Source organism: Dromiciops gliroides, chromosome 1, assembly GCF_019393635.1.
Source record: "Dromiciops gliroides isolate mDroGli1 chromosome 1, mDroGli1.pri, whole genome shotgun sequence".
In the NCBI taxonomy this organism is placed as follows: Eukaryota; Metazoa; Chordata; class Mammalia; order Microbiotheria; family Microbiotheriidae; genus Dromiciops; species Dromiciops gliroides.
Window position 1 is genome coordinate 149,822,926 of NC_057861.1, and position 72,089 is coordinate 149,895,014.

Sequence of the window (72,089 nt, forward strand, 5' to 3'; positions counted from 1 at the left end):
TCTGGTTTTGAGGCACAGTACTGCAGGTTCCCTTTGCTCTGTTTAGCGGCATGCAGGATTCAGACTGGGCTAGAACTTGGTTTGTTCTTGGAGTCAGTCACACTGCTACTGTTTGTTTATGAACTTGTTCCTCTCTGCCCAGGGCTTATAATATATATTCCTTTTCTTGGAATGTCATCCTGGGAAGAATCCCCTTCCACAGTTTGTCCTGGATCTATGGCCTAGAACCAGTTAGTGAGTTACAAAGTTGCCAGTTGAGACCTATTCCTATATAGGCAGTGCCCTGGTATGAGTTTGGGATCTCCTCTTGTTATGGTGCACATACTCTTCCTGGATATCAGAGTGTTTTGTGTAATACGCTCCTGGCCAGACCCCATCCCCTATGTTTATTGAATTCATTCTTTCCTTTTCCCATGTCAACATGGGCTAGAAAATCAAAATTCTGTGACTTTTTCTTGGATTTCTCCATCAGAATTCTATCTGGTGCATTTTCTTTTCTTTTTTAAAAATTTGTTTACCTCTTTTCCCCCCAATCTTAATAGTATTTTTTCTAGTTACGTGTAAAGATAGCTTTCAACATTTGTTTTTTTAAAATTTTGAGTTCCAAATTTTTCTCTCTCCCTCCCTTTCTTCCTCCTCTCCAAGACAGAAAGAAATCTGATATAGGTTATATATGTACAATCACCTTAAACACATTTCTGCATTTGTAATGTGAAAGAAGAATCAGAACAAAAAAAACCTCAAAAAAGAACAAACAAAAAGAAACAAACAAAAAACAAACAAAAAGTAGAAATAGTGTGGTTCAATCTTCATTCAGATTCCACAGTTCTTTTTTCTGGATTTGGAGAGCATTTTCCATCATGAGTCCTTTGGAATTGTTTTGGATCATTGTATTGCTGAGAAGAGCTAAGTCTATCACAGTTGATCATCACATAATGTTGTTGATACTGTGTACAATGTTCTCTTGGTTCTGCTCATTTCACTCAGCATCAATTCATTTAAGTCTTTCCAGGTTTTTCTGAAATCGACCTGCTCATCATTTCTTATAGCACAATAGTATTCCATTACATTTTGTGCATTTTCTAGGTCTATTTGGAGGAAGTAGTTTTTTCCCAGTGAAAGATAAGGGAAGTAACCTCATTGATTCTTGCAGCTATACCATCTTGGCCCCCTCCTTCCTCTTATTAATTACAATCTTGTTTGTGTATAAATTGTTGCCTTGTTTAAATCATAGATTCATCAAATTAGAAGATCCTGGAAAGGACTTTAGTTGTATCCAACTGTCCCCTCACTGAGTCCCAACCTAATCATCTGCAAAGTGATAATAACAAAACTCTTGTAGTCTCTAACACAGAGGGCTATCAGAGGGCAAAAAAGGAGACTATATTTGTCTGAAGAAGGTGTCTGGGGCTATTCTGAGTTCCAAAGAGGAATACCAGTGTCTCCTTGTACCTCCATTTCCTCAAATGTAAAATTAAAGAATTAGACTAGATGGCCACAGAGATCCATTTGAGTTCTAGGACTCTGGCTGATGTTCAGTAGGCATGCCTGTGTATATAGCTACCTTTTTCAGACCTGTGTCATTTTTCATCTAAACTAGTTTAATAGCCTTCTCATTGAACTTCTTTTCCCACCCTCTTGACTGATTTCTCCAAAGTTCTGAATTTAACCCTGAGGAATGTTGTCTTAGTAGGAAGGGAGTTGACACAAAGTCAACATACTAGACACAACTATTTTTTCAGGAGAGTACTATTAACCCCCGGGTCCTTAAAATACAATTTTAAAACTAGTGGTATTGAGCAAAGATATATATATATACAGGGGCAAGAGCTCCTGGCCTACAGTGTAATACCAAATAGATCTGATTTAATTTTTTAAACAAAAAAAACAGGGTTGCTCTCAGCAACCAAAGAATCTATAACCTAAAAGGCAAGATTCTTTAAGAGTACCCAAACTCCTGGATTCTGTTCCCTAATGTGATTCTGGGATGACAGCATTAGGACCAATGATTCTCTTTTCTTAGTTTTATTTTTCTGCATTCTCTCATTTGGAGGTTACTCTATGTAAGTCCTTCCTTCTCCTCTGATCCTTTTTCTTCTACTCTTCTCAAACTCACTTCCAATATTCACCAAAGAAACAAATAGCATGGTACTCTGACTTTTAACCTGGTCTACTAGTGTGTTCAGGAGCTCTCCTAGAGGACCCTTAACAACATGGCAATCATCTGGTTCCAGAAGGAAATGGAAGGTTCTGCTTCTTTATTGTTAAACTCTGAGCTGAATCTTGTGAAATGCCAATGACAGCACTATACATATTAAAATGGTGCATAATAAATACTTTTTGATGATAGTGAGAAAGTCAGTCCAATGGAAATGAAAAGCTTCACAATTATAATGATGTTGACAGCTGCAAAAAGGTGCTAGCAGGAAGTGCCTGTGGCATGTCCTATCAGTTTTGTTTTGCCAGCATCATCTAGTAGAGTGCCTAAGGCATAGTAGTTGTTGTAGTTCAGTCATTTTTAATCATTTTCAGTTGTGTCTGCCTTTTCATGACCCCATTTGGGGTTTTCTAGGCAAAGATAATGAAGTGGTTTGCCATTTCCTTCTTCAGTTCTTTTAACAGATGAGGAGACTGAGGCAAAGACAGTTAAGTAACTTGTTAAGTCATACAGTAAGTATCTGAGGCTAGATTTGAACTCAGGAAGAAGAGTCTTTCTGACCCCATGCCTAGTACTCTATCCACTATACCACCTGGCTATCCAATGACCTCTACCATAGGGAAACTACCATGGAGGAGGGGAGGGGAGGGGAAGGGAACAAACATTTATAAAGCACCAACAGCATTCTTGGCATTATGCTGTGTCCTTATTAAATTTGTTTTGTTGTTGTTGTTGTTGTTGTTGTTTTGTTTTGTTTTTTGCGGGGCAATTGGGGTTAAGTGACTTGCCCAGGGTCACACAGATAGTAAGTGTTAAGTGTCTGAGGCCAGATTTGAACTCAGGTCCTCCTGACTCCAGGGCCAGTGCTCTATCCACTGTGCCACCTAGCTGCCCCCCTTAAATTTGTTTTTGTTGTTCAGTCCTGTCCAATTAAACAACAACAACAACAACAATAACAACAACCAACAAAGAATATGAGCTCCTGGAAAGAAGGAACTGTTTGGTGCCTTTATTTGTATCCCCAGGGCTTAGAATAGTTCCTAGTATAAAGAAAATGTTAAAATACAAGAGAGAAAGAAATTTAGAATGGAACACAGGGTATTTTTGTTACTACTGTGTCAAAACTGATAAACATTTTAAAACTATAAGCAATAGAAATTCATAGTTTCCTATACAATCCACTTTTTGTTGTTGTTGTTCTTTGTATATTTAAATCTTCATGTTTGACTATTTTACTGAAGTTCATAATAAAAAAGTAGGAAAAAAAAACACTCAAGTTGGAATAAAAGGTCTGTATGTACTTTTCTTACTGAGGTGTAGTCCCTTTACCTTGTCCATGTCATGAACCATATATGTGAGCACCATTTTCTAAATTACCCAATCAGTACAATGTTAGTGACTCTGCTACAAGCGGGCTCCACATTCTTGCTGCAGTACATACAAAACATATTCAATATATGTCTTTAGGGAAGGGGGAAGCATTAGTCATTAAAAAATCAATAAGATAATAAATTGTGGTTTGTTTCTCTATCTGTGCTTAATGTCCAGTTTTCAGATAAATGTCTGCTTGCTCATTATTTTCTCAGGTTTTCTGGGCTCCTACTCCCTCAGCAAACATATAACCTTGCCATGAATGCTTATGCTTGCTTTCTCAGTTAGGCATTGCACAGCATAAGCTATGAGAGCAGAGAATGAGGGAGAGGAAAAGGACAGATGATTCAGAGGGTTAAGTGCAGTATGGCAAGCATGCAGCAAAACTTAAGTGACAAGTGGCAGTTTAAGAGTCACAGCCTATGCCAATCCTAGACAGCATTAAAGTACCATTTATAACACCCTCACATCACATTATTTCACCCAACTTGCAAAAGCTTAAGTATCATTCCTTAGGAGAAATCACCACTCTATCACATTATCAACTGGAAATGAAAAGTTTTGACCCACTTATTATTTAAAGACATTATATAGCTACTGTTTTAGATTGTTGAAGGGTTTTCTATTTTGGGTACTTTAGCTCAGTTGATACCAAAAATTAATGACAAGAACCCAAGGCTTGATCCAAACTAATATACAAAAGCAAATTATTTTAAAGCAAGTCAAGGTTGGTGAATCTATGTTTTTCCCTCCTCTTTTCTTTGATTTCCCTTATTTTGATCATGCTAGTTAGTCAACTTCCTACTTTCTTAAAAGGAAAAAACAGACAGGGAATATGAAAGAGACCTCACATATATACTGTCCTTCATCTAGCTCCCTACTGGCCCTTTTTGAAACAATGAAATCAATTGCTTTATTAACCCTATCTCACCATTGGTGTTTTATAGCAATAGACTAGCTTATTTTTCTTATTTTATGATTTTAAATGTTTTATTACACATATACACATATGTGTATATATAGATGGATGCATATCTATCATCTATCTATTATCTATCTATCTACATATGTATAAAGGGTATCTTAAGAGTCTCAGTACATTTAAAAAATAACTATTAAATATAATCATTATCTTTAATAGCTATTAAAGACTGAAATTGCACTAAGTCTTTTGGTACTTTATGTTTTAATACCTGAAGTGGAATATTTTTTTTGAAAAGCACTCTCTAGATATGACTGAAAAAGACAATATGTTTTCATACTGGTGGAAGACAATCTGACATTGAGTCCATACAATGTAGAAATATACCTACATAGTGAGCAGGGAGCAGAAGTAATGGGAAAGGTCAGCTAGCTAGATAAAAATGCGGCCCTGTCCTTGTTCAAATGAGGATGAGAGAGTGAGAGATGACCTACCCCTGCCCCTTCTCAATGTACTGCAACAGAAAGATGCCTGGCTCCTGAGTCAGAGAACTTACACCCAAATCCTACCTTTCATAGTAGCTACTTATGTGACCCTGAGTGATTCAGTTGGGCTTCAGTTTCCTCGTTTGGAAGATAAGGGTGGGGATGCTGGACTAGATCGTCTTTAAGTTCATTTTCAGCTCCAGATCTATGGGTCAGAAAGTAATACATTAGCTAGGCTGAAGTGGGAGATGTGCTTATGATGGTGGGAGGTAGTAAGAGATGAGGTAGAATGGGATGGGATGGAGTGGAAATGAAGGACAGGAAGAGTTAATTTGGTCTCCTGGATCTGTTAGGTATGTCGAAGCAAAGTTATGCTGGAAATATGCAGCCACTGCACTGAGTGGCTTTTATACACCCTCCTAGTGCTCAGATAAATATGTCTGGCTTAGCTTTTGTTAATTGCTATTTAGAGTAATGGTGATTAAAGCAAATACAGGAGCACGACTAAGAATGCTTTAAAATAATGGCCTAATCATTACTAATTCATTTGATATTTATTGTAGTATTAATTCTAATGAATCCACTTGATATTAATGTGGATGTTATAAGTACTCATATTGAATTTTCACTGTGCTTCAGTATTAATTAAATGAATGGTTATTATTACCTGTGTAATGGGGCCTGGATGGGATATTATTTTAGGTGTTTATAAAAATCGATAGTAATACTATAATAGTAAAAAGCATGTGGTTATTCTTCCATGTTGATTATTAATGTTGTCTAATTAATGTGATAGTTTATAAAGGTGAGATTGCAGTGCAAAATTTGTTTGAGTAGAGGCACACACTTCGTTAGAAGATACTGAAGTGCTTTCTGATTCCTCATAGAAAGATGAAATTATACATATTAAGCATATTTTAATGTTAAGTGTATTAATGGCATTTTAATTCTTTGAAGTAAGTAATCCATTTGTGATAAATAGAGCAAGTTTCAACTAACTGGAATATTTATTTAATTGGAACTGGTTTCCTGACTTTGCTGGATAACAGTCTTCTGAGTACATGTAAAAACACACAAAGTATTATTTTGTGCAAAGCTATGTACTACAGATTATTACTTCTATAGATCTTCAGAAAACACCACGATATTTCTCACCTGGATACACTCCTTTGAATTTCTTTATCATGCACCCAGGAACCTCATCAACAGAGGCCTCATAATCCAGCAAGCTTGCATCAGCCTTGGCACCTGATGTGCCATTAGTACCTTCCAGTCTGGGACCACTCTGATTGGGGGATGGAATGAAGAGCTCCTGTCAAATCTTCCATTTAAAGAGGGCATTCAGGCCAGCTCTCTCTTCATTTCCTACCAAGCTACATTCCTTTTGACTTCTGGGTTCTTTCTCCCCCTCATTTCTCCTGACTTTGCAGTTCCCGTGTGTGTGTGTAGTTTTTCCCCATTAGATTCTAAGCTCTTTGATGGCAGGGACTATTTTTCTTTTCTTTTCTTTTCTTTTTGCAGGGCAATGAGGGCTAAGTGACTTGCCCAGGGTCACACAGCTAGTAAGTTTCAAGTGTCTGAGGCCAGATTTGAACTCAGGTCCTCCTGAATCCAGGGCCAGTGCTTTATCCACTGTGCCATCTAGCTGCCCCCAGGGACTATTTTTCTTTATCATATTTATATCCATAGCACTTGATGCAATGGCAGGCACATGGTACTTCATAAATGTTTATTGACTGACAAATAGAATATTCAGGACAGGCTACATGAAGAAGAAGGAATTTGAGCATGAACCCAAGGAAAATAACAGGAGATTAAGAGAAATTGGGACATTAAAAATCAGATAGTCTAACCAATCATTTTTATAAATGAAGAAACTGAGACCCAGATAGGTTATATATTATTTGTCCAAGGTCATTTAGGTAGCAAGTGGCTAAGCTGGGATGGAAGCTCTGTTTTTCTGACTCCAAGTCCAGGACTTTTTTCAATATACTTCATTCATTCTCTCTGGATTTGTGTTAAGGTATGAGAAGGGCAAGGGTATTGCAGACCTGAGGACCAGCATATGCAAAAGCCATAGAAATAAATATAAGCATGGCTTGTACTTGAACTAGGAGCAAGGTTACTGCTTAATTGTGCAATAGTGGGCCCAGGTTGAGGAGAAATCAGAAATAGCATTGGGTAAATAAGGCAGGCCCAAATTGTGAGATGATTGGAATATCATGATTGTGAGTATGGGACTAGATCCAATAGGAAGTCCTTGCATATAGATTTAAAGTGCCATGATAAAAGTGGCATTTTAGAAGATAAATCTGGCCTTAATAAAAAGGAGAATGGAATTAGAGATGGTGACAACTAAAGGAAAGGACATAAGTTAGGAAGCAATGGCAGTTGTGTTAACATGAGGTGATAAGACCTGGATGGCAGCACTGGGAGTGGGGATTCTCTGTCATTTCTTTGGCATGTGATAAACAGTGTGGTGTGGGATTTCTTGGAGTTTTTCCTAGGAATACAAATAGAAGAATTCATAAGTGGCTCAGAGTGGCACTAACATTGTGACTCCCCATAATGAAAGGGCCTGTTATTCAGTACAATGAAGAGTCAATAATTTAATTTAAGGCATTTGACAGACATTTATTAAGGGCCTTCTGTATTTCAGGTCAAGTTATATAAACATAAAGAATAAAGTGAGGCAACCTCTGTGCTAAGAGATTGGCTACATCCAATACTTGGTCTTACCCTCAGTGGGCAAAGAAGAAATAGTTGTTTACATTTTCAGTGACTATTTTCATGACAGCTACCTGAGAAGTCTATATATTCAGGAAAAATAATCACCTTTTTTAGAAGCATGGCTAAATTTTTTCATGGCACCACATCTATACTTATAAATAAATATGTTTAAAATATATGTATGTATATGAATACCTGCAATGATATATGCATACATGATAGTATGATAGTACAGATATAATAGCATATGATAATATAATAGTATATCTACTTATATTTTATATAGCAAATAGTATATATTATGTTACTCTATTTCTTATGTTATATATTAAATATAAAAATATATCATCATATGCTTAAATATAGTATATTTTATACTATTTAATATATACTATATAAAATATAAGTAGATATAATATATACTAGTATGATAGTGCATATATGTATAGATATAAATATCAACACACAATGATATATATGTGCATATGAACATACATATACATATATACATACATATATATATTCTTTTACTTTGTGATTACATCACTTGGCTTTTGTAGTTCCTATGTTCAATATATTTTCTTATGGATTTCAATAAGCAAGTTTGCTCTAATCTATAATACAATGCACACAGTAGGCATTTTACAAATGATTATCTAATTTATATTGTTTCTCATAATATATGGAAACAAAAGGTTAACAAGGAAGAGATAATTTAGGGAATTAGATCTTCTTAATTTCTTTATAATGGAAAGCACATCATGGATTAATAAAATTTTCCAAAGGGCCAAATTCACTTATGTTTGTTTTCAGAGATGGAAGTGAGTTTTAGAGGACTTAGGGAAAGAAGCTGAAGATCTTAGAATTAGCTGCCATCTTGATTTAGGTGAAATCACACAAAACACTGAGGGTGAAAAATGTTCATTCTTTTAATTGAATTTCTCAAATTGAACTTTTCATTTAATGTTAATAGGACAGTAGTTCAAAGTTATAATGAATAGTCAATTCCTTTAGAATTATAATGTATTTGGCTGGTATTCATTTGGATGTAATAGATATGCTTATAGAAATTCCAATGTAATTTAGTAGTAATTAATTTTAACTTAACATTAAGTATTCTCCTAGTAGATTCTGTTATAAATACCAATTGATTATTTAAGATATATGATATATGCTAAGGATCTAACTTCTAGTAATGGACACATACTAACTCCTTGCCAAACACCAGTAAGTAGATTTTAATGACTATTGAAACAGCATCAATAATGATTGAGTCTAATTTAAATTTAATATGATTATTTTATATTATAGCATGAATTGGTAGCTTTAGTGTATTTTTAAAAATTATACTACATGTATCAAAGTATAATATTGTTAAATCTTAATAATTGTATCAGATAACCACTTGTTATGTTTTATTCACAACAACAAGAATGCATCTTAATTCAGGATCTAAGTAGAAATATTTTCTTAAAATTTATGAACTTAGAACTTATCTAGAACAAAATCTAGACTTAACACAGTGTTAATATTTCTATAAAATCCCTTACTTAAAGCCTATTAGTGACATTGGCTTATAGGGCACATCTATGCCCACAGTCACCATCTTGGATAACTTTTACCAATCTCGAAAGTTTTTCCTATTGCTTAAAAGAAAACCTCTGCCTAATATCCAAGGACCAGCCAAAATAGGTAAAGATAAGCTAAGAAAAATCAACAGGCTGACTTCTAAATGAAGAATCATTTCACCATTGTCATCCAAAAAGTTGATAAAAATATATCATTTCCCTTAGTCCTACATAACCTCCACCACTTCTACAATAACAATAAATAGGATCAAGAAAATGTGGCAGTGTATCCTAAAAAATCACAAATGTTTTATATTATCTAAAAAATTTAATTGGTCACTACTTAAGATGTGAAATCCATCCAACAAGCCATTGGTTGCTGACACACTCCCAGAGGAATTAAACCACAACCATATTGACTTTCTCATTGTAGATGAAAATGAGAGACATAAACTGCAACTAATAGGAAGAATGGCTCACTGGTTCTCCTTGGAAGGCTAAGGTGACTGGTGTTTCAGCTTGCCTTATGGACCTAAGGAAAAGAAAATATATATATATATATATATATATATATATATATATATATATATATATATATATATATATATATATATGATTCATGGATTTCTTGTTCATCTTACCTATCATTTCTTAGAGAAGAGGATCATCATGAAAATAGATGCCAATTATATCCTAACATCTGTTGCTGATTGAAATAGTAGAGAAATTCTAAAGAGAATTTGATAAGGTCCTATGGACTGTTAAAATATAGTTTAATGATTGGCATCTTTAACATAGAGGTGAGCAAAAATACGTTGGGAAATGTAGCTCAGGATTAAGTAATGAAAGATACTAAAATTGTGTTGATTATACAAAAGCCCTATAAAAATATTTTCTTCTAAAAGAAAGTAAGAAGGTATTAGGAAAACGCTAAACAAAATAACAAGAAAAGATACCTTTATAAAAATAAGCCTTTTTTTCTAGGAGATAACTTGTTACTGATATGAAAGTCTTTTCCTGACTAGCTACCTTTGTATAATGTATAGTTAGATCATTAAATGATTATAGTAAAAGTAAAAATAATGTAAAGATGAAAAGGGAATACTGCATGTCATTATAACAGCTCCAAACTAACTTATTTAAACCTACTTTTAAGTTTGAAAAATGAGAAACAGATAAAAGTGAGGATATCGACTCTGATTATTGGTATCTTTTTTACAGATGTTTAACTGTTGTCTAAGAACTACCATAGTGAGGAGGCCAAAAAAGCCAAGAAATTACCTCAGCCAGCAAACACTTAAATTCATTGCCAAGTGGAAAGATATTGCAGTCAAGGGAAACATATGTTAAGAATGCAAGTTTATTTGCAAAATGTTACAGGGAAACATGACAAAAGCTTATCAGCAGTTTTCCCTCATATAATAGTAAAAGACAGTGAAGTGGAAAATAAGATTGCAAAAAGCTTGGCACAACATTCAAATAAACCAATTTATTCCAATAACATTTATAAGTAAAACTAAAATGAGGACAACAAATAGATGTGAGATGGAATGACTACGCCAGCATACCTAGAACACTTTGTCTTCCTCATAACTGACAAAAGAGTCACTACATTTGGACTACTTAAGAATTCAATGAGATACTGAAAATGCCACTGAAGAAAATGAAATCTGGATGAGTAGGTGGGCAATTTACATACAGAGGAAATCCATGACTGAGATTATATAATCCTACAGGAATTAAAAAATTGAAGATTCTAATATAGAAGAGGAAAAAGAGACTCAAAAAGTGGAAAAGAAGAAAATATAGCTTTATAAATTCTAAGATAATATAAATGAGTTAAAATTTTAATATCATACCCTAATATTCACTAAAGGTAAGGTCTTCAAATTTATATTGCTTATCATAACCCCTTTTTAAATTAGCTGATTAATCATCATTCATAACTCTTTAGTTGCCTCCTCAATGAAGTAGTCATTCTGATCTAGAGTCAAGTATAACATAGGTGAGATGTTACCTTGAACACTGAGTTAAACTATACTGAGCAAGAGATCTAGATTCTTAGAAAAGTTGAGTGGAAAGAACACCAGATGTGGGGTCAAAAGACCTATTTCCATTATTTCCTAGCCATCTGTAGCCTTTGCTAACTCATAACTTCCCTGAGCCTTAATTTCCTTATTTGTTAAATGGTGATAAAATATAATCATGCATATATACATGATGTGTTTTGATTATTATCATGAGAAGCCCCCACCACCAAACCTGTATGAACTATCAATATTATTTACAGATACCCATCATTGGCATACTATATATTGGCAGCATTCCATCTCCAAATGTATAGGGAGAAAAAGGATAGTTCTTTTTGTTGGTGGTAATTAGGAATAGAGACATAATAGGTGGCAAATTGAGTGACTAATAAGGTTAAAGTACATTTTTTAAAGATATTAAACTTATTTTTGTCTTTTACCTCCTTTTGTGTTCCTATATTTTGTGATGTTGCCCAATTAAGAATTCCCCTGGACCCTTAACATTCTGTTGGGTCATTTTGACTCAGAAGTATTAAATACAATTTTTAAAATAGATCCAATTTCTTATATTAATGCAAACAACATGAGAAATCTAGAACTGCAATTTCTAATGAGGTCCTCTTCTCATAGACCCTTCCAGATAACTTATGATACAATTTATTAGCCCTATTTGATAGGTAGAGGAAAACACAACCCATAGAAGTTTAATAATTGGCACAAGTCTCATAATAAAGGCAGAATTAAAACCAAGAAAATGAAATAATTCAAGGATACATTTCCCCATCATGTGGAGGAAGATGAACAAAGTGACTTTTCTAAAGTGAGAAAACAGTTCAGCCTTTACATATTATCTGGGTGCAACTATGCTGCTGGACTTATTCTGGTTTTGCTATGTACAAAAATGGAAACTCATACTTTTGCTGATTAAATGGTTTATTTCTTTTCTTGTTTAATTCTCTAATCTTAAATTTATCTCTATCTGTAGGCTCCCTTTCTCCTGCCTGCAAACACTTATCTCCCCATCCTTAAAAAACCCTCACAATCTGACTACTCTTGCTAAATATTGTCTGCAATTTTTCCTCCTTTGGATAAACTTGTGAAAGCCTTATAAAACAGGTGCCTCTAGGTTCTCTCCTCTCACTCTCTTCTATAAACTCAGCATTTTGTCATTTGATCTTATCTTTCATTTGAAATTGATCTCCCTAAAGTTACCAGTGATCCCTTGCCAAATATGATAGACTTTTCTCAATACGCAGCCTTTCTGAGTTCACTGTAACTTTGACACTGTCAATCTTCCTCTAAGATACTCTCTTCTCTTTACATTGTCATAAGTCTCCTCGCCCAGGTTCTCCTCTTACTTAGCTGACTATTCCTCAGTCACCTTTCCTGGATTTTCATCCAAGTTACACTACTAATGATGGGTATTCTCCAAGGTTAGGTTCTAGGCCATCTTCTCTTTTCACTCTTTACTATGTATTTTGGTGATCTTATTAGCTCCAATGGAATTCACCGTCATTTCTACATAATTGATTCCCAGATCTATATATCTAGTAATCTCCCTTTTGAGTTATAGTTCCATATCACCAACTCTTAAATGCCCTATAAGCATCTCAAATTTATCACATTCAAAACAGACCTTATCTTTCTCCCCCAAATTCTCTCCTCTTCCAAACTTCCTTAAGGACACCATCTTCACAGGTACCTAACCTTGCAACCTTGGTGTCATTCTTAAATTCTCACTCAACAAGCCTTTAATTAAATAAATAAACAAACAAACGAATGAATAACTAAATAAATAAATAACTATTTTATGTATGTCTCCTTTTCACCATCCAGGCAGCCACCATCATTGTATAGTTGTTGACATTTCATCTGAATTGTTACAGTAGTCTTCTTTTTAAATAGTTAACTATTTAAATATATAGTTGTTTTATTTTAAAATTTTAACAAGAAAAGTTTTGTTTTATTAATTCAGTATTTTTGCTTTCAGTTTTGTTAATTTTTCCCTCTATATTGTATTTTTTTTACATCTTTAATCATCTTTTTTTAAAGTCCATGCATTTATTTATCAAAACCATTACAAACTTGGCCATATGCCAACACACATATACACAAATACAAACACAGAAACACATACATATGAGCTCCAGAAGAGGCTTGTCAAGTAACATGGGGAAGGGGATGGAATGATCAAACTAGGCCTGGGATGGGGGGGAAAAAGAGCTAGGGAAGGGGAATCAAGGCTCCCCCTACTTTCTAGTCATTAAGGGTTAGGGGTGAAAAAGAATGCCAGGAAAAAGATGGGCAATAAATAACCCTCAGGTGAAGGCATGAAGGAATGATAGCTCTGGCATGTCAAAAACACAGAACTTGGCCAATGTCAACTGGTGACACCTTGTGTAACTTGATATAAGAACACCTGGCCTCATCCCTACACCCCAGAGCCAGAAGGAGGTGCCGGTCAGGACTGAGTCCAGGCTGGAAGGTCAGGGGACCAGGACCCTCTCAGTCCATAGGCACTTTGATGGGCAGAGGATGTTAGTCAGGGAGGAGGCATTGGGGCAAGGAAATGGAAATAGATGAAAATCATCACAAAAAATATGGAATGCTTCACAAATTTGCATGTCATCCTTGTGTAAGGGCCACACTAATCTCTGTATCATTCCAATTTTAGTATATGTGTTGCTAAAGCAAGCACTTTTAATCATATTTTACTTTTTACATGTCAAGACAATCTTTAGCATTTATTTTTACATGATCTTAAGTTCCAAATTTTTCTCTTTCTCCTTCTCCTGCCCTCTTCCTAAAATGGTAAATAATTTGATATGGGTTATACATGTGCTATCATGTAAAACACATTTCCATATTAGTCACAATTGTGAAAGAATTAACAGATCAAAAGGAAAAAACACAAGAAGAATAAAATAAGTGAAAAAAGTATGCTTTGATCTGTATTCAGAATCAATCAGTTATTTAGCCAGATGTGGATAGCATTTTCCTTCATGAGTTCCTTGTACTTGTCTTGGATAATTGTGTTGCTGAGAAGAGCTGAGCCATTCACAGTTTATCCTCACACAATATTGCTGATACTGTGTTCAATGTTTTCATGGTTCTGCTCATTTCACTTTGCATCAGTTCCTACAAGTCTTTACAGGTTTTTCTGAAATATTCTTGCTCATCATTTTTATTGCACAAGAGTATTCCATTACATTCATATACCACAGTTTATTCAGCCATTCCCCACTTAATGGTTATTCCCTAGTTTCTAATATTTTGCCACCATGAAAAGGGCTGCTAAAAGTATTTTTGCAAATGTAGGTCCTTTTCCCTTTTTTCTGCACTCTTTGGTATACAGACCTAGTGGTGGTATTGCTTGATCAAAGGGTATGCCAATTTTGGTTGCCCTTTGGACATTGTTCTAAATTGCTCTCCAGAATGGTTGGATCAGTTTACAACTCCACCAACAGTGCATTCATGTCTCAATTTTCCCACATCCTCTCTAACACTTATCATTTTTTTGGTCATATTAGCCAACCTAATAGATGTGATGTGGTACCTCAGAGTTGTTTTAATTTGCATTTCTCTATTCAAAAGTGATTTAGAGGCCTTCTTCACATGCCTACGGATAGTTGTGATTTCTTCATCTGAAAGCTGTCTGTTCATATCCTTTGATCATTTTTCAATTTGGGAATGGCTTGAATTTTTTTTTACAGGGCAATCATGGTTAAGTGACTTGCCCAGGGTCACACACCTAGTAAGTGTCAAGTGTCTGAGGCCTTATTTGAACTCAAGTCTTCCTAAATCCAGGGCTAGTGCTCTATCCACTGCACCACTGCTAGCTGCCTCATGGCTTGAATTATTATAAATTTGACTCATTTTTATATATATTTGAGAAACTGAAGTCTTTATCAGACACTTGATGTAATGTTTCCCAACTTTCTGTTTTGCTTATAAACTTGGTTGCATTCATTTTGTTTGTGCAAAAGCTTTTTAATTTTATATAATCAAAATTTTACATTTTACAGTTTGTATTTCTCTCTAATTTGATCATGAACCTATAACTCACTTAATTTCTCCTTTAAGAATTTGGATACCATATCACTTGGTGCATATATATTTAGTATTGATGTTACTTCATTGTCTATGGTATCATAGCAAGATGTGGTTTCCTTCCTTATCTCTTTTAATTAGGCCTGTTTTTGCTTTTGCTTTGTCTGGGATCAGGACTGCTATCTCTGCTTTTTTTCACTTCAGCTGAAGCATGATAGAAGTTCCTTACCTTTACTCTGTGTGTCTCTTTGCTTTAATTGTGTTTCTTGTAAAGAACATATTATAGGATTCTGGGGTTTGATCCACTCAGCTATCTGCTTCCATTTTATGATAAAGTTCATCCCATTCACATTCAAAGCTATGATTACTAATAATTTATCTCTGTACTATTTTTTCTCCTGTTTGTCCTTTCTTCTTTCACCCTTTCTCTCCTCAACAATGATTTCTATATTCAAATTATTGTGTGTATTATTCCCTCTTTGAGCCAATACTGATGGAGTAAGGTTCAAGCAATGGCCATTGCACAGCCTCCAATTTTTCACTCCCCTCTAAGGGGTTCTCACACCTCTTCATGTGAAATAACTTACCCCATTCTACCTCTCCTTTAGGGATGCAAACAGTTCAGCTCCACTGAATCCCTTATATTTTATTTTCCCCTTTCCCCCTTTTTTAGGCTTTTCTTGGGTATTGATATTGGAGATCAATTTTTTTTTATTCAATTCTGTTCTCCTTATGATAGCTTGAAATCCTTCTATTTCATTGAATAATCATTTTCCCCCTTGAATGGTATGCTTAATTTGGCCAGGTAGGTGATTTTTGGTTGTAGTCCTATCTCCTTTTCCTTCCAGACTGTTATGTTCCATGATCTCCATTTCTTTAATGTTGCAGCTGCTAAGTCCTGTGTAATCCTGATTATGACTCCCTGATATTAGAATTATTTCTTTCTGGCCAGTTAAAATATTTTTCTTTGACTTAATAGTTCATTAATTGGCTATAATGTTCTTTCTGGAGGTTTTTTTTTTTTTTGAGAATCTCTTTCCTGAGGTGATCAGTGGATTCCTTCAATACCTATTTTTACATCTGGTTCCAGAATATTATGGCACTTTTCCTTGATAATTTCTTGGAAGATGCTGTCTAGGTCCTCCTTTTGATTATGGCTTTCAAGTAGTCCACTGATTCTGATATTATCTCCCCTGGATCTACTTTCTAGGTCAGTTGTTTTTCCAATGAAGTATTGTAAAAAAAATTAACTAGCTAACTTTAATCTGAAAAATATATATATATAATGGTACTTATAAAAATATAAGTATATGAAAAATTATAACTTTAGAAAAATTATAATTGGGCCGTAAGTCCTGTCACAGTCACCATTCAAATGTGGAAATATGTTACTGATTAGGGGGGACTAATTTGACTGGGGGGTCCTAATCTTATTGGAGTACTAATCTGGGGACTTTTGACTGGCTGGCTATCTGACTGCTATTAATTTAATATGGGCCATTTATAAAGTTCCCCCCACTTGCTCTACTCCGAAATTGATAAGCAAATGGTTGAGAAGCCTCTTAACTAAATAATCAAAGCAAAGTTTATTTATGAGATACAATTTAATCATAAAAATACAGGGAAATAAAATGTACAACTTGAATGATTTCTGGCGCATCTCCTCCTGTCACGCCTGGAACTTTTTAGCGTTCTCCTGTGCCTCTGTACCAACCAACCTTCTTCTAGTGTCCCCCTCACTGAAAAGCCCCCTGCTTCACTCTTTAACTTCTCTTTCACTACTGTAGCCTCAGTCTCCTTTGTGAACCTCCTTTCTGTCTTCTCCAACCTCCTTATGTTCTTAGTTCTCCGGTGTCCTCCAGCCTCCTTGCTCTTAGCTTTTTCTTTGTCTCCCCCCTCCTTATGTAGCCTCAATCTCCTTAGACTCCTTGTAGCAGCCTCCCTTCTGTCCGTCCTCTCCAACCTCTTTCTCTGTCTGTCCGCTACATTAGTCCTCCTCGCTTGCTGTCTTCTTAATCTTCCAGCCTCACCTTCACTGTCTTCTCCCCTTTATATATGTTCCTTCTCTCCCCTCAAACCTCAGGCTCCCTGTACCCCTGTACATGCCAAGCTAATCTGCCAGCCACACTAGGGCTGTGCCCAGTGGGGCTCGAGGGGCCTGTGCCCCCTGCTGCATGCCTGGGACCTCCCCACAGGCTATGCTAGGGCCTGGCAGGACAAGCCTGGGATTTCCGGGGTAGATCCCCCCCCCACCCCAGGCAGAGAGAGCTGGGCCTTTTCCCCCCAGCTGTATTACCTGGCATCTCATAAAACCCATGGGACTTTTGGGCTCAGCTGAAGTGGAGTGGGAGGGGTACCAGCCCCTCTTACACAGAAAAAAATCCCTGAGGGCCTAAGGCTTTTTAATCTCAGCCCAAAGGCAGGGTCCCCAAATCAAAATAAATTCCCACAGTATCTTACATTTTCTTCCATTTTTTCATTCCTTTGAATTTGTCTTATGCATTCTTGATGTTTCATAGAGTCATTAGCTTCCATTTGCCCAATAGTAACTTTTAAGGAGTTGTTTTGTTCAGTGGATTTTTGTATTTTTTTTTCCATTTGGCCAATTATACTTTTTCCCCAGATTTAAATGGTTTTACAAGTAGGCTTTAGGAGAATCAAGCAATGCTGCCGGCATTAGATGCAATCCTGGGCCACAAGTCAGCACACTCCTTGGCAACAGGTCCCATGATGGCTGAACCTTTCATATCACCTTTATTGTTTACTATGATCCCTGCATTGTTTTCAAAGTATAGGAACACACCATCTTTTTCTCTGATATGACTTCTGTTGCCTTATTACCACTGCTGGATGGACCTTATTCTGGAGCTCTGGTTTCCCCTTTTTGACTATGGCTATTACCATGTCACACACACCAGCTGCAGGAAGCCTGTTCAATCTTCCCTTGATTCCCTTCACAGAGATGATGTACAGGTTCTTGGCACCTGTATTATCAGGACAATTGATGGCAGCTCCCCGCTGGGAGACTGTGAAATTCTGAAATTGTCTCCAGAAGACCCACCACATCCTCACTTAAACATCTTGGCTTCTAGAAATTATGAAAGAGGGAGCTATACTTTTTAGTTAGTTTTCTTTTTTCCAAGCTGTTGACTCTTTTTTCATAATTCTTTTGCATCACTCTCATTTCTTTTCCCAATTTTTCTTCTATTTTTATTATATGATTTTAAGATTCCTTTTTTGAGCAGTTCCATGAGTTCTTTCTGGTCTTGAGACCAGTTACCTTTTTCCTTTGGGGTTTTGCCCATAGGTGTTTTGACATTATTCTCCTTTTCTGAGTTTATGTCTTGATCTTCCCTGTCATCATAATAACTTACTATGGTCTAATTCTTTTTGTTGTTGTTTTGCTCATGTTTTTTGGCCTTTTCCCTTTCTTTTAAATTTGAGCTCTGCTTCCGAGATGGAAGGAGCAGTGTCTCAGGCTTCTTGTGCCAGGGCCTACAGGCCCTCGCTATTTATCTGGTGTTGCACTGATGTTGCCTTGAGATCCATGGGGAGCCCCCTGTCTGATGCTGTGTTGAGGGGTGGTGTGGCATATGGTTGGTGCTTCTGGAGGCCATAGGGTCTGGCAGCTTACTTGGTGCTGAGTTGGAGTCCTAATGCTAGTGTCTGGCAAGTGCTGAGGTTAGTGAGGTGTTTCGTGTTCCTGAGTTTCCTTGAAGCACATGGAGGTCTGGCCACTAGAGGTTCTTTGTTTGCCCTGGTCCATGCTGAAATACTTGGTGGTGATGGTTGCTGCCTGTTTGCTTAGGCACCTAGAGGGTTGTTGGCTATCTGTTTTCCCAGGGCTGGTTCTGCTGCTCCAGGAATCATTTTGGGGCTCTATTTTATGGTTGTTTGGAGGTAAATATGGGAGGCACAGCAATTTACTGCTTACTATACCATCTTGGCTCCTGTAAATGTTCTGAAATAGTCTTTTAATTGGTCTCACTATCTCATCTTCCCTTACATCAGTGCATTCTCCATTCAGTTACCAAATAATTTCCTTAAAGTTCAGGTCTGATAATGTTATAGCTCTACTCAATAAACTCCAGTGGCTCCCTATTAATCTAGAGTAACAAGTAAAATTCCATGTTTGGTATTTAAAACCTTTTATAACTTGTCCTCTTCTTATCTTTCCAGTCCTCTTATGTTATATTCTCCTCCATAGACTCTACAACTTATATACCGAGGCTACTTGTAGGTCCTTAAACATGACTTCCATCTCCTGACTCCATGCATTTGCACTGACTGTGCACCATACCTGGAATATTCTTCCTCCTCACCTCTATTACTTTCACCAGCTTCCTTTAAGAATCAGTTTAACTCTTACCTTCAGGGTACCTTTTCTAGTCCACCCCTTCTCCCCACTGAAAATACTTTAAATTTATGCTGCATTTATCTTGTATATACATAGTAATTTGAATATTGTCTCAGTCATTAGGATGTGGGATTCTCAAGAACAGGGAAATTATTGCCTTTCTATCCTTGATGTTTAACACAGTACATGGCTTGTTGACTGACTGGCTTAGAGAACAACTCATCCTTATTTCTAAGAAAAAGAAAGTGCCAAAAAAACATAAATATCCATTTAATCCCAATATTTATGGGTATTTAAAATGATCACTTACTAGGATATCTGATTTAATATTAATCTTCTTTAAGTTTTAGATCAGATATTTATTTCCTGAGTATTCTGAGTTTTTGATCTATAAAAGCTATGGATATTGCTATTAATAAGTGCCACATATTTTGATAGGATTACATGAGAGAGACCAGTGTGACTTGACTAAATATACAACAAGGCAGTGCTCTTTACAAGCTAATAATAGTAACTAGTCCAGAGGAATACTGGACACCTTTTCATGACATTTCCTTTGCCATTAAGACACAGGTCTCTAGTTTGGAGGACCTACTTACCCAAAGAAATCTGAAAGAATTCTCATGATCTCAGACTTCTACTGGATTGCAAGCAACTCACATCACTGGAGAAAAATACAAAAAGTATAGGGGACTCAATAGGCTATAAAGCAAATGACTTATTTCTATGAGTGAGGCAATGCAAAACAACATTTTACAATGTACAAAAGAACACTGGATTTGTTCAGAGACAATCACAACGTTATTTTTTGCAGGGCAACAAGGGTTAAATGACTTTCCCAGGGTCACACAGCTTGTAAGTGTCAAGTGTCTGAGGCTGGATTTGAACTCAGGTCCTCCCGAATCCAGGGCCTGTGCTTTATCACTGTGCCACCTAGCTGTCCTGACAATCACAACATTTCTAAGCCTCATTTTCTTCATGTGTGAAATGAGGAGTTTGGGCTAGATGGCCTCAATGTTCCATTATAGTTCTGTGTCAATGAGATTATGATCTGATGAATTGAACAACTGGGGATATTTTCATGGAGGTTGTTTCACCTGAGATCCTAATCAGAAGAGATGAAGAGATCTGACATTTCAGAAATACGTGGCGGGGGGGTGGGGGGAGCAGCTAGGTGACACAGTGGATAATGCACCAGCCCTGGAGTCAGGAGGACCTGAGTTCAAATTTTGTCTCAGACACTTAACACTTACTAGCTTTGTGACCCTGGGCAAGTCACTTAACCCCAATTGCCTCACCAAAATAAAAACAAAAAGAAATATGTGGCAGATCATCAAGTGTTGGGAGATGAAAATTGAGTTCAGGGAACAGCTACTAATGGTGTTTTCTAAACTGGAGTATCTGTATGTGTATACTCCAAATAGATATTAGAAAGCAATGGTAAGGAGCCTTTTACATAGTAATTGACACATGTTTTGATTAATCAACATGTAGGTGGCTCAGTGTAAAGACCACTGAGGTTGGAATCAGGAAGACTCATCTCCATGAGTTCAAATCTTTCCTCAGACACTTATTAGTTTATGTGACCCTGGACAAGTCACTTAATCCTGTTTGCCTCAGTTCCTCACCCTGTAAAATGAGCTGGAGAAGACAAACCATTCTGGTATGTCTGCCAAGAAAACCCCAAATGGGGTCACAAAGAGTCAGACAGGACTGAAAATGACTGAACAACAACAAAATAGTAAAGACTTGTTTAAATGGTGCACATACACATCAATGTATGTGTGCTATACATGTATCTATAAAGGTGTGCCTACACACAGTCATGAAAATTAATATTAACCCTTAGATATTGGGCAGATGTAGCTTTTACCTTTTTGGGATTTTTTTATGGTATGGCAAGCCCTGGGGGATCACATTTCAATTTGCATAGTTTCACCAGCAATTTCTGAAGAAGTCCACAATATGTTTAGTTATACAATACATAGCTTCCCAAGTAAAGTCAATCTGTCCTGGGATTAGTGGAATTTCATAATTCCCCAAATTATTCAATAGTTTTCCAAATACCCCAATTGTTCATATGTAGTAAATAGAAAATGATCTCTGAAGGAAGACATTGGAGAGGTAGGAGGGGATGATGAAAAGCCTCCTGAAGAGGGTAAGGTTTGAGCTGAGTTTTGAAAGAAAACAAAGTAGAGATGAAGCAGGAAAGTATTCCAGGCATTGGAGACAACTGGTACAAAGGCACTAAGGCTGGAGGTGGAGTGCTATGTGTGAGGAAGGCAATATATTGGAATCTGAAAGTATTCTGAAAGTAGTAAATGGGAACATCTGTATGCAGGTCTAAAGCTGGAACAGACACAAATGATGACTTTGTTCATAACGACCATTCCTGTATAAGGTGTGCATTGCATTGTCCATGTACATACCCACATGGGTCTCTCTACTTGTGTCTCATAGATATTTCTAGTCTATCCCACCCATCTTTCTCCAAAGGTCACATAGCATGTCTTTCTCTTTTCTATCCTCTCTTACCAGGAGGCATAGGAAGAAATGAGCACCAAAGGTTGACCACTCTGCTTTCTTCAGAGAGAAGGTACCAGTCTAGAATTATATCATAGTGTTTAAAATCTAAATGTGGATTCTAACCTGCCCTCCCCAGTTTTTTTGGGGGGGAAAGCTGGCTAAAATCACAGATAAATTCAGCAAGAGTTTAGCCTTTAAAGATTTATTAAAGAGTAAAGACAACACATGGGATCCCATAATGCCAGAACAGTTTATCTACTTCCCTCTCCTTATCTCTGTCCGTTTTTTCTCTGTCTCCCACCAAGCCAAAGTCCCGAATGAAAAGAGGGACCCTCCTTTCCTAGCAACCCATGTGGAATTCCTCACCATACGCCAAAGTACTGGATAGAAGAGGGCGGGGGGGGGGGGGGGGGGGGGGGCGGGGAGGGTCTCCTGTTCTCTGTCTCTGCCGCCACAAAGCCAGTTCCAGACCAAAAGAGGGAGATCCAGCAAGCCAGCCTCACCTTCCTATTTCCTGTCTCCCTCCCCAAAAGGGGAGGTCCTTCAAGCTGATTGGTTGAGAGTGGTGTCTTGCTGATGTCAGTAATACACCACCTCTGAGAACAACACCCCACTGAGGGCCAGCCAGGTGTGGTCTCGATTTTGATAGTCTTCAGTTGGGGCCCCTTGACGTCTGCCAAATCCCATTATTTTATCACAATACCTACTCCACATGCCCCCCCACCCCCCATATTGTTAGTCTAGGGAAAAATATGTTTAATCTGCACCTGATCTTTGGCTTTTAATGGGGAATGACCCAAATACATACATATATATACATATATATATATATACATACATATATATATATACACACACACACACACACACACACACACATATATATATATATATATATATACACACACACATAATTTTTCCCTAGACTAGCTCTCTCTCTCTCTATATATATATACACATATATAAAATATAACTATATATATATATACACACACATATAAAATATAACTATATATAACTATATATATATATATATATATACACACATACACACACACATACATACATATATGCATACAATCTCCAAGGCATGACTCCTTTTCTAATAAATGCCAGTTACACAAAAACTGCTAAAGTGAATAGCAAACCAACCTATTTATCTGAATTGATACATAACAGAAATCAGACAAGATATACAGATGAGAATATACAAGACAGTATACAGACTAAATGAGCTCTCCCACTGGGAGTGAGTTATCTCTGGTATCAAATATCACCCAAGAGAAGAATACCCAAACTCTCTATTGTAGGAAGCTGGGGAAAAGAACATGATTGTGTTGTTAGATCCCTAAATGCTGGCTTCTTCCTACAATCTTTCTCTCCTGTCTAGGCCCTCTCCCTGAAGATAAACCTGTATTGAGTGTTTTTTCTAGAAGTTGGAAGCCAGATGACTGAGATCTCTCCTCTTTCAACCTACCAACAGGTTTAGAACAGTAAATAATGAATCTCCATCAATAAGGAGAGTCTTAGGGATTTGAGTCCCTATTTATACCTGATTCTTGGCAGTCTCCATCTAGAGATAAAGCAGAGCAGAATCCTTCTGTGTATGCTACAGTAGGAAACAAACTGGGGAAAAATCACCCCAATGAAGTAGAAAATCCTGACTTGCCAAGAGTTTTTTGGTACAATAGCATATCTGGCTTGTGGGATTTAGTAATAAATAGAAATAAATGTAGAATAAAAAAGCATCAGGTCCCAGCAAGAGCTGCCAGCTGTGAGTTGAAGGGTAAACAGCACTGGGCCAACTATAGCAGGAAGTGACTATCACTGAGTGTAGAGCAAGGAGGGGGGTTCAGCACAGACTTCCTTATGGAACCAGATAGTGCCTCCTGAAGGTAGAACTTCATGGACTCCCAGGGACACAGAGACCCCTGCTATGTGGAATGAAGCATAAGGGGTTGGTAGTAATATGTGAAAAGTGAATGGAGAAATTTTCCTTTTAAAAATTTCTTACTAATGCATTGTTGGTGGAGTTTTGAATTGATCCAACCATTCTGGAGAGCAATTTGAAACTATGCCCAAAGGGCTATGGGGCTATGCATACCCTTTGACCCAGCAATACCACTACATAGATCTGTATCCCAAAGAGATCAAAAAAATGGAAAATGACCCATGTGTATAAAAATATTTCTAGCAAGTCTATTGGTGGTGGCAAAGAATTAGAAATTGAAGAGATGCCCTGTATGCTCAAGCCTCTTTAAAAACATGGCTAAATTTCTATAGAGGCACCTTGGTGGCATAGTGGATAGAGCACCAGCCCTGAAATTGGGAGGACCTGAGTTCAAAGTTTACTTCAGACACTTAGTAGCTATGTGAGCCTGGACAAGTCATTTAACCCCAACTCCAGTTGTCCTGATATCTAGCATGCCACTGGAACCCTTATGGCTCTGGAGGAGAGAGTGAGGTTGGTGACCTTGTACAGTCCTGTCTCACTTAAATCCAATTTACCGCAAATCATAACATCCCCCCAATGTCACAGTCCTCTTTGACAATGAAGGACAAAACAACAATAAATTTCTACAGGGGACCTTAAATGCATAATGTATAAACATATATGCAGTTTGGGACATGTGTATACCAACCCCTAATTCTTCCTCTTTTTCTAAGCTAGAACTGCCTTCTTTAGCCAACCTGTACCCAGAATGACAGGTTGAGGTAACCCCCCCTAAGGTGTGGCCATGCTTCAACAGCTCACTCTTAGGATAACCCTAAGGTGTGGGGGAAATCTTTCCAAAATTTTGCTATTAGGGTGTTATCAATGAATCAGTTATGAAAAGTAAAAATTATTATCCCTAAAACTCGTGGTGATGAACAGATAGATGGTCAAGGGGCTAGAAAAGTTGGAAAACCAAAGGTATCAGCTAAGACTAATCCCTTAGGGTCTTGTTTCCTGTTCTTTTTAGGCCTCTGTTTCTGACATATCTTTTGAAGATTATTTAACATTGCAACAGTTTTCTCAGGGTGTGGCTAAGACCTTCCATCATATGTATTTTTTTTTGTGGGGCAATGAGGGTTTAGTTACTTACCCAGGGTCATACAGATAGTAAATGTCAAGTGTCTGAGGCTGGATTTGAACTCAGGTCTTCCTGAATCTAGGGCCAGTGTTTTATCCACTGCACCACCTAGCTTCCCCCTCTCCTATGTAATTTTTTTTTTTTGGTGAGGCAATTGGGGTTAAGTGATTTGCCCAGGGTCACACAGCTAGGAGGTGTCAAAGATCTGAGGCCAGATTTGAACTCAGATCTTCCTGACTCCAGGGCTGGTGCTCTATCCACTGCACCACCTAGCTGCCACATCTCCTATGTATTTTTAAGAGACTAGAAAACCACCTACCTCAGGTGGAGAAGATACAAATCTGTTTGGAGGTAAGAGATTGGAATAATTGATCACTAATTCACCAATGCAATTATCTCCACAGTTATGAGAAAAAATTACTCAGAATGACAGAATCTAAACTTCTTACTTTCTTCCCATCCAGCAAGAGGATGGGAAAAGGGCTCATAGCTATTAGAAATTTTAGCAAGTTGTTTCTTGCCAACTCCCTAGCTCCAGATTATGAGGATCCTGGATTTCTGGAAATTAAAGATCTCATCTCAGTAAGTGATAAATAATGCATTCTCTGGAAATTCTGAGAACAGAGCCATACCAAATAATTTATTTCTTTATTATCACATTAAAATTCACAACACAATTCTTTAATTACCATCTCAATCTAAATCTCCAAGAAGTTTGCACTAATTGCATTGTTGATATGCAATGATGGGGAAAAAAGATGTTGGTTGTTTTCCTTGTAGCAAATGACTGCCTCCAATGTGCATTGACTCTTGTTAAAAACGTTGGTCTACCTTAGGATCCCCAAAAAGTTACCCATCTATCAGATAATGTTACCTAAGCACAGACATGTGTGGAGGCAAACATGCACCCTCAAAGTAATGTCCCCAAGGCAGAAAGAAACAGGAAATCCCACCCCACCCCCAGACTTTCAGGACTAAAGTGTGAAATGGACATTTGTGTTGAAGAATTCACCAGAAGGTATGTGAAACAAACACCACCCAGCTGCAGCTGCTTTGTTTTGCTTTTGAAGAAAGACTTTGCCGATGTATCACAAACACAGTTTCAAAGAGAAAAAGGAGAAAAAATGGAGGAGGAAAATGATCATATTTCGTTGGGTGGTTGGTGGGGATGAAGAGGTTAGTGTCTAAGAATACCATACATTATAATTTTGAAAATAAGGAAGAAATAACTTGATATCATCTGGGTCACTGTAGTTTATTACTCTTCATCTGATTTTCTCCTAATAGAAGCCTGCTGCTCTGATAGGTGGACAGGCTATCCCCACTGCCTTAAAAATAGAAAGTCACTTAAAAATATTTGTTTTCAAGTCAATGAAATGAAAGGTTCATATGGTCAGGGAAGATAACCATCCTCTTCAAAATACATGGTTAAATTTCTCCAAGGGACCTTAGATACAAAAATCCACATGTAGCATGAGATATGTGGGTACCAACACTGACTAGTCAAGATAATTCCCCTAAGGGGTGGCCATGCTTCTGCACCTCACTCTCAGGGTCCTATTGTAACCCTGGTATAAGAAGAAGAGATATGTTTGTTAATCACAACTGTAGCTCCTGAAACTCTGATGGTGTGCTTCTCATTTAAACAAATCAGTCAAGATGACACCATTAACTCCTGGTCATGAAACATTTATTAAACAAGAAGACAAAAGCAGGAATAATTATAGTTAACCTATAAACCTGCTTTATACTTTCCATCCAGTGTACACAGCAGCCATAATGGGCACAAACTTAGAGAAACCTAGCATGAAGAGGGAAACTCCTGTGCCCAGGGCAACTCACAACTTTGGGTATCAGGGCTTGATGTTGGTGTCTTTAGGGAACAGTCTATACCATGTGTAGACTTTCAGGGGTTCTGAAGCTCTCTGATTCACCATTTCTTAGCATTAACCTTCTTTGTCCTAAAAACACTCATATATATCAATTAGCAATTGGGAAAAATGCATTGCAGCCATTTTTTCCTTATCATTTCTTAGTTTTGTCTATGAGTCAAGTCAAGTCAATGAAAAGGTGCTTTCTCTTAGAGATTTGTCCTCAAGTTTCTTTTTTATGTTTCCAACATAAATGTCCTTTTTTTCTGCCCCCTTTCAATAAATAAAATGTCCACATAAAAATGAGGCAGTGCCTTCCGTACATTTTATAGGCAAATGGAAATATGCAGACACACAGACATAGACATACATACACATATATTCATGCTTTCTTAGCCTTTATATTTCATTTGTTGTTCCTATACTCTGTATATTTCTTATAGACCATGGAAAATAAGGGCTGTTACAGGCTATATATCTAAAATTTAGACTTTAATTTATAAGTGTCATTAGAACAATGGACATTTTGTAGGATTGAGGAATGAGACTGATTTCAGGTTCTATTCCAGGTTCCATTTACAGGGTTGGCATCCTCTTGATTCAGACCTGTTGCAGAAAACACTCAGATTTGATTTCAGGAATGAGGATTAAATGCTCTGGGCAGTGATGAACCTCCAAGGCTGTGAGTTGGGATGTATCAGAGGGTCCAGCTACTGAAATGACTCTCTGGGTTGGAGAGAAAAATCAATCAATGCATATTAATTATCTACTGTGAGCTAGGCACTACAATAGGCACTGGATACAATAATACAAAAATGAAACGCTTTAGCCCTCAAAGAGTTTACATTTTATCCAAAGAAGTATCACTGTACTTATCACCCCACTAGGCTTAATTGCCTTCTGATATAAAAAAGACCCAGTTATCAAAAAAAAGAGGGGGGGGGAAGAAAGATAGAAAAGGAATACATGGTATACACACCTCACAGGATTAGTTTGAATCATAGGTGGGATAATATATGTAACTGAATTCTGTAAACAGAAAATCATACGAATATAATGTTTCACTACTTATAGGTATTAAAGGATAAATGAAGATGTGTTGATGATCATGTCTGGGATTCCAATTCCATTTTAATAAGTATCATCTAGTTTAAAATATTATTAAAATTATTTTCTTTGATCTTCACCTTGATCCCTATTTTGAATGTATCTATCAGAAGAGCTCTCATCCAGAGAATGATCTGGGTTGGAGGTAGGAAGGAGAGAATGCTCTGTGGAAGTGGGTATTGTCCTCTTCAAAGGATAAGTACAGCAGGAGGTATTCAGTATCTATTCAATTTCATTGACCCTAAGCAAATGTTTCCAGGCTGTCAATGTTTCACTGTAATGCCATTCACATAGGGGCAGTTGTATGGGTAACCCTTCCAGGATTGTCAAGTTCCAAGGCAACAGCTTCTAGCAATTAAGAGAGAGGTCTGAGCTATAGAGGACTTAGCTTATTATTTTATCTGATGCCTTCTCTCTATTCATGCAAGTAGCAGGAGTTCATTCAACCAATTTGATGCAATAGTTCTTCTAATTGTACTTTTTTCTGGAAAAAAAGCATCCAGCAGGTGAGGAAGAAAGAAAATGAACCTGAATTGAACTATGGGACTAGTCTTTAAAGACAAATTACACTCAGAAATGTAGAATCTGGACAAGTGAGTTGGTTCATAGGGAGAGAGAGGAAGAAGAACATATGATTCAAAGATTAGCATTGCATTTGGGAATAATGGCTTTGCTGTGTGATGGCCACAACCTGACCAGATGATTTTAAACTTTTCAGAGTTTTAGCTTCCTTGTCTATAAAGTGAAGATGATAAGAATCATTAAGATCGAGTATAGGGGCAACTGGGTGGCACAGTGAATAGGGTGCCAGCCCTAGATTCAGGAGCACCTGAGTTCAGATCTGGCCTCAGACTCTTGACACTTAGTAGACTTGTTAGCTGCATGACCCTGGGCAAGTCACTTAACCCTCATTGCCCTGCAAAACAAATATACAAATGAATGAATGAATGAATGAATTAATTAATTAATTAATAGGAGGGAGTATAGCATAGTGGAGAGAGGGTGTGCCTTGTAGTCAGGGAGGCATGTGTTCAAGACCAATACTCTGAGGAATAGCCTAACTAATTACAGAGAGATTCATAATCAGTAGACTGGCCAGTAGAGGAATTCTTTGGCTGTGAAAACCCATGACACAAGAGAAAGCACAAATGTGCATTGGTCCTATAAGATCCCCTTCTAATTCTGCAGTGAAATTGACAACTGAGCTTTTCATACTCTAACTGTGAGATTCTTGTCCAATGAATCATGAATAGATATACTATCTAAAGGAAATGAATTATACTGTTCTGGATATTCTCCCTTCAAACAAAACCAGATTAAAGCAAAAGTTGCAATTATATGGAAGGATGGCTCACAGAGTCTGTTTGGAAAGACAAATAAAGGAGTTAGCAAAGTTGTTTTGGATCATGTGTCTCAAGTCAAGAAAGATCATTTCATGTGTAATGATTGAAATGATGCCACCTGCTGGCAAAGCTCCACCATGAGGAGAAGGTTTCTGAGGGTAAGATGTGGCTTTTCTTTGGCATCAGGAAGTGGCGTTTGCTTGTGGAAGGAAGAGGGAGCAAGGCTGGCACTCTTGGTCTCTTGCCAGGACTCTCATGGAGAGCTGAGCAGGAGAACTGTAGCTCCCTGAGATAGCTAGATGAATCTAGGTGTTTTTCTCTCTCTTCACCAAATTCTTATTCTCCTTAATAAATGCTTAAAAGTCTAACTCTTGCTAAAGCTTATAATTTATTGGCGACCACTTATTAGATATTTTAGACAGACTAGCTAGAATTTTAGCCCTTTACACATGGGACATTTGATCAACATATATCGAATGAGTACATGAATCAAAAACATTTATAAAGAATATATCACACATAAAACACTATACTAAGAAGTAGGGATACAAATAGGAAAGTAAGTCAGTCCCTGTTTTGAAGGAACTCACATCCTAATAGGGGAGATGAAACAGAGAAGGTTTCAGCTGCAAGTCAGATAGAAAAGTCCCATGGTCCTTAGGGTACAGCAGCAAAGGAGATGGTAATGGATTTTTAAATGCCATTTATACTGTTAAAAAATCACATTGTTTTCTGACATTGAACTATTTGTCAAAAATGCCAAGGGCTTTGGTAGCAAGAGTTTTCTTTGCTGGTTTTTAGTAGCAATGATTGCAGTACCTGCATAAGCAGGTGCCAGGTTAGATCCCTGTAGGTTTTTGCTCCCTAAAATAATTGCTATGGGCCCTGGGTTGGAAGCAATGTTACTTCCAAGGCTTTTGTGTTAGAGGTCCTGGGCTGTTTTCATCAGGGACTGAGAAGAGATGATGGTCATGGTGGTGGTGTTGGTTGTTTGACTTGCCTGGCACATTGGCACATGCCCCCTCCTATCTCTCATAAAGTGTGTTGATGCTTCAGCTAGGTTGGCCTGCCTCTCCTGTGGGTGGCAACTGGTAGGGATTGATGGGGCCCTTCTCCATAGGAGTTGCTTCCCTGAATGAGAGCCACCAGGACTAGGATGAAGGCAGGACCGATGAAATGAGGAGGTGAGAGTGGGCTATTGCAAATACTCCAGACTTCTTGTGCTTATGTCCCTACTTTGGCCATTGCTCTGCATTTGTTGCTGGTGTTGCTGAGGAAGGTGGGTCACTCCTACACAATCACTTGTTCCCTCAGCATTGGATGTGGGGGCTAGGGTGGATGCTGATCTGGTGGTCTGGGGGCCATTGCTATTCCTAAGGCTTTGGTGTGCAGGGTCCTGCACTGTCTCTATCAAGGAAGATGATGGTCAAGGTGGTGCTGATGGTTTGACTTACCTGGCACCTGCTGCCTCCCATCTCTCCCACAGGGTGCCTTATTGCTTCAGCTATGCTGGCTTGCCTGCCTCCTTTATTGCAATTTACATGATAAATATATCTAATTACAGTTTATATACCAGCATCTCTTGCAGAGGATGTAAAGGTAGAACAATTCTACAAAAACCACCAATAAAACCTTTAAAATTAAATCAACTATTAGAAAGGTTCCCAGTTTCATATATGCTCCTCTTTTTCTTCTCTACTGTATATATGGAAGTGCTCATTTTATTTGGTGTTTGTTAATATTAGAGGCAACCAGGAAGCACAGTGGGGAAGAGCACTGAATTTGAAATCAGGTCTTCCTGGCTTAAAATTCCACCTTCTACTTGTCATGTTGCCCCAGACAAGTCACTTAACCTTTGTCAGTATCATTTCCATCATTTGTAAATTTGTAACATAGGGATAATAATAGTTCTCTCTCTCTCTCTCCCTCTCTCCTTCCTTCCTTCTTTCCTTCCTTTTCTCTCTCTCCCCTCCCCCTCTCATATACTTATCTATCTAGTGCTTTGCAAACCTTAAAGGAACATATACATATTAGTTTTTATTACTTTCAAAACTTTTAAAATGTGAATTTAAAAAGAGAAAACAGAAACAAATTAAATCAGCACACACATTGATGCTCATTTTCTACAATACAAAGGTAGAAATCACTTGGAATCACTAAAAAAATGTCTTGGAAAAGATAGCTCAGAAATAAGGAGTGAAAGACTTCAAAAACTTGTATATTACAGAGATTCCCTACACTTATACATCTTGAATACTTTCTTTGAGAAAAAAAATACAACAGAAGGTATTGAGCATAGCAAGCACAGAGTAACTACCAATAAATGAATCTTACAATATTTTAACAGACAGAAAAGGGCTCATTATTTATGTAATTCTTCAATTAGCTCTCTGAGTATAGTCAAACTACCAACATTTTAAGGACACAATCAATACAAATTTGGAAAAAATAATAAAATTGTATTGTGGGAAATTGAAATAAATTTAAAGTTACTGATGGTAAAAATGGGAAATACATGAAGGAAATAACATACTGGTTATAATAATTTTATACAAAAGTTTAACCAATGTGAAAAAATTACCCTAATGAGGAAGCAAGGTCAAAATGATGAAAATCAATATATAAGAATAAAGTAAAAGAAAAATTTGTGCTGGGAAACTGAAATAATTCCGATCTGACCTATATAAAGAAGTTCCTAATGGCAAAAATGGTAAATGCATAGAGGAAATGACATACATTAATAGTAATACTTTCATACTAAAGTTTAAGCAATGTAAATAAATTGTCTAAATTAAAAGTTGAAGAATCTAAATAGTGCCTTAGCTACCATATACTAACCAAGTAGAAAGGAGGACATGTCAACAAAGGACAATATCAGTTTAATATAAATGCAAATTTATTTATGAAATCTTACAGAGCAGAAATGTTGAAGATTATGAGCAGAGTTGTCTCATAAAACAGAGAGGAACAATGGCAGATGAAATCCATTTTTTCAAAAAGCTTGAAGAGGGACCTAATTAAGCAAAGGTCATTCCAAGGGCCCTTCAGGTTAAACAGAGGAAAGATGAGACAGACCTTGGGTTTTTTGTTTTTGTTTTTGTTTTTGGTGAGGCAATTGGGGTTAAGTGACTTGCCCAGGGTCACACAGCTAGTAAGTGTTAAGTGTCTGAGGCTGGATTTGAACTCAGGTCCTGCTGACTCCAGGGCTGGTGCTCTATCCACTGTGCCACCTAGCTGTGCCCAACAGACCTTGTTTTTAAAAAGTCTTTTCGTCATAAAGTACAAGGAAACCATCATATTTAAACTCTAACATGAATCCCAGATGTGCTCATATTACAGATAGAAATGACACTAATGAAATGGACAGTGGGAAGAGCAGACAGACTGTACCTGGTTTACATGGAAGTTATCCATGATGAAAGTGACATGATTTTGAGGGTATTGAGAGACCGATTTTCAAACTGGCTGAAGGAAGGACATATACCAAAGGAATAGGGAAAATAAAGTCCCAGAACAACCATGGCTAGCAACCTATATGCCTACTTTCACACTTAGACAGAATTTTTAAAAATGATAATAAACTATACATGCATCAAGAAACATTTTGCCATGAGGATTATAGGAGGTAACATATAGGCTTCCACAAGCAATATTTTCAAGTAAGCCACATCGTTACCATGATTAAATTCATTGCAGGATATACAGTATGCATGTTTCCACTTTTATTATTTGTTAACCATAAAAGACCACATGAATTGGTAGAGGAAAAGGTCACCTTAAAGGTCTTATCCCACCATAGTGATTAATCTAAGTACCTTAAACAAGGGACTTGAAAGATAGGAGTTGATAAATCAGTCAATCAACTCTACTATAAGCATTGTTCTACATACTGGGGAAATAAATAAATTGAATGAAACAATCCCAGTATTCAATGAGTTTCCATGAGAGGGACCTTTATTTGATGACCTTTTGATTATTAATATCAAGCAAACCATTAAATAAGTAACAGTATGTTTGCTGAAGGTAAACATTGTCATCAAAGTGTTTTAGGGCAGAGTCCAAACACAGTAAGGATGAGAGGCTTCAAATATTTTGTGACTGTTTACAGATGGCATTGTTCTGATAGCATTAAGCCCTGGAAACATTTCAGAATCTCTTGAACAAGATCGATAATCACTCTAAAGAGTTTGTCCATGTTATCCACATAGGTCAAAAAAGTGAATGGAAAAAGGTTTATTGTCTCATACACGAATGCCTGTAAATCCATATTTACATACACAAACATGGATGGGTATGTATCTGTGTAAAATCCATCTAAAAGATGGCTGTCTATTTCAGGAAAAATCTTAAAGTAATTAAAAGAAATTTGCATTTTCCTAAAGGCAATCTGGCTCCTTCTTTTCTTGTTTAAAGCAAGGCTAAACTCATTTGGGCCCATTCTTCATCTGCAGTATCTGTCTGAGATATATCTATATCTATATTTATACACACATATACACAATTATATATGCAAACAATTGAAATCAATTCCTATAATAAGAGACAGAAATGTCTTAAAGTACCTTAGGAAAAAATGAACTTGTTAGCCAAATGGAAAAATAATGCATCCCAAGGGAATACCAGTTTAAAATATAAACTTATCTGTAAAATATTTCGGAGAAAAATTATGACTTGTATTTGTATCCTAAGCATGTAGCACAGAACCTGAACATAATAAGTGTTTAATAAATGCTTTTGAATAGATTTATTCCTTGATATGATAACCAAATAAAAAAGAGAAGTAAAATTAGGTTGGAGAGAGATCCAACTAAACCAAGCCTTCTTGAGACCTTTTAAGAATGCAACTAGAAACAGAAAAAACAAAACAAAACAAAACAAAAAAGAAAATGACAAAAAAATCTGCAAAGATTTTTATAACCAACTTTTCTCACCATCAAAGATTCTAACTTTACCATCTCTATACTTATTAAAAGAGGTTGAAATGGTACTAAGGGGAACAAAAGAAGCACAAGTAGCCAAATTATTCTAAGTGTGTATAAAGGAGAGATGTGCTGGAGGGGACATGATATTGAGGTCTTTGAGGGGTCAGATTTTTGACAAAGGAGAAGAAAGTAAATTTGTGAAAAGAATCTCAGGCATTTTATCCCCCTCCCCCAAGAAGTAAATGAGGGAAAATCAATAAATATTGCCCTTTATACCTTCTTCTTCACCTATGTAAATAATTATAAGAATAGATAAAGATATCCAGGGCATTGCTCATGAGGATATTAGCAGAAAACAATAAGACTTACAGAAGGAATAGGATGGTGATTTCATTTTTATTATTTTATACCTTAGTGAAAGATTTATGGAGCACAACATTTTATTGTTTATTTTTTAAAAAAATAAAATAGCATTTTACTCACTAGAACAAAAAGAAATTTACATGATAATTTTATTGTATATTTGAAAGGAACAGCAAGTTATGCATAGTAGTTTTATGTACAATCATCATTTTTTATTGTGTTATGTTATGGAAGTGATTGTTTTATTCTGCAAATAAAATTTTTAATTAATTATTTTTCAACATTCCCTTCCCAAATTTATTTATTCATTTAAAGTTTTGAGTTCCAAATTCTATCCCTTGCTCATTCCCTCCTTCCCTACCCTCCCCCTTCCTTGAGGCTACAAGCAATCAGATATAGGTTATACATGTGCAATTATGTAAAACATTACCATATTAGTCATTTTATACAAAAAGACTCAAGTAAAAAAAAAAAAAGAAAAGAAGGCACAAAACAGCATGCTTCAGTTTGTGCTCAATCAACATCAGTTCTTTCTCCTGAGGTGGATAGTATGCTTCATCAGTAGTCCTTTGGGATTGTAATTTTTTTAATAGCATTTTATTCACTAGAACAAAGCACCTCCTTAAAAGTTTTCTCCCAATTAGAGATCTCACCTCCATACATGAACATTTTTCAGGTATCCTAAGCAGGAACACTAGATAATATAAATAATAATAGTTCTCATTATCTAGTGCTTTAAGACTGGCAAAGTGCTTTATGTTTTACACTCTGGTTATTTACTTTGGGGGAGGCATAAAACATGTATACACACACACACACACATACATGTTTGATGAAGTTACTTACAACTGTAATAAATGAGATCCAGTGAAGTGAAAGTTGAAGAACACTCTATAGATAATTTAACAGTAACAACAATAATAATACCTAGCATTTATGTAGCACCTTAAAGTTTCCTAAGTACTCATATATGGATTATCTCATTTGACAGGGAAGTGTTGCCGAAGTTTCTATTTCCAGATGGCATTGTGCTAGTCACATTAAGCCCTAGAACAGTGCAGTCTCTTGGAAGAGGGGTTTGTTTTTTTTTAACTAAAATTTGACCTAACGATTCACACATAAGGGCCCAAGTATATAAAGCATATCTGTTATTTTGTTTATTACAAGCAATTAGATGGAAAATCTATAAAGCTTATGCTCATATGAGGCAGCTAGGGTGGTATAATGGATAGAAGTCTTAGAATCAGGAAGACAGTTCAAATACTGCCTCCGATACTTACTAGATGTCTGACTTTGAAAAGGTAGCTTAACATTTTTCTGTCTCAGTTTTCTCATCTGTAAAATGGAGATATTAATAGCACCTACCTTCTAAGGTTATTGTTTGACTCAAATGTGATAATTTTTCTAAAGCACTTTGTAAACCCTAAAGCCTATATAAAGGCTTGTTTTTAGATGCTAGTTTTTGTTGTTGTTAAATCATACCCAGAATCAAATAAGAAAGAGAACAATATGGATTATCTTTAGTTATCAAAATGATCCTTTAATAACCCTTCCCCCATTTTATCCCTGAAAAAGAAGGCTTATCTTTTTTTTTTTTTTTTTTGGTGAGGCAATCAGGGTTAAGTGACTTGCCCAGGGTCACACAGCTAGTAAGTATCAAGTGTCTGAGGTCAGATTTGAACTCAGGTCTTCCTGAAGCCAGGGCTGGTGCTCTATCTACTGTGCCACCTAGCTGCTCAGGCTTATCTTCTTAATACCAAAATTCTACTAGAGTTGTGTGATTGTGGGTTATGGAACATTACATTTCCAAAGAAGTACAAATTATTTTTCCTCATGAGGTGCCAGAACTGAATATGGTGTGTCTGAGCAGTCTACAACATATAACAAATGAGGAGTTACAAATTTGAGCTAGAATAAAGAATGGCATTTAAGAAATGGATAAGCTATCTTCAATATGTCAGGAGAAAGCAAGAAAAAACCCTCCTTGACCCACCCTCCCCCACCTAAACACACCAGTAATTTGGATAAACCCTTGTGTTGAATTTATGGAAGGCTATAGACAAAAATCATGCCAGGAGAGCAGTCATGTATGGGTGGTTTGGGATTCCTGGAGAGAGCATTCACATCAATGATATCAGAAATACACCGGAGTTGAATATTGAGTAGGAGGTTTATATTATGACTTGGTTAATGTAAGATGCTTTACATGGATATATCACAGGTTAGATCACTCCTCCCTCAAAACGTAACTATATAGCCTCATAGTAAGAAAGGACATCCTGTCTTGCAATATCATCTCCATAAATGGGAGCGACTGTACCTCATTCATTTGAAATCATTTAGCACAGTGCTTGGCACATAGTATTCAATACCTGACAGATAGATTGACCATTTAGAAAGATAAGAAAAAGAACTTAAAGTGATTGAAACAGCAGCTATTGCAAAATCAGGAATGGATTCACTTGGGAAGCATGAATTACCCTATTGATGTTAAAGGCAGAGTAAAATGTTATAAATCACCTTGAACTTCATTTCCCCTCTTATAGAATGAAGGATTGGTTGTCAAAAACCAGAATGCCTTGTTTGGGTTTATGCAGATGGGAAAAGAAAATGTCCTGCCTAATTTAGGGAAGCAGGGCTCCTCTATAGCTGTCCTTCCCTCTAATCACAAAAGTATGCATAAGGCTCTGAGATAGAGAAGGGCTGAGGAAAAAAGATTTGAAGTCAAAAGAAAGTTGTAGTTTTCTACCCTGCTGGATCATCCCTCCATTTTGTTCTTTCTCTAATGACATGTTGTTGACCAGATTTGGTCCCGGGGAAGGGAATAAGCATTTCTGTAGCACTTGCTGCAAGCCAGTTACTGTGCTAGTGCTTTACAAACACTTCATTTCCTCCTCACAACGACCCTTCATGGGATCCACATTATCCTCATTTCATAGTTTAGGCAAACGGAAGATTAAATGACATTTCCAGGGTCACACAGTCAGTGTCTGAGTCAGGATTTGACCTTGGGTCTTCCTAATTGCAGGTCCACCACTCTATCCACCATATTACCTTGCTGCCTTTGAACACCATCCTGGTGAAATTTAAGCTTTGGAAGGTTCTACCAAGCTGGAAAGGATTTGTGAATGGACCGAGTTTTTGAGGATCAGAAGAGCTTAGTTTTGGTTTTGGTTTTTGGTTTTTGGTGTTTGGTTGTTTCATGGATACAGGAGTTGTCTTTAACAAGATCCTCAATGCTTGAGCAAATGACACCAAATGTTCTTCTTGTATCCCGCCTCCTAATCCCCCAAATAATGTGAACAACAGTTGGTAGACCCATGGAAGGTGATCAAAACACTCAATTAATACGGATTCATAATTTCACTACTAGAATACTAGATCACAAATAATTTAGTGACAAGATTTTCACAACACATTGGCTTTATTTGTTTGCTTTTTGAACAAATCTAGTTTAAACACAATTTCTATTCATTTATGCCTGATCTGAAAAGCTCAGGTAAACATTTTTTCTTTCTACCTCACCCCATTATTTGAACAATTTTTGTTGTTAGTCCAAACATCATTTGAAATGAGGTAGGTAATTTCTATGTATTCCCACCTTAGTCCTTTTGGATGATTGGCTAAGAATTGTGTCACTTTGAAAAATAGTCCAAATGGAGCTGGAGATACATATCCAGAAGGTGTGGGTCAACTCTAGACAAGGAGTTTCAGTTGGCTATTTTCTCAATCTCATCCAAATCATCGGTGTCCAATCTCTCTATCTTCTTATTGAAATGTTCTTGGATTCTGTTGAGAATCTTCATGCTGTGCTTGCTGTCCACCACATTCACAGCCAGGTCTCGCTTGCCAAAGTGCCCTGTGCGCCCAGTCTGATGGAGGTAGGTCTTATTGTCTGGATGCCCATCCTTGTCCACTGGCAGGTCAAAGTTGATAACCACAGACATCTGTTCCACTTCAATACCACAAGCACACACATTGGTAGCCACCAACACTTTCTCCTTGCCCTCCTGGAAACTCTCAATCACAGCAGCTCTTTGTTCCAACATCATCTCGCCACTCAGGAGCGCCACCTGGTGGCCTTCTTTGGATAGTTCAGCTGCCAGCCAACCAGCTGTTTTGTGGGTGTGACAGAAGATCATGGCTTGTGCAATGGTGATGGCCCCATAGAGATTAGAGAGGGCCTGGAACTTCTCATCCCAGTTATTGCACAAAATGTAATACTGCTTAATGTTATCTAAAGTTTCCTATTCTCACTTCAGTTTGATGATGTTGGGGTCTGGGACAACTTTCTGAGCAAACCTCCACACAGAATCTTCAAAGGTGGCAGAGAAAAGCAGCATCTGACAAATCCTTAGGCAGCATCCTCTGGATGTGGATGCTCTGATCCTGATGGCCTTGGGTATCAATCATCACATCAGCTTCGTCCAAAACAAACACCTTGATCTTTTTGGAATAAATGAATTTCAGCTTGGAGCACCAATCCAGAATGGTGCCAGGAGTGCCAATTACAATCTTCTCACTGATCTTCTGACCTCTTTCCAACTTGTTGCCTCGAACATCATAGGCCAGCTTAAGTTCTGGATAAAATTTGACCATCTGTTCAATCACCTTTCCTGTCTGAAGAGCCAATTCATAAGTGGGTGAGAGGCACAAACCCTGGGGGTATCTGTTCAGTGGTTCCACTTGGCTGAACATAGCCAGGAAGAAGGCCGCTGTTTTACCAGTACCAGACTGAGACTGGGCGATCAGGTTTTGTGGGGGTTCAGCAAGCATCATGGGTAGTGCACTCTCTTGTATCTTAGATGGCAGGTTAAAGCCCATAGCATAGACCCCTTGCAGAAGCTGTGGTTTCAGCTGAAGCTCTTCAAAAGACTTCACTGAATAGAGGGGGGGAATTCAGGTCCCGCTGTAGGACCTCCAATTGATTGGTGTTGTTCACAAGGTTGCTTCTCATCAGCTTGTTGAGCAATGACTGAACAGCTCTGTCTTCTGAAGATTCAGCCAGAGAATCTAGTGTTTCTGCTCTACTGTCATGCTCCTCAGAAGCCAAAGAAGTCATTGTGTCAAGCACCCTGGTGGCCATTTTACTAGTGATTCTTTTGCCCTGGAGAAAGTGTTTGGAGTAGATCCTGCTGAAGCTGCCTTCTTCAACCAGAATGTGCTCAGTCTGAGTTCCCTCCGGCTTATATAGGCTATGGAAGTAGATTGGAGAGGGGAGTTCTCACCTGGTCACAACACTCCTATTGTCAGCCTGCTTGACACCTCAGCTAGTTAAGGACTAGAAATCCTAAACACAAAGACCCCTTATCAGTTCTGGGGCTCTTTCTCTCCTTTGTGAGGATTGATCAGAAAAAGTATTTCAAATTCTCTAGAATCTGAAAAACCAGGTAAGAGGGGACATCTTCAGGTGTTGGTTCCAAACTCATTAGCACCTCATTGTTGTCTCCACATCAATCACGCCCCATCTATTTCTAGATCCATTACTATCCTGCTAGGCTTTGTACTGGGCTCTCCCTGGAGACCCCTGTCTTCCAAAGGCTAGAAGAGCTTAGTTTTGAGTGACTCATCCTCAGGTCAGCCATCCTAGTGATTTTTGTTTGTTTGTTTGTTATAGCAACCTATGAACACAATCTACTAATGTAAAGGAGGTTGTGACCTGCATCAGTGGAGGGAGTACCTACAAGATTGAAATCACAAATCCTCCAAGTATTGACCTAAGTAATGGAAAATCATCATGGAAACCTTAGGTGGACAGCCCCTGGGACACCTGTCAGATATGTGAGTCACATCCTTTCCTCTCATCTAAAGAAGATATAAATAATGTAACTTCTCCTTTATGTACTCTCCCTCCTCCATGTCCCAAATAGGATGTCTTCTCTGCCTTTCTCCTATATTTGCTCCTCAACACTACCCAAAAAGCATGTGTGTTTTTAACATAACTTAACAATGAGGCAGAGAATATAATTTTTTTTCTATATTCCTCACCAGCTGTAATGTGTGAAATAGAGCTTTCCATTTTAAAATATTTTTTTTTGCACAGAAAAAAATCAGAATGGAATTTATATATGATAAATAGCAAACCCACATACCACTGGGAGCCTAGAAAAACAAGCAGGTGTTAATAAATTTCTAAGAAACATTAATCTGTTTCCTCAAATACATCCTGCTGTTCATTTAAATGGAATGATGCTCTATAAATTTGCTAGTTCAGTCACACTCAAAGCTATCAAATTATAATGCATAACACCTCCAATGATCAAAAGTAAAGTAAGTTTGGAAATCTAATTTGTTTTTTCACCATTTATGCTCTTTATTTACCTTTCACTTTTTGATTTTAATCAATTTTCAGCTTTGTCTTTTGACATTCCATGTTGGAATGGATATTTCAAACATTTTCTGAGGATATTATATTTTTGTGGAAGAAAGGGACATTTATATTAAAAACCAAATTAATAAAAATGAAGAAATCATTTTTTGTTTTATTGGAGTAATTAAGAGAAATCACTAACTCATATTCCTTGCTGTGGTACATTAAATGAACTTCACCTTAATTCTGAGAATCCTGCTAGTTTTGAATGAATTTTAAATAGGCAAACAAACCTTTTGCAGCTTCACAGCCACTTTTTTTTTTTTTTTGGTGAGGCAATTGGGATTAAGTGACTTGCCCAGGGTCACACAGGTAGTAAGTGTCAAGTGTCTGAGGTCAGATTTGAACTCAGGTCCTCCTGACTCCAGGGCCAGTGCTCTATCCACTGTGCCACTTAGCTGCTCCTACAGCCACTTCTACAGTTGTACTTCATGTCAAATCAAGAAACATTCATTGATTGTCTACTATGTGCCAGGGTCTTCGCTAAACACTTCTGCTACATTCATCCCATTCTGTACATTGTCCATTGAAAAACATCCTTTTTTTAAAGGAGGCATTTTGAACCCAGGCAAGACAGAGTGCAGAAATTTACCCAAGGATATTAAGGCAGAATTATGTATATAAGAATGAATACCAGACAAAGTCGACAGAACACAATTTCAAAGATCCTGTATGTAACAATACAAAGCACGAGTGTGTTCCACCATTCCTTTATGAGCACGACCTCACTTTAGCAATATCCATTCTACTTCCCTAGGTCTACTCATAGGATTCTTTTCCCTTCCCTTATTCCTGGTCCTTCTATAGGTATTTTGGGTCCTCTACCTGACACCTTTGATTTGAGGTGGGAGTAGTCCATTCAATTCAATTCAAATCATTTCAACATATTCAGAAAACATTGAATACATGTCTAGGATGTTCCCACTGCTAGAACTGTGAGATATAAGAAGTAAGGAAATATGACTCTTCTTTAGCAGTTTACAAACTGTGAGTTTGGTAGACACAGCCTCAAATATAAATTAAACAATACATAAATATCTAAATGTACGAATATTTGATAAAACTTTAATAAATATATAATAAACAGATATATTTTAAATGAATTAACAAAATATAATTAATAAAACATGTAGAAATTAAATTTAGTCATTATTAAATTAAGTAGTTATATAATTATGAGTTTGTCCCTAAATATGTGGCAGAAATCATGTGTAATAGGAAGTTATAAAAAGGAATGATCAGTATGTATTTATAGCAAAAAGGTTTATGTAGGGTATGAAATTTGAACTTGACCTTGAAGAATGAGTGAGATTTTAACAAGTAGAGATGAAGGAAGAGGCCGTGAGGAAAATTTCAAAGATAGAATTATTCTGAGCAGGTTGACTATGCTAGGTTGGAGAATATGTGTTGAAGAGTTATTGAAAATAAATTTGAGATAAAATAAAGCCAGAATAGTGGAGGGTTTTAAGTTAGTACCAACAGAAGACATTTGTACTTGATTCCTTAGTAAAAGGATAATAATATTTAGAGCTGGAAGGGATCCCAGAGATGGCCTAGGACAAATCTCTCCTTTTACAGTTAAGGAAACAAAGCGTTTAAGTATTTTGCACAAGGTTACACAAACGGTAAGTTACTGAGCCTGGATTCAAACCCAAATACTCTAAATCTGAAGCAAATAATTTCCAATCATATTCTTGATCAGGAAGTATTTGATGAAAGTAATGCAGTTGGACGATTAATTTGTTAGCAGTGTATTGTTTTAATGGGATGGGGGAGAAACTAGGTATTTGAAGACTGGTTAGGTTCCATTAAAGTGATTTGGACCCCAAATGATGAATATCTCTCTGGGAAAAAGATGTGGCAGTGGAAAGGGAGAAGGAAAGAATCTGAGAAATCAACCTTGCTGTCTGAGTACATGTTTGCATTGTAGAAGTAGATAGAATCAAAGGTAACTCCAAAGTTATTTCGAGATAACTTTGGCTTGAGACTTTATGATTAGGGTAAAAGATGGGATTAAGGGTGAGATTCTGGCAAAAAGAAGAAGAAAAGGATGAGAAATACCCATATAGCAGAAATGTAAATTAGAATGAGACCTTTTTCTGTATTTTCATGGAATACAAAGAGGGAATTGAACCTGTGATTTCAGTGTTATAGGGAACTCCAGATGACAGAAGTTCCTTCTATCAATTCAGGCCAATACTTTTTCTTCTACTTATAGTCCTGCAGAATTGCCTAGAGTAGAGGCATTCTCAGTGGTGGAGATAAGACTTCAGAAGGAGGAGATTAGGAAAGCTAGGATTGCCAGGTTATAGGAATTCTGTTCTCAATCTTTCTCTTTCTTTTACTATTTTTCAATAAACCCTTAAAAATCTAAACTCATTTATCAGTGCTTTTAGTCAGTTTCCCCCCAAAACTGGGGGGGACAGATTAGAATCTGCATTTAGAGATTTAAATTACACAGTCCCTATTCTGTTTATCCCCATTTAATGAAGAGATAGTATGGGTCCAATGTTTTCTAAACCTTAAAGTATTACATATAAGTTTTGTTAGTATTTTCATTATTATTAGTATTATTGAATTATTTTCCTACTTCTGCAACTTTGGTTCTCAAAGTGGAGAAGACAATATTACAGAGAGCTATGAAGTTCTTTCCAAGAGAATCTACTTAGAATGACTGGCTAGCACAGAAAGTAAACCAATGTATCAAAGATCAAAGTAGGGGAGTTGGAGAACAGCCATGTGCCTCTAATGGGAACCTGCTTACACTTGACCTTGCTTACAGGATAATAAATTTAGAACTATAAGAAATAATTCATTTGGACCCCATCCCTATATCAATCAGTATTAATTAGTTTGATATGATTCCAAAGGGGGTAATGATTATACCCCAGAGCAGTGAACTACAGGTTGTAAGTTTATTTGTTTAATCATAGGAAGTTAACTAGAGGTCCTCCACCCTTGGTTTTTCATCATGACACCCAAGCCCAATGTGGCAGAGATACTTGAATTACATGGAAAGTGCTCCAATTTATTTTTGTACCTCCAGACCCTTTTCTTTTGTTCAATGTGAGCAAGGGACCATCTCGTGACCATCTAGTGAGTGGAGATATTCCCTGCTTCACCCTACATGTGACCCTGCTGACGTCATTTTTGCTTATTTTGGGTTATGCATCATATGTCAACTAATGGAATTCTGTACTTTGTATGGCTGCTTTAGAACACCCAGCTATTAGATCTGGTATCAAACCATGTAAAGATAAAGCCCTGGAAGAAGGGGGCATATCAGATTGTGAGGAAGATATGTGGTCCACTTCATTGGAGGGGACCATGGACCCTTTAATAAAGTGCTATTGACTCAGAGCTCTGCCTCAGTCTTTTTTATTGTACTTTGAACAATTTTAATCCTCACATAACTAGAAGGGACTTCCTTAAAGGAAGGAAGAAAATAAGCATTTATGAAACCCTTATGGTATACTAGGCATAGTGCTAAGAGCTTTACACATATTATCTTATTTGATCCTGATAACAACCTTGAGAGGTAGGTACTATTATTGTCCCCATTTTACTGTTAAAGAAACTGAGGCATATAGAGATTAAGAGACATTCCCAGGGTCATATAATGAGTAAGTGTCTGAGGCCAGATGTGAACTTTGGTCTTCCTGCTTCCAGGACTAGCATTCTATCTACTGAGCTACTTTTTACATACCTTAAAGGTCATTTTATCTACCCTCTTCATTTTAGAAATGAAAAAAATGGAGACCCAGAGAGGTTATGATTTGCCTAAGGCCTTACAGGTAGTAATGGCATAGCAAGGGTTTGAACCGAGGTTCTTCCACTATGGTACTCTTACAATGAAATCGGGCTATTCCCTGTCCCTTGGCATGGATTGAAATTATATTTACAGTAACTTTAGAGCTAGAAGTTACCTTAGAAATTTCACAGCTAAGTATGTGGCAAATCTGGGATTCAATCATAAAACTAAAATGAATTCTTCATTTTAAAGATGATGAAACTGAGATTGAGAAAAATGAAATATTTTGCCTAAGGTCTCATTGCTAATAAGGGGAAGCATGGGGTGGTCTCCTGACTTGAGTCCAGTTCAGTTTTTTCCCTAGAGTACACAAGTTTTCTGACTCATCATTCTTAAATAGTTCTCCCAGTTCCCTACACCGTCCTTCTGAGCAACTACTAAATGCAATCTATCACTAGTCATGGCAGCTTCTTCTTTATGAAGATAGCTTTGTACATTGGCTAGAGTCCTGGGATTTTAAACAATGAATTTGAAACCTGCCTTGGGCACCAACTTGCTGTGTGAACATGGGTAAATCACTTAACCTTGCCAAGCCTCAGTTTCCTCATCTGGAAAATAGGAACAACAATTTCTGCAACATAAACCTGAGGGTTGTAAGATTCCAGGGAAATGATGCTCATACAATGCTTTGTAAACCTTAAAAGTGTTACCAAAATGTCAGCTATTATTATCATTCCTGGTATAGTGACATTCCTGGAATAACAAATGGGAAATGAGCTTTCTACCAATCTAGAAATAAACACCTATTAGCTATAAACTGAGGGAGACATAAACCACAGTCCTGGGGTGGTTCTCCTCATTCAGTGTGTCCGGCTGGAACTGTTTATTCATTCTAGTCAGTGAAAATGCCAGCATGTTTCATCCTTAGGTTCATTAAACTACACCTTAATTGTAAAGCATGCTACCACAGTGCACTTTTTATTTCCCCTGAGGCAAGAGCTTTGATTTCTTCCCCTGACCATCATGCCCTGTTGTCACAATGCTTAGCAATACTACCATGACCTTCTCTCAAGCTGTGCCCTGCCACTAATGAGCTCACAAATACAGTTTTAGGGATTACAAAGGCAAAGAGGTTCACAAAGGTAAGCTCCCACCAGTTCAAAGATAGGGCTAAAACCAATGCTTTCTTAATGACACATGGGAAAAGTTTTCATTTAAAGCCTTCCTAAGATAAGCACTTTGGCCCTTCTAATTGATAAATAGCAAAGGGTGAGAGAAAACAGGCACATGGTGGAAAATCAAGCTTCTCATATTCCTTCAAGCACATTTAAGGAAAGGTGGGAGGAAAGGCAAGTTGATTGTCAATGGGGTGATTGGAAATTCTCCAGTGGGTCCTTTAAAAATATATCCTGTCCTAGAGCAGCCAAATGAAAGGCATCATCAGTGTCCATAGTTGTGGAGAGAGTTTGAAGATTTATTTACAGCTTCTGTCACTAATGAACACTCAGGTATTTGGGAGTTCAGGTATGAAAGACTCTACAAAGATGCCTTACAGCTCAAGACACAACAAAATTCCATGGTCCATGATGGAATTTCTTACAGATATGTTGTAGTAATCCTAAGTTTGCATGCAGTTCCTCAATGAATCTCTTTTGCCAACTGAAAAATGAGAGTCCTCATCCCTTAAGAATGTTCCCAGAAACCCTAAAACCTTGTTTTTTTATACATGGGAAATTGTGAAACCAAAGGCACTGTTTCCTCTGGAGTCAGTAAGAGAGTATGAGCTAGCCTTCCATTTTATTTGGCATTAGTTTGGCCTTTATTAGAGCTCTGTTTTCCACTGCTCAGCAGCAATGAGGCATAATGACCAGTTTCAGAATCAGGGAAATCTGGATGGAAGTCCTGACTCTGGCTTATACTGTCTGTATGACCATGGGCAAATCACTTAACCACTCAGCCTCCAGGCCATTCTCCAAGACTCCAATTGCAGATGGATTTTCTATTTGTGTGGGTGGGAAAAGTTCCTTGTCTGGGAGTCCCTTAGATAAAATATCTGGTTTGAACTGTCCCTTCTGCCTTCCTACATTCTCCCTCTCTCTCTCTCTTTTTTTTTAAATTTCTGGGCCCTAGCTTAGCTTACTGCCTAGCAGATAATAGGTACTATATAAATGAAAATTATTATTATTATTAAATATTTACAATATGTTTCCATTTTTAAAAAATAATTTTTATTTGCTTTTTACACTGTCATAATTTCCTCCAAAATTTCTCATTCCCCAGCATCAATAGAGCCATTCCATATAAAATATTATTTTAAAGAATAAAGTAGTATTTTAAAATACTATTTAAAATAGTATTTTATTTTTTTTTAATTTTTTGAATAGAATTTTATTTTCCAAAATATATGTAAAAACAAATTTTAACATCAATTTTTTAAAAAAATTGTTCCAACTTCTCTTCCTCCTCCATTCCCAACCCCCACCCACTAGAACTCAAGCATTTCAAAATAAGTTATACATGAGTAGTCATGGAAAACATTCCCACATTAGCTAGGTTGTGAGAGAAAACAGTCAAAAAATTCCCAAAACTTCAGACTGAGGAATTGTCAAAGAGAAAAAAAAAAATTTTTTTTTTAAATGTGTTTCCAGGGGCAGCTAGGTGGTGCAGTGGACAGAGCACTGGCCCTGGAACCAGGAGCACCTGAGCCCAAATCCGGCCCCAGACACCCAACACCCACCCGCCGCATGACCCAGGGCAAGCCACCCAACCCCAATTGCCCCACCAAAAAAGAAAAAAAAAGGAAAGAAAAAAAGTGTTTCCATCTATTTTCAGATACTATCACTTCTTTCTCTATAGATGGGTTGCCATTTTCACAAGTCCTTCAGGGTTATATTGGATCGTTGCCTTGCTGAAAATAACCACATTCTTCTCAGCAGATCATCTTACACTATTGCTGTTATTTTGTATACAGTACATTTCACTCTGCTTCAGTTCATGTAGGTCTTTCCAGGTTTTTCTAATAGTATCCTGTTCATCATAACCTAAATAATGTACCTTAAACTTGACAAAGAATTTTCTTCATATTAGCCCAGAAAAGTCATCATAACTATTTCTCTCCATACTATTCCCTTCCCGTGATATTTACTCTATTTTCTATCTTCTTTTAAACTATTCCTCCTCAAAAGTATTTTACTTCTGACTGTCCCCTCCCCTACTCTGCACTCCCTTTTTTTTTACCCTTCCTTCCTTATCCTCTTCCCCTCATACTTTCCTTTAGGGTTAAATAGATTACTCCTCCCAACTGGGTGTGAATGTTATTCCCTCCATGAGCCAACTCTGATGAGTTTAAGGTCTTTGAGCTAATTCTATGTTCCAAATTTTCTTCCTCCCTCTCTCCTCAACCCTCCCTATGAAATCAAGCAATTCAATATTTCATAATTGTGCTGTTATGCAGAACATCTTTACCTTCCTCGAAAGTATTTTGCTTTTTACTACTCTCTCCCCCCGAATCTCCCCTTCCCTCCTTCCCCCCCCCCCATCTCCCTCCCCTCCCTCAGGGCAAAAATATATTACTATACCTACTTGAGTATGTATGTTAGTCCTTCTTTGAGTCAATTCTGATGATATTAAGGTTCACTCACTCCCCAATTCCTTCCCCCTCTTCCCCTCCCCTCCATAAGCTTTTTTCTTGTTTCCTTCATGTGAAAAACCTCTCCCCAGACCATCTCTCCCCTTCCCCTCCCCCAGTCTATTTCTCCTACACCTCAACCCTATTTTAAGGATGTCATTATGGGTTAGTTAGGTGGCACAGTGGACAATGCACCAGCCCTGGACCCAGGAGGCCCCAAGCCCAAATTCAGCCCCAGACATAAGACACCCCACACAGAACAAAACATAACATAACATCCCTTCGTATTCAGTTCAGACCTGTGTCCTCTATTAAATCCTTACTGATATAGTTCTTATGAGTTTGAAGTATTATCTTCCCATGTAGGAATATAAATAGTTTGATCTTTTAATATCCCTCATGAAGTCTTTTTCCTGTTTATCTTTTTATGCTTCTCCAGGGTGTTGTATTTGAAAGTCAAATTTTCTATTCAGTTCAGGTCTTTTCATAACAAATGCCTGAAAGTCTTCTTTTTCCTTGAAGTTCCATGTTTGCCTCTGAAAGATGATGCTTAGTTTTGCTGGGTACGTGATTTTTGGCTGTAGTCCCAGTTCCTTTGCCCTCTGGAATATCATATTCCATGTCCTTTAATGTAGAAGCTGCTAGATCTTGCTTTATCCTTATTGGAGCTCCACAGTATTTAAATTCCTTTTTTCTAGCTGCTTGCAATTTTTTCTCCTTGACCTGGGACTTCTGGAATTTGGCTATAATATTCCTGGAGGTTTTCCTTTTGGGATCTCTTTCAGGAGGTGATCAGTGGATTCTTTCAATTTCTATTTTAGCTTCTGCTTCTAGAATATCAGGGCAATTTTCCCTCACAATCTTTTGGAGGATGGTGTCTAAGCTCTTGTTTTGGTCATGGTTTTCAGGTAGTCCAATGATTTTCAAATTATCTCTTCTAGATTTATTTTCTAGGTCAGCTGTTTTTCCAAGGAGATATTTCACATTGCCCTCTATTTTTTCATTCAGTTGGATTTGCTTTACTGTGTCTTGGTTTCTCATAAGGTCACTAGCTTCCATTTGTTCAATCCTAATTCTTAGGCAATTATTTTCAGCAGACAGTTTTTTAATCTCCTTTTCCATTTGGCTTTTCAAACTGTTGACTTTTTTCTCATGACTCTCCTGCATTGCTCTCATTTCTCTTTCCATTCCTTCCTCTCTTTCTCTACATCTCTCCTACTTTCTCTTCAAAGTCCCTTTTGAGAGCTTCCATGGCCTGAGACCAGTTCATATTTTTCTTGGAAGCTTTGGATGTTGGAGCTTTGACCCTATTATTATCTTCTTCTTCTGAGGATGTATTGTGGTCTACCTTTCCCCCAAAGAAGTTTTCGATGGTCTTCTGCTTTCTCTGCCTACTCATGCTGGCTTACTGTTTCTTGGCTTTTTACTCCTTAAAGTGTAGCGCTGCTTCCAGGACACACTGTTCATGCTACAGCGTGGCCCAGGGGTGTGATTGGGCTTCTTCTCAGCCTGCCTGGCTTGTGAGTAATCACAGCCGCTTTCTCTTTGACCCAGAAACAGAAGTCTGATTGAACTCTGATTCTCTATGGTCCGAAGCTTGGCGTGCTTTTACCCCTCCCCCACTGGGCCACCACCACTCGATTCAGCCCACTGGTTCAGACCCAGGGCGCTTCGCCCCAACTCCAGTAGATACTGCCTCCACTTCACCCTGGCCTACCGGCGAACCCCCTCACCAGTCTGTGATTGGAGCCTTAGAAGCTGCTGGTGCGGAAGACTCTGACATGCGCTGGAAGCAGTGTCCCTGGCTGGGTCAGGACCGCGCGCTGAGCTGTTCAGCCTGATCAGTAGGTGATTAGAATTGCCCTCTTTTGCGGAGAAATAGTCTCACTCTGTTCTTATTTGCATTAGGCTGTTCTGGGTTCTGATTTTTACCGCATTATTTGGGCGTGATTGGACGGGTTTATCTGGAGCTTGTGGGAGTCACAGCCTCTCTTCCGCCATCTTGGCTCTGCCCCCCTAAAATAGTATTTTAAAGAATAAAAAGAGGAAAATATCAACACTGATAATTGATCAGTACATTGAAATAATTTGTAAATATGTGCAATGTACAGTACTTATGTTCCTTCTAACCCTGCAAAGGTTGGGTTGAAGATATCTTCTCATAGTTATTTTTTTCTTTTGAGCCATGCTTTTTCTTTATAATTTTTCAATATTTACTTCTGATTTTTATTTCATGGTTAAACTTTCCATTTTCATAGCTCTAGTCATTATGTATATTGTTTCCTTAGCTATGCTTACTTCACTCTGCATTAGTTCATGAAGATCTTCCATTTCTTATAGCCTAATAATATTTCATTCAATTTATGTAGCACAACTAATTTGTCCATTTCCCAATTGTGGCCCCTTACTTTGTTTCCAGGTCTATGTTATCATAAAAAATTCTGCTATAAATATTTTGGTGGACACGGGGACTTTCTTATTATCAATGTCCTCTTGGGATATAGCCTAGTAAGAAAATCTCTGGGTCAGAGAGTATGGATGTTTTATTCACTTTGTTTGCAGAATTGCAAATTGTGTTTCATAATGGTTATACTGATTCACAGTTCCATCAACAATTTGTTAGTGTTGCTATCTTCCCACAATCCCCCAATATTGATTACTATATTTTGTCATCCTTACCAATTTGCAAGATGTGAGATAAAACTTCAGGACTTTTTTTATTTTCATTAATCTTGTTCTTAATGAACATTCTTTCATGTGATTAACACTTTGAAATTTTTCTTTTGAAAGTTATCTGCTCATGGGAAAATGGCTTTTGGTTTTATATATGTCTATGTATATGTTAAGTTTTTTGGGTGTTATGCCCTCTCAGATATATTTGATACTAATTTTCTCCCATTTGACCACTTCCCTTCTTATCTTAGGTGTAATAATTTTATTTCTGCAGAAAATTTTCAGTTTCACATAAGGAAGATTATTTATCTTCTGTAATTGCTTCTATCCCTTGTTTGTTTAAGAAAGCATCTCCTGGGGGCAGCTAGGTGGCACAGTGGATAAAGCACCGGCCCTGGATTCAGGAGGACCTGAGTTCAAATCTGGCCTTGGACACTTGACACTTACTAGCTGTGTGACCCTGGGCAAGTCACTTAACCCTCGTTGCACCGCAAAAAAAAAAAAAAAAAGAATGCATCTCCTATTTAAAACTATGGGAGATATATGATTTGTTTCTCTTTTAGTTGTTTTACATTAAGATCCTTAATATTAATATGAAATATTCATTTATAACATTTTGTGGAGAATAGGCCAAGGTGTTAGTCTAAGTTTAATTTTTGCCAGAATGCTACTTAGTTTTCCTAGAAGCTTTTTAAAAAATCAAATAGGAAGTTCTTTCTTAAATAAATTGTGATTTCCAGTTCATCAAACACTGCATTATTGAAACTCATTGCTTCTGATTCTCCCTTGTCTAGTCTATTTCAGTGATCTACTTCTCTATTTTTAACCAATTTTTATAATATAATTGGCATAGCATTAAAACTGTAAAGTAACTATGGTAGTAGTATAATTTTTATTATATTGGCATAGCCCAACCATAAGCACTGAACATTTATCTAGATATTTAAGTTGTTCTGCATTTTGTTAAGGAACACTTTGTAATTGAATATGTACACATATTTTGTGTGCTTTGATAGAATTATCTCCAGCTAGTTTTTACATTTTGTAGTTATTTGGAATGAGATTTACCTTTTTATTTTGGCCTCTTGGATTTTGTTACTATATAGAAAAGTTATTAAATTCTGAGAATTTATTTTATAGCCTGTAATTTTGCTGGAGCTATTGTTTTAATTTCTATCCTCACTGATTCTCTAGGATTTTCTAAGTAAATCATACTATCATCAAATAAGAATAGTTTTACCTACTCTTTATCTATTTATATACCTTTCTTCTCTTCTTCTTGTCTAATTTTTATTAATAACATTTCCAGAACTATGTCAAATAACAGTGGGGAGAGTGGATAACTTCACTTTACTACAGTATTTATTTGGAAAGGTTCTCATTCATACCCATTGTGTATAATGACAGTTTTTGATTTTATATAGATAGTTTATGATAATTTTTAAAAGTTGCCTATACTTTGTAGTTTTATTTAGTATAAATGAGTGCTATATTTTGTCAAATGATATTTTTCTGCATCTATTGAGATAGTCATGAAATGTGGGTTTCTTTTGTTTCTTTTTTCTTTTTTTCTTTTTAAAAAATTTTTTTTCAGGGCAATGAGGGTTAAGTGACTTGCCCAGGGTCACACAGCTAGTAAGTGTCAAGTGTCTGAGGCCAGATTTGGTACTCCTGAATCCAAGGCTGGTGCTTTATCCATTGCGCCTCCTATCTGCCCCTCTTTTGTTTCTAATATGGTTAATTATAATGGTTGTTTTCCTTATATTGAACCATTTATGCATCCCTAATCTAGTTGGTCTTAACTAAGACCAATCTAAGTTAGCCTTTATGAATGATTTCTTGAAAAAGTCACTATAGTCCATTTGACATGATCTAAGTGATATTCCAAACTGTTATCCAGTATTTAAGTGACATTAGGAAAGTCTCTTAAATTCTCTTGGCCTCAGTTTACCCATTTTGAAATGAATGACTTGAACTAGATATTTTCAGAAGCCCCTTCTAACTTTAAATCTATTATTTTACCTTTACAGAGTAATTTCCTGAAGATCCATGTTGTGAAATGTTGGAACATTATCCTGAGTTATTAAAAATAGAATATTTCCTTTATTTGGGGGTGCTTTAGATTAGTACTTTATTAAAAATATGCTTTACTATTCTAGTGTTAGGTCAAATTATGTGTTAGGTCAAAGCATGCCCCCACTGTGCATATAATGATATACAGTGAACTTCTGGTATAATACTAAAATATCTTATTGTAGCACTTCAATATTTTCAAAAGGCTTTGCATATTACCATGCCATTTTTCTTTAAAATGACCCTAAGGTAGGTATTATTATTATTCCAGATTTCTAGATGAAGAAACTGAGGCTGAGAGGTTTTAGGTGTGTTGAACCTAGCATATAGTGGGTGCTTGATAATATGTGTTGAATTGAATCATTGAATGTTGTTTCCCCAAGTAATATGTAAGGTCCTTGAGAGCATGGACTGTTTTCCCTTTTGTATTCCCCATGACCAGCACTGAACAGACACTTAACAAAATTGAGAAGCCTGTTGAATTTTGAGAATCACACATCTCATAAATAGCTGAGGCAAGATTTAACCCTGAATCATCCTTGGTCCAGTGTTCTTTCTACTAAGCCATACCCCTTCTCGAAATACATTCTTTTAGACAAGCTAGGCTGTTCCATGATTATTAATCTAATCAATTTCTACAAATTGTGGAGGATCAGGCAGCACAAATGAAAGCCATAACCTGGCCATGCTCAAAATTCTGTGTCTCCTGATCCAGTCCCTGTGCTTTCAAATGACTGTACATTCCAAAGATGATCAATATGCAAAAGCATTTATCAAGCTATGGACAGCATGGGTTACTACCATGATTTCATCTTCTGGGGAAAAAAATTTAAAGAGGAAAGAAAGTTATGTAGAGATAAATATATGCAATCTGCAGGCACTAATGATTTACTGTAGCATCAACAGGGAATGATGGGAGGTCACACCAAAGAAGTGACATCTTCTGGTGGACTCTAGTGGAGAGTACATGGAGAGCAGGATGGCTTAAAGAGGCCAGAGAAATGACAAATGACCTTCCTTCATGCTCCTCTGAGCCAAAATCTTATTTTGATAATCTTTCTAAGAAAACAAAAACTGCCTACAGCACCATCCAATACAGCATTGTTTTGGAAAGACTGGGGATCTGTTATATTATTGTACTTGGCAGGGTGTATTAGGGCTAGGATCAAAGAGGGCCTTCCTTAAAGTACATTAAAGAAACAGAGAAATATATCTTTGTCGTATTTGGAGATATACAAATCAAAGCAACCAAGCTTGCTCTTCTGCCTGAGGCTAAGACCAACCTAGAAAACTGCCCAGCCAATGTGAGAGGGACAAGATCCCTAAACAGAGGAGGTTAGTGGAGAAGGAAGTTATAGTCAGCTTCCATGATATTAGAGGTCAGGTAATCAACAGACTAAATATCTAAGAGTAACCATTTTTTTTCCAATCACAGATATATTAATTTATGGGATTTGATTTTTTAATATTAGTGAAGTGCTATGCTATCATATGTGATGCTATTATTGGGAGATTTTTTTTAAAATAGAAAGGCAATTATTGAATTCATATTTCAATAGCTATATAAGTTGATTAAAAATCTATAGAGGGAACTTTTCTGTATGTTACATTGGTGTGTAAACTGGACATTTTATTCTATAAAATATATAAATAAAAGCATAATAATAAGAGCAACATTTATATAGTACTTTAAATTAGGTAGTTTTATTATTCCCACTTTACAAATCCACCAAAACTGAGGTACATAAAGAGAGATTAAATAATTTACCCAGGGTCACACAACTTGCTAGGGTCTGTAGCTGGATTTAAATTCAGTCTCATTAATTCCAAATCGACTGTTCTATTCCTTGTGCTACCTAGCTGTGGATTAGAGAAGAAGCATTGCAGAGTGGGAAAGGGCCAACCTGAGTCAGGAAGACCTGAGTTCAATTACTAACCCCTACACATATCAGCTGTGGGCACATGGGCAAATCACTTTAACCTCTTAGGTTTCTAGCAACTCTCTAAGACTGTAAATTATAGACATATTATAGATCTGCATTAGTGGTGAGAGTTTCCACACTGGGAGTTACTTGTTGCTGGTCAGTCATTTTTAGTTACCTCTGACTCTTTGTGACCCCATTTGGTGTTTTCTTGGTAAAGATATTGGAGTGGTTTACCATTTCCTTCTCCAATTCATTTTATACATGAGGAAACTGAAGCAAAGTTAAGTGACTTGCACAGTGTTAGACAGCTAGTAAGTGTGTGAAGTCAGATTTGAATTCATGAAAACGAGTCTTCCTTACTTCAGGCTCATCACTCTATCCACAGATTCAGACAAAGCAACCAAAAGGATAAATTTATATTTTTGCATATTTTCTGTGAATTTTATATCTATCTATATCTATGTCTATGTCTATGTCTATGTCCATGTTCATGTCCACTTCTATATCTATATCTATATCTATATCTATATCTATATCTATATCTATATCTATATCTATATCTATATCTATATCTATATCTATATCTATATCTATATCTATATCTATATCTATATCTATATCTATATCTATATCTATATCTATCTATATTCTATATCGAGACCTAAACCTAGACCTATATCTATACCTATATCTATATCTATGTCTCTATCTATATTTTCCCTTTCTGTCAGTTAATGGCTTGTCATTTAAGAAAATACATTCCTTAATTTGTACACTTTCAAGAAATTTTTGCCTTCTTTATCCATGTGCTAGTTATTTTACTCTTGCTGTGAGACATGCTTACTGTTTCTATACCAGTAGAGAGAGACATACCAGTTTCAGGAATTTGGGTGAGTTATAATGCCTTCTATAGAGGAAGAGTAGCTCATTTGTAAAAATGATCTGTCACACAAAAATAGAATGTACCACAGTTTTGAGATCTTTGGCTAATATTTATTTTATCATCCCCCAATGGCTGTCCTAGTGCAGAAACAGCAATGTGTGCTATCTCAGCATGTCACTTGGCTCAATGACTTCATCCTTTTCTTTTACATATGCTTCCCATGAGGCTGGTGTATTCCTAATTTTGTGAAGCAACAAAGTAAAGTCCTGTAACTCAATAGATGATCAACCAAGTATCTAAAAAATATCTGAACAACATAGATTTTAGATGACTAATGAGTCTAAATATGATGAATCAAAAAGTGTGATGTGGTTCAAAATGGTGAAGAAGTGTTCAGAAGAGGGAGAGTGGGGAGAAAGGTTGGGAAGAAGGAAAAGAAGAAAATGGGAGGAAAGGGGAAGGGACAAATTGAAATGAGGGGAGAGAAAGAAAAGAGAAGCATAAAAGAGAAGGAGAGAGGAAAGAGAAAGAGAAAGGGGTAGAGAATGAAGGGAAAGAGAGAGAACCAAGATAAATACTGAAAGCAAAATATGAAATGTATATTTTACACAAAGCATTCCAAAAATCTAAATTCAGTTTTAAGCTTTTAATCATAAAACTGTACTGATTTGTATATATGCACATGTACATATACACACATAATATATGTATGTATGTATGTATGATGTGTTTCTTTACAATACATTTGGATTTCAATGAAAGAGATATGTTTATTCTACTTGGGTTAGGTTGAAATTTATATTTTCTTTGAATTAGTCAATGTAAAAATTCCGTTAGTCATGGGTTCAAAGAAGAGGTTATACATGACAAATTTAGGATATTTTATAATTTAACTTACAAGATTATTTTAATGGTAAAGAAACACAATGTGATAAATAATATTAAGAAGAGTGGTTAAAATAGTTGGCAAGTGACTGTAAGCATGAGTTTTCTCTCTTAAATTTATAGTCACGAAATGTTTTAATATGTGCAGTTATAGTTGATAGACTTCCCAGTTAGTCTCATGATTTGGGCAATGCTTTCATATGGTAATATCAAAACCCACTGCTCTTCTGACCACATTATTCTAAATTTTCTTTCTCATTTAAATGAAATCCATCTGTTTGAAATACTTTTCTTTGTGAGTCCATTCCTAGGAATGAGACAATGAAAAAGTTCCCAGTCAAGTAAAATCATAATATTTCCTAGTTGTTGTTTTAATTTGCAAAAGCCCATACCAAAATTTGATCATCTACACAGGAAATTACACCTCTGCAAACATTTTAATATTTATTTCAGTCTCTTCAAATGCACTGATCCTGAACTTTTGTATGTTGTAAGCTATCCATGTCTCTGTGAAATCCCCTAGATATACTTACTCCATGAGGTTAAACTAATTTCAATTAAATCTTGTCTCTATCTGAGCACTTATTTAGGACTGGACTCTTTACTGATATGTAGCTACTTAATAAATGTTTATAGAATGAATGACTATATGCATTTATTTTATACACAACAAAGTTTACTGTTTCTGGAGTCAGAAATACTGGGTTCAAAACCTGCTTCTGTTGCCTTAGCTGCCTGTCTGACTTTGGGTGAGCCATGACATCCATCCCTCTCACTTTTCTCATCTGTAAAATGAGCAAGTTAGACTTGATGGTCTCTGCTGTGCTTTCCAGCTCCAAATCTGGGATCCTGTTTAACATCAATTTTATTCTTGTGTCACATTTCCCTCAGAGGCAATATGGTGAGATGAACAAAGAACTGGCCACGATATCGATATCAAGAAAATCTGATAGGCTATGGAAACCTGGGAAGACACTCAACCTCTCACTTCTCCAGGCAGGTATTGACTTGCATTGGTAGAAGGACCTGCTTCATTCATGAACTTTTTTTTTGCAGGTCAATAAGGGTTAAATGACTTGCCCAGGGTCACACAGCTAGAAAGTGTCAAGTGTCTGAGGCGAGATTTAAACTTAGGTCCTCCTGAATCCAGGGTTGGTGCTTTATCCACTGTGCCACCTAGCTGCCCCCAAATAAATAAGCCCCCCCTTTTTGTGGGGCAATGAGGGTTAAACAACTTGCTCACCAGGGTGACACAGCTACTAAGCATCAAGTGTCTGAGGTCAAATTTGAACTCAGGTCCTCCTGAATACAGAGCCAGTGCTTTATCCACTGAACCACCTAGCTGCCCTCATGAACTCTTTATGTCAATGAAATCACAGGTCTAGTTCCCATCCTTTAAATTTCCTCACTATATTGAACATTATAAAACAGAATTTTGTTCCCTTCCCCCTTAAGTAACAATTATAATAATATTAATAAAATAATAGAAAATCCTTAAAAAGGGGAAATAGTTTGTGTGCATGTTTGGTAAGCCATTTACGGAATCAGTCGTGTCTTTAGGATCACTATCAATCTAAATATATCTCACTTATCTATATTTTCAGGTGCGTTCTTGTGATTATCACTAAAGGTCAAACTTTTTTATAAGGTCCCAAGCAAGAAGGTGCTGTTAACATTAATTAGTCATGCTTCTGTTTGTTTCTAATTTTTCATTTGTTTAATTCAAGTCTATTGTGGTAATATATATGTATATGTGTGTGTGTGTGTGTATATATATATCCACTAATTTAGAGTGCGTGGCTTTCTGATAGGAAATGAAAGAATTATAAAATCCAACATAAAAAGAATGATAATAATAATGGGGAAGAGGAGGAGGAGGGGGAGGAGGACAATGAGGAAGAGGTAGACAATGAGGAATGCTAGAGACCTAGCATTATATAATGCTTTAAGGTTTGCAGAGTGCTTTAAAAATATTTACAAATAATTTACAAATTATTTCATTGTTCTTCACAACAACCTTAGAAAGGAGGGGCTTTCACACTTTTATCCAGGGTTAAAATAATCTCCAAAATCATCTCCATTTTACAGATGAAGAAACTGAGGCAGATAAGGGTTAAGACTTGCCCAGCGTCACAGAGCTGATAAGTGTCTGAGACTGGATTTGAGCTGGTCTTTCTGACTCCAGGCCCAGTGCTCTAGCCACTATACCAGCTTTACAGATGAGCAGAAATACTGTTCATTTGGAGAAATTGGACACATTTGGAAAGACTGTACCAAAATGAAAAGCTACCCCAAAGAATTAATGTTACCTACAGCAATGAAAGGCTTCGGTGATAGAATTAATTTAGGGACACATAGGTTACTTCTAAGGCAAATCTTGTAACAAGGATTCATGGGACATTCAGGATTCCATCTCTCCATTAGAAAAAAAAGACCTGCAGGGGCAGCTAGTTGGCTCAGGGGATAAAGCACTGGCCCTGGATTCAGGAGGACCTGAGTTCAAATCTGGCCTCAGACACTTAACACTTACTAGCTGTGTGACCCTGGGCAAGTCACTTAACCCCAATTGCCAAAACAAAACAAAAAACAGAAAAAATAGCTGCTCTCTGGGTTAGCAGAAATCTTCAACCCAACATCTTTCAAAGAAGTAGATTCATTTAAAACTTTTCAAATATAGTTGATGAGAACATTTTGAAATAATACTTGGCTTGTAATACTTCTCATGCCAGTGTGTTGGTGATCTTTTGCTTAAAATGGCATATTTCTTAAAGCCTTTGAGACTTTAAAAGTTAAAAAAAAAAGACTTTATCTGATAAATTACCCAATGGAATAAATATAATGCTTTGGAACAGGTGTGACAGAAATCCTGATTTACCAAAATAGTTCCCTCCCCCCACCTTATATTTTGCAGATCTTTATTCAAACCTCCACAAGCTAGCAAAACCCGTTTTTCAGTGTGCCTATCTGCATTGCTATTTAACATATATTTTCATAATATCATTTTGTTTTCTACAAATAAATGTGATTGATCTGAGAAACATAAAAGTCTCTTGAGCAATGTAGAGAACTGTAATGGGGACACTGAATAAGAATGAGGAATTCTGAAAGGCCAAACAAGGCCATAGTTCAGTGCTTTCTCAATTCCCCTTCCAAAGAGCAGCTTACAGCTTTCCCCTAATCCAGTTTTCTGGAAGCTTATTCTGCTGACTTTTAACAGTAGCAGCAATTTATTAGGCAGCACCAGTACTACAGCAGCATTTTTAGTGAGTCTATGAAAAAAAACCACAACCACCACACAAACACTTGTGGATTTTCTGTATTGAGATGATTAAAGTCTCAAACTTTAGATTGCCCAAGAAGCATGGGAAGGTTTCTTTTCTTTCTTTCTTTCTTTTTTTTTGGTCAGGCAATTGGGGTTAAGTGACTTGCCCACGGTCACACAGCTAGTGTCAAGTGTCTGAGGCCAGATTTGAACTCAGGTCCTCCTGAATACAGCCAGTGCTCTATCCACTGCACCACCTAGCTGCCCCAGGGAAGGTTTCAATGACTCATCTACAAATACAGGTGAGCACTTGTGGTCAAGAAATTGCCTTTAGGATCCCAATAAACATTTCCACGTGAAGATATACCCTTTTCCTTTGAAATTTGAGAAATCTTTGTAGTATCTTATGCAACCAAAAGGAAAACCTCATTTGAGATATGTATCCCTCCCACCATCACCACCACAAGTAAGAGAAATATGTATGTTATTAGCTGAAAGATATCTGTCAAACTTGCTAACTTAGCAATATTCCTGACAATATTCCTGTAAGGGCCCAATCCTATAAAAGGTAAATTTTGCTAAGGTCATATCAGTTTAGATTATATTCTAAGAGATCACCCCATGAATAAGACCAAATCTACTACCCAGCCTTATCATGACTTATTGGTGTGGATCCTTGTGGATATCACTCTAAAAGACATATGTGTATGTGTGTGTGTAGTGTTATCTCCATGCTGAGGGGAAGACACCACTAAGCACAAACCTGACCATTTAAGACCTCTATGCAACAAACTCCAATGGCTCCCTATTACCTCTAAGATCAACTAAAAGTTCTCTCTGACATTTATAACTTTTGACTTCTTGGTCCCTTCCTATCTTTGCAAAATGTCTTACTTTTAATTTCTCTCCATGACTTCTAAGGTCTAATCTAACAATACTGGTCTCCCCACTGGTCATCATATGCAAAATTCTATAATCTATTATCTATGCTCTTATACTGGCTTTCCTTCATGCTTGGGAAACCCTCCCTCTTAAACTCTAGTTAGTCAGTCAATAAATATTTATTAAATGATTACTGGGGATAAGAAGAAAGGTAAAACATGGTCTCAAGAATTTCAAAGTTAGGGGCAGCTAGGTGGCGCAGTGGATAGAGCACCGGCCCTGGATTCAGGAGGACCCGAGTTCAAATCCGACCTCAGACACTTAACACTTACTAGCTGTGTGACCCTGGGCAATTCAATTAACCCCAATTGCCTCCCTAAAAAAAAAAAAAAGAATTTCAAAGTTAAATGGAGGAGTAAACATCTAAACAACCAAGTTAAACAAACAAACAATATCTAAACAAACAAGTTATATACAGGATCATTTGGAGATAATCAACAGAGAGAAAGCATTACATTTCTAGCTGCCTTCAATACTAGGCTCAAAGTCCTAATTCTGCATTATGTCTCCCCCTCCCCCAGCTTTGCCCTTCAAAGTTACCTTTCCTCTGGGCAGTTAGGTGGCACAGTCAATAAAGCATTGGCCCTGGAGGCAGGAAGACAAGAGTTCCGGATTCAGAAACTTAACACTACTAGCTGTGTGACCCTGGGCAAAGTCACTTACCCCAATTGCCTCAAATGTCCAAGGCCATCTCCAGTTGTCCTGATGTATATATTGCCATTTAACCTAGATGACTCTGGAGTAGAGAGTGAAGCTGGTAATTTTGCACAACCCTGCCTCACTTAAATCCAATTCACTTCAAGCCATGACATCACCTCCTGATGTCATGGTTCTCTTTGAGGATGAAGGACTAACAACACAACCTTTCATTTGCTTTCTGTGTGTTACATATGTGTAGCAAGAAAGATGCAGATATGTGTTACATATGTATAGATATAGATATGTAGATATGTGCTACACACACATATACACATTCCATACACATCTGTGTGCATGACAAAGACATTCATATAACTACACAAACATATATACATATGCTTTGTATATACCTATATACTCTCATGTTATCTTTTTCATTACACTTTTATTTTTTGAGAATAGGGAATATTGCACTTCAGTCTTTGTTTACCCATCGCTTACTTGATTGAATTTTGAATTAGAAGAAATCAGAATAACTTAGTTTAACTCTCTATACATGAGTAAATTGAATTACTCAGAAAATTTGAAGAACTTGACCAAGGTCATGTTCATGAATTATCATAAATTTAAGTTTCCCAGGTCTCCTAGTTCCTCACTCCATCATAGGAAGGAAAGGAGCAGACATTTATTAAGTACCTACTATGTGTCAGGCATTGTTCTAAACATTTTACAAATATCTCTTTGGATTCTCACAACAAGCCTGCAAAGGAGGTACTATGACTTTCCCCATTTCATAGTTAAGGAAACTCAGACAAGCATAGGTTAAGTGACTTGTCCAGAGTCAAACAACTAGTAAGTGTCAGAGATGAGGTTTGAACGTTGATGCTCCCCAACTTCAGGGCTAAGTGCTTTATCCACTGCACCACCTAGCTGCCTCTACTGTAGCTACCTTAATTGTATGGTTAATGCCCATCTCAAGACTGACAAGCAATTATAATTACCGGACTAAGTGAAAGACTACATTGAATGCTGTTAATTAATTAGTCAGTAAGTAGTTGCACTCTGTGACTGGTGGTATCAGTAACTGATCACAGCTGATAACATCTCAGAGGAACATCACTGCCAAGCGCTGCCCTTCTATGCAAACCTTACAGGTTCTCTATCAACCTGGAACTCCAAAATAACTTTCGACATTTCGAGGAAGTTTCTTGTATGTTGGGGGCCAGGCCTTGTGTTCTAGAACTCCGTAAGTATGTACAAAAATCTCCCCAGGGTGAGATATTGATTTTCTCCAGGAAGTGCTAGAGATGCTGATTTAAATTGGGGACTTCATAGAATTATGTAGACACTTATCTGCTAGCAGGGAGTGAGACATGAGATCTTCTCCTTTGCTATGTTCCCTCATAAAGAAGCTAAAGTGAGAAGAGATACGAATTATTTTTATCTACCTTTTGACTATCTCGAGGGAGATAACTATTGAGATATCCTCAAAACAAGTCTAAACAAAAGGGAACACTGTCCTATGAAAAAATATCCATAAAGCACTTAGAAGAGTGCCTGGAATACAGTAGGTGCTTAATGCTTAATAAATGTTTGTTCACCCCCCTCCCCATCCTCCCACTTTGAAAAGGTGGTTGTTGTTCAGTCATGTCTGACTCTTTGTAAACTTATTTGGGATTTCTTTGGCAGAGATATTGGAACAGTTTACCATTTCCTTCTCCAGCATATTTTATAGATGAGGAAAAAGAGGCAAACAGAATTAAGTGCCTTGCCCAGGGTCACACAGCTACCAAGTGTCTGAAATGAGATTTGAACTCAGGTCCTCCTAACTTCAGGACAATGCTTTATCCACTGTGCCACCTAGAAGCCCCATAGTGGAATTAACAAAAGAAGAAATAGATCCAATCATGTCAATAGGCAAGGATCATCAGCATTTTTAATTACTTGGTTCAATTAGTTGGCAGTGAGAAACAACAGAAATCAGGTGGCTAAATTCAGTGTGATTGTAAGGTGAACAAATTCATCTGATGTAACCAAATATTTGAGACTACTGTCAATGGTTGGGCACTAGACTAATCAGTCTGGGCCAGGGCACCTCTAGATGAGGGGAAATTAGCTGGGTTTTTTTTAAGATCTCATGATAAGTTAGTGGCAGATTGTTTAACCCATTCTCTGTCTCCTGGTATGTACTAGTAATTTCATGTGGATTGAATTCACGAAATAACAATGTTAGCAATAACTTGATCCCATTAATATTAGAGGGAAGTCAGAATTCTTCTAAGTCTTAAGTTTGTTTCACCAATTCTTTTCTGTGCCACTTAAATCCTACTCCAGTGACTCTTCATCATGTACAGGTTATCCTGGGTTCTCAAAGGTTATACCAGTGAATTCCAATCTCTAGTAGCAACTACCTACCTAGAAAGAATTTGGAGCAAAAGTTCAATGACAGGCTGTGTCTGCAAGCCGAGGATCAATCTAGCTAGGTATTAAAGCAAATGGAGTGCTGGACTTAAGGGTCAGGAAGTCCTGAGTACAAATCCTGCCTTGGCCACATACTTAGCAAATCACTTAATTTTTCTTAGCCTCAGCTCCCTCATCTGAAAAATGTGGATAATTATAGCACCTACATCATAAGGTTGTTTTAAGGTTTAAATTAGATAAGAATTTACACTCCACAAATCATAAAGCATTGTGTAAAGGCTATTATTATTATTAGCTAAATGGTTAGGTCTGGCCATCAGACTAGAAATATCTTCAGTCATAGAAACTACAAATACTACCTATCAAGCCATTTGTGTGACTGGAAGTTAAGAAGGAGGTGGGAAGTGCAATCTTACTGACATTGCTGGCTGAGGGCATCCACCAAATTTTTGAGGTTCTGAAGAGTTATTTTCTGCATTTCCCTACCCCAAACCTTCCCAGCTAAAGGCTGCCACATCATACTGTTCACTAAAATAGGCCAAAACAATTTTAGACTGAATTAATAGATGCACAGACTGCAGAATGAAGGAAAGATGTCCTGTTGTTATCTGCATTCATTATATAATATGCAGAGTATGTTGCTCAGCTCTGGGTACCATAGTTTAGGAAAGATGCTGAGGCATAGAAACCTACAAAGAGGAGAGCGACCAGGGTGTTGTTGTCTGCCCTTCATTCCCAAAGAGGACCGTGACATTGGGGTGATGTCATGACTTGCAGTGAATCGGATTTAGGTGAGAGAGAGCTGTGCAAGGTTGCCAACCTTACTCTCTCCTCCAAATTGTCTGTATACACACATATGTACGTGTGTGTGTGTGTGTGTGTGTATATATATATATATATATTAAGACAATTGGAGAGGGCCCTGGATTTTAAATAATTAATTAATTAATTTTAGTTTTCAACATTTGTTTAGATAAGATTTCCAATTCCAAATTTTTCTCCCCCCCCTCCCCTCCCTCCCCCCTCCCCTATATAGCAGGTAATCTGATATAAGTTTTATATATATATATATAAAACATTAAACATATTTCTGCACTAGTCATGTTATATAAGAAGAATCAGAGCAAAAAGGAAAAACCTCAAAAAAGAAAAACAACAGCACCAAAAACAAAAGAAATAGTATGGTCTGATCAGTGTCCATATTCCTTTTTTTTTTCTGGATTTGGAGAGCCTTTTCCATCATGAGTCCTTTGGAACTTTCTTGTACCATTGGATTGGTGAGAAGAATCTAGTCTTTCACAGTTGATCAACACATAATGTTGATGATACTGTGTACAATGTTCTTCTGGTTCTGCTCATCTCACTCATAATCAGTTAATGCAAGTCCTTCCAGGTTTCTCTCAACTCCTCCTGCTGGCCTTGGATTTTTTAAAGGCAATTGGGGTTGTTAAGTGACATGCCCAGGGTCACACAGCTAGTAATTGTCTGAGGTCAGATTTGACCTCAGGTACTCTCAACTTCAGGGCCAGTGCTCTATCCACTGGGCCACCTAGCTGCCCCCACCAGGACATAGTAAAACCTGAGGACCATCATAGAATAATTGCCTAAAGAAACTAGAGATGTTTTTCTGGGTGAAGAAAATAATTATGGCCGACCAGGTACTTTGTTTGAGTGGCTCCCACATGGATGAGGAATTCAATTTGCTCTTAGGCCTAGAGGGTAGAAGAAGGAAAGATGGGTGGATGATTCAGAGAGGTTGATTTGAGCTCAATATAAGGAAAGCTTCTGAATTAATAAAAACCATCTAGAAATGGAATGGTCTGTGTCCAGAGGCAATGAATTAACCCTTCTGGGGGGGTGGGGTTCAAGGAGACTTGATGGACACCTGCCCTGCCTCTCCTGGAGGAGATTCTCATTGGGATGTGGGTTGGACTGGGTGACCTGAGCACTCTTCAAACTCTGCTTTCCTTTGATCCTGTATCTTTATTTTCCTAGAGCCTGGGACTCATATTTGATGCCCTTTCTCTCTAGATATTAGCATTTCTGTACTTGGGTAGTTACTCAGAGACCTATATTCCCTTGGCTTCCCCTCTGCAAGGTGCCATCTGCATCCAAGAGGCCTATTGTACTCTTAGCCCATGGTTCAGCATGTAATGTAACTGGGGTAACTTTAATGTAACTGGGGTAACTTTATTATTATTTTTGGCTTGCCTATAAAAAGGAACAGAGCTGGTGTGACAGAGATTACTTTGAATCCTAGCATTTCTCCCAAACACAATTCTAACAATGTTGGATTTGTATTTTTTTTTTTCTGCTTTGTAGTGGAAATACTGGATAAGAAGAAAAAGGTGGGGTGGAGTTGGGAGTACAGGAGGAAGAAAGGGAAAGAGCAGAACAGGTTATTTTTATTTCTTGAGGTGGGCAATTTGCTGCAGAAATCGCAACTGGCTCTTTAAGGGAAATATATATGGGTTTGATATCATTAACAATAGATAAAAGAAAGAGGCAAAGTGGCTACTCAGTGCTAATCTCACCCTCACACATAATGGCACCAATGACATTTGACCATGAGACAGATGAGTGAGTGTAGAGCCCTGGGACTCTAACAGTGACAGTTTTCTTTTTCTATCCTTGTAAATTATTCAACATTGGTACAGCACTGGGAAAATACAAAATAGAAAAAGGGTGAGGGAGAAAAGGAATTCTGGTGCAAATGAGAGTGACTGCTGACAAGTCCATTAAAAAACAACTACCCAACATTTGGGCTATGTGTCCATTTGCTTCAAATTGTCTTTCAAAAGGCTCACTTCAGTGACTTCCCTCTGAAATACAAGAAAGTGGCAGCAAAGAGAGGAGAGACCCAGTTAATAACATCTCATTGAAATCAATCTCTCTCTCTCTCTCTCTCTCTCTCTCTCTCTCTCTCTCTCTCTCTCTCTCTCTCTCTCTCTCTCTCTCTCTCTCTCTCTCTCTCTGTCCCTAAAGATCTGGTTCCAGTTCCCACAAAATTATAAATTCTGTTAAAATCATTTCATATCCATATATTCCAATTACATTCTGATGACTTAAATGCTGCCTTCTCACTTTTGTAAGCTGTGCTTGGTTTCTGCCTTGTCCTCCCCATTGTGTTTCTGACCACTATAGCAAAGCTACCCTTCTAGAAATGGCACTCTTATTAACCTGCCTTAAAGAACTCAAAGTTAAATTGTAAAATGCTATAGGACTTTTACAATGGGGTACTTCTAATGGGCTTTCACTTATATATTAAACAGAGCATTTCTTTCCTTGAGAGGGAGTGGGGAAGGAAGATGGTATCCAGCAAAGCTCTCTGTAGCAGATTTTCCCAGCTGAAACAGCAATCCGGTTTGCTTTCTTCGAATGGGGCTGAGGGGGGAAAAGTATTCTCACTGTTTAGACAGACCTGTACTATTGCCCCAACAATTTCTCAAATGAACATCTGCTATGCAGCTGTGATGCTAGGAAAATTATGCTTTTCCATTCACTGTCCAGCAAGGGGTGCTAGAAACTATGATTCCATTATTGATGGGGACTATTTGACTCTGGTGGGCTCTGCCAGAAAAATAAGGGGGGGGAGGGTAATATTTGGTATTTCAATAGTTATTTTAAATAACAGTTAAAATACATTGTACATTAGTTTATGAAACTTCCCTGAGTAAAAAAAGGGATAGGAAATAGACTTGTGATTTCATTGTTATAATGAACCAGAAGATGAAAAGTTAATTCCTTAAGCAAGCTGTCATAATTTAGCACTCTATATTGCAGAAACAAATCTGTAGCAAAATCAGGAGCACTAAGGTCTCCGATTGCCTCTGCCTTTTACTCACTGTGCTAACATTTTTATTTTAATTTTCTATATTTTATTATATTCTATTTATTTCTATGTATTCTATTTATATCTATTCTATCTATTCTATATTCTATTTTATAATTTATATTATCTATATAAATATGTTTAAGATGATTTTAAAACTTTGTCCATAATCTGTTAAGATATGTGACAAATTTAGAGAATTATATTACATGGAGCAATATGACCTTCTTTACATTGTCTTGGTGATTCAATGGTGACATTTCCCAGCACCATATAGGGCCCACAGCTGATTCATAGTCTATTCAGGTTTCATTTGAGACCTATTAGAGCTGTTTTATATGCCAGGGATCTGAAATTCAAACTTTTTGGAATCAAATTGACTTTTAGTTGTTTTTCCCTGTGGACAAGACAAGTGGGAAATATGCATAAGGTTAGCCCTAATGAATAATATTTTGGCTTTAGATTTTCTAAATACTTAAATAGGTGAGTGCAAGAGGCTATGGAATCATATTTCCTAGAGCTCTTTTATTATTTAGTTTTAGTTTTTTTGCTTGTTTCAAATCAGACCAAAGCTTTTATTTACTAATTTCTTGCATTTAAAATATTCTTCGATGACATCTTTGGCCTGAGATTCCTTGCCATAGTCTTTAACAAAAATTCAACTACAGCCAACCATTTTGTGGGGCTTTCGCTCTCTGTCAATTTTAGAGGCCTACCCATTCACCCAGCTTCTTGTTGTCATCAACCTTGATCAAGTTAATTTGGTGCTCAGCACACATGACTTCAACCAATTTTACATACATAGGTTCATCACAGTTGGAAGCAAGAACACAAAAATGGGCTTGGCATTTTTTGACGGCTTCGTGAATTCCACAAGCTAGGCCATCTTGTGCGGTCTTCAGCACTTCTTGTAGAGTGGTGTTAACGTCCATTACACCTCCTGCAGCAATGCTTTCCTCAGCCATGGCAGTGGTTCACAGGTGAAGCTAAATCTTGAAAACACCCAGGAGCCTCGCCCTCCTGCTCAATTCAGTGGCAACAGGGAAAGAGCTCCTAGAGCTCTTTTAACAACATAGTACCCATCAGTGGCAATAGTCATGGCTCTGGAGTCATGTTGTGTGATGTTGGACAATTCACCATCTCCCTGAGCCTTGGTTTCCTTTCTATAAAATGAAAAGATTGTACTAGATGATAAATAAAGTCCCTTCCAGCTCTATAATTCTGTGACTATAATCTCTTGCAAATGGGAAATAGTCAATTATTTGCTGAATTAAATCTGTATTGTCTAATGGGTTGGAAATATAGGGTATGACTTCCATAGCTAAATTTCTCTGTTACCAAGATCCCAGAATGGATCTTGAAATTGAAGGGTATGGTCCCCAAAATGACTGGTGTTTGGACCTTGCATGAGAATATGTCCTCCCCACTCCAGCCCCAAATCCCAGCTCTGATACTTGCTAGTTCTGTGGCCTTGGGCTACTTCATTTCCCTAGGCATTAGTTTCCTAATCTGAAAACTAAGGACAGCTCTTTATCCTCTGTTTCTATTCTTTAATACAGGAAGAAATGTGAACATTAAATCCCTTCAAATAAACCTTTTCCTATAATTTCCATCCCCTTATTCCCTTTAGTCTCCCCAGAGAAGAAAAGAGCAGGGCTATTATCCTCCAATATATTTCTCCTTGGTGTAGGGAAGCATGGTTCTACATGTTCATCTCTTCCTTCAAGATGCAACTCAGGAACCAGCTTCTAGATGGAAGCCTTTCTTGATTCTTTCAATTGCTAGTGTCCTGACTAATTACCTTGTATTTATTGTATATTTATTCTTTATATACTTCCATATGCATGTGTAGTCTCTCCTAATAGAACGTAATCTTTCAGAGTTGCATTTTTTCTTTATCGCCAGGGTCCAGCAGACTGCACATAGTAGGTGCTTAATAAATGCTTGTAGATTTATTGAATGATTAGACTAGGAAATGTGTGTTTATGATCCCCTTTTTTAGGATGCTTTTTCCGTGGAACATTTTCTTCCATATGTGGTTATGATCCTTGGTCTCAAACTCCAGAATGCTGCTTATAGCTAGTTAGTAAGATGCATTTTTTACTATCTTTATTTTTTGTGTGTGTTGCAAGGGTAATCAAGTAAGTTTTTTTTTCTGACTCCTGGCCCAACCTCTCAGGAAGATGTACAAATAAAGAAACAAATTCTGAAACCCTGTCCCACTCTTTTTTTTTTTTTTTTTTGGTGAAGCAATTGGGGTTAAGTGACTTGCCCAAGGTCACACAGCTAGTAAGTGTCAAGTGTCTGAGGCCGGATTTGAACTCAGGTCCTTCTGAATCCAGGGCCGGTGCTTTATCCACTTCGCCATCTAGCTGCCCCCTTGTCCCACTCTTAAATCCCCAAATCCCTCGCTAAAATATTCAGAAAGAAATGGCCCAGTTTTATATACTGAAGTCCATGTTCACAGCAACTGAGGTAGCAGCAGTCAACACAAAGTGTCTCTCCAGGCTTCCCTGGTTTCCTTCAAGTGTCAGCAAATACTTTACCTTCTGTGATAAGCCTTGACTAATACCCCTTGATGCTAGTGCTTTCCCTCTGAGATTATCTCATTTATCCTGTGTATATCTTGTTTCTACATTATTGCTTGCCTGTTGACTCCTCCATTAGATTGTAAGTTTTTTGAGGACAGGTGTTATTTTTAGATTTCTTTGTATCCCCAGAACTTAGCACAGTTCCTGGGACATAGCAAGGGTATATCAAATAAATGCACATTGACTTGACTTGACCTATATACAATCTCCCCTATAGCCATGGATTTAAACCTGGTGTTTAAACTGATAAGACCCAGAACATTTTGAACACATAAGATCTCATCATTTTGTGTGTGTCACATTTTATATTCAGCATGGACTGTGATGCCCTCCATACCTATCAGTGCACTAGATGGGAAGAGGGATTATGGCTATAGTAATTAACCATTTGGTACTTGTATTATGCCAGGGAATTACTCTGTTGCAGGAGGTAAATGAAGTTACTGGCTAAGTGAGTAACTGATGTGTTTGTATCAAAAACTGATTGAATGTCAGAGACATGGCTTTCTCAAAGTTTTAGCTAAATTTGAAAATCTTTGTATTCTACTTTGAAATAAAAATGTTCATTGCAGTATTCTTGGTTAGAATATAAGCTTCTTGGGGCAGCTAGGTGGTGCAGTGGATAAAGCACCCGCCCTGGATTCAGGAGGACATAAGTTCAAATCCAGCCTCAGACACTTGACACTTATTAACTATGTGACCCTGGGCAAGTCACTTAACCTCATTCCCTGGCCAAACCCCAATCCCCAAATAATAATACATAAGCTTCTTGAGAGTAGCAACTGTTTCATTATTTGTCTTTATATCCTCAGTGCCTATCACAATTCCTGACATATAGTATATGCCACTAGGAGAGGAATTTTAGAAAACCTCAAATTGATACAAGTTGTATCAATTGACACAATGTAATTTCTATCCATCAGAAAAGGAAAATAGAGATAGTAGTATGAATATTTTTTATTTCAAAGTAGAATTATATATGCTTATAATTATTTATATTTAAAGTGCAGTTGTAGAGAGAGGAGAAATGGTAGTAAAATTATTTTTAAAGGTATGTTAATTGACACTCCCAGTCCTTCTAGTATTAATAAATGCCTGTTAGTTGATTGATTGACAGCCCTTACCACTATACTCATCTGCAGTGATTATGACAATCAGAAAAGGAACTGATCACTGAGCAGTCCCACAGATGCCTTAGTATAAAAATATTTGTCAAGCTAACTCTAGAAAACACCTATTTCTTGAATCTATAAACAGAGAAAGATGACCTGGTTTACAGGCATTCAGAGCCAGAAGGAACTCTATTTTTCATTTTTAGTACATTGCTTTAAAAAAAA

At 37.2% G+C, this 72,089-nt stretch overlaps 1 non-coding gene and 3 pseudogenes across 1 annotated transcript; all 4 read right to left on the reverse strand.

Moving 5' to 3' along the window:
- Positions 1-13,858: 13,858 nt before the first annotated feature.
- Positions 13,859-13,962, reverse strand: LOC122737645. Its single transcript, XR_006354458.1, has one exon. It is a non-coding gene; the product is annotated as a U6 spliceosomal RNA (small nuclear RNA).
- Positions 13,963-17,971: 4,009 nt separating this feature from the next.
- LOC122755503 lies at positions 17,972-18,394 on the reverse strand (annotated as a pseudogene).
- Positions 18,395-38,566: 20,172 nt separating this feature from the next.
- On the reverse strand, positions 38,567-39,864 carry LOC122735772 (annotated as a pseudogene).
- Positions 39,865-68,717: 28,853 nt separating this feature from the next.
- Positions 68,718-69,126, reverse strand: LOC122746670 (annotated as a pseudogene).
- Positions 69,127-72,089: the final 2,963 nt, after the last annotated feature.